At 33.0% G+C, this 71,462-nt stretch overlaps 4 protein-coding genes, 1 long non-coding RNA gene and 1 other non-coding gene across 6 annotated transcripts in view; 4 read left to right on the forward strand and 2 right to left on the reverse strand.

The window, feature by feature from the left end:
- Positions 1-4,814, forward strand: part of LOC127263203 (uncharacterized) — a 6,182-nt gene extending 1,368 nt beyond the window's left edge. The window contains exons 3-10 of the mRNA XM_051292233.1: positions 35-95; positions 181-476; positions 1,281-1,420; positions 2,040-2,114; positions 2,541-2,631; positions 2,872-3,075; positions 4,357-4,401; positions 4,498-4,814. Coding sequence (XP_051148190.1) covers positions 35-95; positions 181-476; positions 1,281-1,420; positions 2,040-2,114; positions 2,541-2,631; positions 2,872-3,075; positions 4,357-4,401; positions 4,498-4,583 — 998 coding nt within the window. The 3' untranslated portion in view covers positions 4,584-4,814. The remainder of the gene's footprint in view (positions 1-34; positions 96-180; positions 477-1,280; positions 1,421-2,039; positions 2,115-2,540; positions 2,632-2,871; positions 3,076-4,356; positions 4,402-4,497) is intronic.
- A 1,115-nt stretch (positions 4,815-5,929) lies between these two features.
- Positions 5,930-6,002, reverse strand: TRNAK-CUU (transfer RNA lysine (anticodon CUU)). Its single transcript has one exon. It is a non-coding gene; the product is annotated as a tRNA-Lys (tRNA).
- A 76-nt stretch (positions 6,003-6,078) lies between these two features.
- LOC127262817 (peptidyl-prolyl cis-trans isomerase FKBP53-like) lies at positions 6,079-12,756 on the forward strand. The gene is made up of 14 exons (XM_051291648.1): positions 6,079-6,224; positions 6,459-6,532; positions 6,826-7,064; positions 8,862-9,001; positions 9,291-9,622; positions 9,898-10,016; positions 10,165-10,371; positions 10,486-10,617; positions 10,762-11,130; positions 11,385-11,649; positions 11,732-11,819; positions 11,952-11,993; positions 12,094-12,142; positions 12,270-12,756. Exons 1-14 carry the CDS (start codon positions 6,212-6,214, stop codon positions 12,349-12,351), a joined length of 2,151 nt encoding a protein of 716 aa, XP_051147605.1. The 5' UTR covers positions 6,079-6,211; the 3' UTR covers positions 12,352-12,756.
- A 20,882-nt stretch (positions 12,757-33,638) lies between these two features.
- Positions 33,639-37,402, forward strand: LOC127262731 (LOB domain-containing protein 30-like). The gene is made up of 2 exons (XM_051291533.1): positions 33,639-34,078; positions 36,976-37,402. Exons 1-2 carry the CDS (start codon positions 33,755-33,757, stop codon positions 37,345-37,347), a joined length of 696 nt encoding a protein of 231 aa, XP_051147490.1. The 5' UTR covers positions 33,639-33,754; the 3' UTR covers positions 37,348-37,402.
- A 4,883-nt stretch (positions 37,403-42,285) lies between these two features.
- Positions 42,286-50,746, forward strand: LOC127261274 (brefeldin A-inhibited guanine nucleotide-exchange protein 2-like). The gene is made up of 11 exons (XM_051289554.1): positions 42,286-43,639; positions 45,312-45,629; positions 45,774-46,119; positions 46,218-46,640; positions 46,736-47,025; positions 47,330-47,603; positions 47,712-48,211; positions 48,338-48,659; positions 48,767-49,112; positions 49,193-49,809; positions 49,886-50,746. Exons 1-11 carry the CDS (start codon positions 42,441-42,443, stop codon positions 50,477-50,479), a joined length of 5,229 nt encoding a protein of 1,742 aa, XP_051145511.1. The 5' UTR covers positions 42,286-42,440; the 3' UTR covers positions 50,480-50,746.
- Positions 50,747-56,532: 5,786 nt separating this feature from the next.
- Positions 56,533-58,228, reverse strand: LOC127260267 (uncharacterized). The gene is made up of 3 exons (XR_007840678.1): positions 57,492-58,228; positions 57,028-57,046; positions 56,533-56,840 (listed from the first exon to the last, which is right to left on the reverse strand). It is a non-coding gene; the product is annotated as an uncharacterized LOC127260267 (long non-coding RNA).
- Between the last annotated feature and the right edge of the window lie 13,234 nt (positions 58,229-71,462).

The raw sequence follows: 71,462 nt of genomic DNA on the forward strand, positions 1-71,462 counted from the left end.
ATCGGCAAGCTCTTAATATATCTTGTTTATGCAGCTTGTGGAGATGGTGTTGTCAGGGTTTTTAGGTTGGATGATGCTTCAAGCAAAAGCTTCAAGTACTAACTCAAATTTCTGTCCATCTCAAATCAATTATTGCAACCATTCTTATTTCTGAAAAGTAATCTAAGAATATATTTTCAGGTTCCTGAGAATAAACTTACCTGCTGGAGGCCATCCAACAGCAGTTGCTTTTGTTGGTGATGCATCATCGATACTAGTTGCTTCCCAGGCTTTATCCGGATCATCTCTATATATGTATGGAGAAGAAAAACCCAAACCAACAAGCGAACAGAAGCAGCAGAGCAAACCTCCTCTCCCTGAAATTAAATGGGAGCATCATAAAGTTCATGATAAGAGGGCCATCATAACTCTGGTTGGGACCAAGGCAACTTATGGCAGCGCAGATGGAAGCACACTCATCGCATCATGCTCTGAAGGTATTCTATGATGCCTGATATAACCAATTCTTTTGTGAGCTTTAAGCTTACTCACACAAATTTCTAGTTATGCTGTTATTATGTTTTTCGTAACTCATGTGTAAATAACTATTCTATGCAAATGTACTGCAAAGATGGTCTTTGGTATATTAGTATGATGGCTGTCATCGTACAGAGGCTCAGCATTGTTAATCTTACATGAACTCTCGTAATTATAATGTTACACTTGATAATAAATGTAAATAATTCAGATAATTAGCGAATTAAGGATTGATCTCTATATATGTATCTATATATATTTATGTAGTTGCTTGGATTCATTATCCAGCCATGCGATTGGTAGAGTTTAGAAAATGTGATTTCCTACATACCTCAGACTTTTAATTTTCTTTATAAGTACTGTGGGTGCACTTGCGGTGTCTTTTCACCTTCAATTTCTATACTCAATGTTTTTGTAGCTGACTTCAAATTGTTGGATAAGCTGATAAAGGCTTACCTTAATGATTTTCATTGTTTTTGCGACAGCATGTCTTCCTTCTGGACACCACAATTGGTTTAAATCTGTGTACACTTGTTAGAAAGAGTTTTCTAAGTTTAGTGGGCTGATTCCCTTCAATAAGTTGAGAATGCTTATTTATCTCTATTTCTTATATTTACTATCGTAATGGTCTCCTACCAACAAACAGTTTTACGAATATTGTCTACTCATCCTTTTATTTATTTCATTGTGCGGAATTATGGATGGATAAGAAAATTTGGTAAGGAAGTACATTCTCACCATACAGTTCACTTGTTCATTGTCAGGCACTGATATTATACTCTGGCATGGAAAAACTGGGAAGATGTTGGGACATGTCGACACAAATCAGCTCAAAAATACAATGGCGACCATATCTCCGAATGGTCGGTTCATTGCCGCAGCTGCATTTACTGCTGATGTGAAGGTGCTGTTTCAATTGGTTTGATTTACTTTGTCTGTCTAAGAAGACTTGCTGTGATTCTATGGCCATTCATGATTTTTTAAGCTTGGAATTGAACATAAACTTTTATTAGAATTGGTCTAGATTTCCGTTTCTTTAGAAATGCATGCTCAGAAAAGAATTTGGTTCTCTGTGAATGAATATGTTTCAGATTGTGGGAAATTGATGCTTCCGATGAAATTGTCTATCAGTGAACCTAATCACCATGGAGGAAGAGGCTGTCAGAAGTGAATGCTGAATACAAAATATGAGAATGCATTATATGTCTCCTGAAGCGGATCTAATAATATAAAATTGCCTATATGTATTATACTATTCCAGGTCTCCAGAAGAACCATATTGCCCTCATAAGTTTTCCAAAAGATTTTCTTGATGATGCTTGTCCTAATCTTAGTCATCCGTCCCCGCTATTAATCTAATTCCGTAATGAAAGTATTCAATGAAGATTACACACATGGGGATAGCTTCCACACCAACCACACTTAGTTGTTTCTCTTGTTCTAATTGTATGTGTTTCCATCGAATTCTGAGCTTTTATGATAACAGTCCATATTAATCTACTTATATAACTTTTGTTTCACAGGTCTGGGAAGTCGTGTATTCGAAGGATGGCTCAGTGAAGGAGATTGCAAGGGTTATGCAGCTCAAAGGTCACAAGGTAGTACTTGCATGCTATCTAGAATTTGAGCTTGTCGTTCTATGCGAAGTCATGTCTTATTGTAAACCTATGAGAATTTGATCTAAACATAAGGTTCTGCCAATTTTCAATCGTGACAGAATTGATTTATACTGAATCCTAAACATAAGGTTTTATCTTGTTACTGTTTCCACCTCAACTTCTCTTAAGTTTAGCATCACGTCCAATTTTTTGTTTTGACATAATACGCATTGTTTGTTGGTGAGTGTAGAAATTCAATTATCGCACATGCATTACATTCATTGTTTGTTCTTCTTACATTTAAAGACTTTCGATGAGAGAAACATCCTTAGCTCAAATTCTCTATGTCTTTATATACCTTCAATCTTCAATCCCCACCGTGTTCTAATCAATTCCCATTCTTTATGATGGTTTGACGATGTTCAGAGTGCAGTGACATGGCTTTGCTTTGATCCGAACTCCGAACAAATCATCACAGCCTCCAAGGATGGCTCGATAAGAAAATGGAATATCAACGGTACGAAAAGTTCATAACTTTATTAATAATACTCTTTTGATTAGTTATTTAATACCTGAGAAAGGTGAATTCTTTCGAACAATTTACATATCTCACAAGTCAGTGATTTTGTATCACTGCACGTGAGATGCCTCTACCAACACCGCAATATGTTACATCAGTTGATTCATTTCAGTTTCTTGCTGTTGTTACTTGTAACTATACCTAGATTTTGCTCACCTTAAGCTTTTCTTGTTGAAGTTCGATACCATCTAGATGAGGATCCTAAGACACTGAAGGTGTTCCCGATTCCACTCCATGATGCAAAGGGGACTACTTTACACTATGACCGTCTTAGTCTCTCTCCTGATGGAAAGATCCTGGCAGCAACTCACGGCTCTACGTTGCAGTGGCTGTGTACTGAGACCGGACAGGTTTTAGACACTGCTGAGAAAGCCCATGAAGGTAAAAACTTATTTTCCACATTTCCTTTAAATATCATAATTTTCGTTATAATTCATTTCTCGCCTAGTTCTGTTAGGGGAAGCCATTTTCATCTGCTATCATGCAACTGTGCTAAGATCATGCTAAACCCAATTTATACAAAATTCCTGTCGACCTCTTTGTTCGTCGCTCTTGTTAGGATGGCAGGGTCCGGGTAGACCCGACCCGGATGCGACCCATTTATTTGGGGTCGGGTCCAATTGTTCGGGTATCGGGTCTAAGGGTGGATCCTACCCGAACCCGATTAATATATTAATAATATGTCAATTTATTATATTAAAAATATATTTCTAGTTTAATTAATTAATTATTTTATTATAATATTTTTAAATAAAAACATAAATTTTAATATATATCGGGTGTGGATCCGTATTCGAGTATAATTTGAAGTTAAATTTTAAGAATTGTAATTAAGACTCCGTTTGGATGGACTTCTGGCAGCTTCTTTTGGTCTGTGCTTCTAAAAAAAAAGCACTTTGTACCTGTTTGTATTGGCTTCTGTCCAAAAGTAGAAGAAATTTTTTAGGCTGAAAAGTAACTTTTTTTAAAAGCACATTAAGAGTAGTTTCTGAAACAAGCAGAAGTATTTTTCAGCTAAAATTACTCTTTTATCCTTAATAATAATAATAAATACAATACTATAATATAATATATTATAAAAATAATTAATTTATATATTATATTTTTACTTTATATATTATATTTGAATTAAAATTTAAAATTATAATTGAGATAGAAGTATATAATTTTTTTTAATTATACAAAATTATAAAATATAAGTTATAAAATTTTAAAATAAATTGAAAATTACCAATAATTTAATAATCCTATTATATTGCAATTTTATTTTTAATTTATATATTTACCTTAAATTAAAAGTTTAAAATATAAATAATTAAATTTTAAAAATATATTTTCTATACTTTTATTTAAAATATTTACATATAATTAAAAAAAATTAAAAATATATATTATTTTTATAGAAAAATATAATTATATTTACATCATGTCCAAACACAAAATCAATTGAACTGCTTCTACTTTGACTTCTGCCCTGCTTTTGACTTCTGCTTATTTTTTAAGTTAATCCAAAGGGGTCTTAAATTTTCGGGTCCATTGGGTTTTGGTCGGGTATTGTTCGAGTCGGGTCTCGGGTCTGACCCCGACCTATTGTCATCCCTAGTCATTGTGTGACGGCTGGTGGATTTGCTTTCTCGATCTTACAACAAACTACAAATGCAGGTGATATTACAGACATGGCGTGGTCGCCGACAACTATTCAATCGGGTAACACCACACACCCCACCCCGCATCCCATTCATTTCAGTTGATATCCATTCAATACCCAGAAACTGATGCATTGTTCTCGATCTCTTCGTGCAGACAATAAAGAGTCGATCATGTTAGCCACTGCCGGCACAGACAAGAAAGTGAAGCTGTGGGCACCCCCACAGTTACATTCATCCTGATGGGATAATGCCGGGAATCGATGACGCCGTGGATTGAGGTACTGACTCACTGAACTGAGGAAAAATACATGATGATGACTACAGAGTTTGTTTGTAGCTTTTGGGAGCTTCAGAAAAATTTTGAGTTGTTTATGATGGGAGTTAGTTCTGATTTCCTCTTAGTGCTTTATAGTCTGGGAGTAGACATGGTTGTATACCAGATTTTATGCTGTTAACTTATTGAACATTTCAGTGTCCTTTTAAGGAATTTTTTTGGTTTGCTAAAATTTCTTATCATACTATGATAGATTGCAATAAATATAAATATATTGAATAATTGAAAATGAATATACCAAAAACATCCATCCATAAATTTCGAATTATGAAATTTGCTGTATTTCATATAGAACTGACAATGGGTCATTCGTGTCGGGTTGAATACTTTAAACGGGTTAAATTACTCAATCCTAATTCAACTCGTTTATTTACATAATTAAGTCGAATTTTTTGATTCAAATTAAATAATTTTTTGTTGTGTTGTCGTATTAATGTTAATTTTCGTTTGTTTGAGCGTAAATTAGGTTGAATTATTTAAAATTAAAGTTAGTTTAAATTAATTTATGAGAAAATTAATAAATTATGATTATGTTACATATATAATAAATATATTAATCAATATTAATATATTATAATCGAGTTGTCGTGTCGGGTTCGAGTTAAGAGTCTCAAACCTAACCCGTACCGTTTATTATTGTGTCGGGTTCGTGTCAATCCATATACATAATCGGATTGCAATCTTTGACCCAAACCTAATTATTTCATGTCGGGTCTATCGAATTGTCGTGTCGGATCAGCTTTTGCAAGCTCTAATTTCATATCTGTCCTAATTTGGAGTTGATTTTGGGATTTTGGGACTCAAAAAATTGCAATTTGAAATAATGTATACATATATATATATTACTAATAAAATTAAGGCAAATAGTGTAGAAGGAAATTTGTGTGTTTGTTTGAGGGTTTGGATTTTGAATTGGGATTTGAACAGTAAAAATTTTGAATTTGAATAGTTGTTTGATGCGATATAAATAGGTGTTGATGAGATGTTTTGAATGTAAAATTAATTTTTAGTATAATATAAAAAATAAAAAATAGGTGTTTGATTTGATATTTTTGGGAAAAAAATAGGATAGAATAGTGGAAATCCAAACAAATCCCTCGAACAAACACACCCTTAAAGTAAGAGAAGGATACTTGAGTAATTTCATATAGCTTTGAAATTATACAACTAAAATCGCTTGTGGCTGGTTTTAGCATTGAACGCTTTTTCAAAAAGCGCTGGTTGTTAAAAAAATTCCTGAAAATTTAAGACTCGCCCACCGTGGGGCTCGAACCCACGACCACAAGGTTAAGAGCCTTGCGCTCTACCGACTGAGCTAGACGGGCTTGCTGAGGGACGGTTTAGAAGTTATGTACATATCTTTAAAAGCAGTGGAATTTTATCAACCGCTCCAGTGGGTTTTTCAGGAACTGAAGCGTCTCTGGCTCGCTCCGACATTAGGGTTTAAGTAAGGCGAGGGTCAAGAGAGATCGGCTATCATTTTGTTCCTGATCGTCGATTTTGCGACGATCGGAAGTGTGGAATTCCGACTAGAATGGCTTTCTGGGGTTAGTTCTTTTACCCAGTGCTTGATCGTTTCTGATCATATGTTTTGTGGTGCTACTTGGGTATAATGTCAATATTATGCAGTGTAAACTTTTCCTGGAGAATCAATGGCTCGAGGCTGGGAGTTTGTGTGTGTGTGTGTGTTTTTTTTTTTTTTTTTTTTTTTTTTTTTTCTGTAATGAAAATCGACTTTTTTATGTGAGTTTTTTAAGTTTGTATATATGCTTGTGTTTCAGGCATTTTGGTTAAACCCGGGAAGCCGATTACTCATTCCTGTGAGAAGGCTAGAGGAAGGCTTAGAATTTCCCAGGTATTAATTTGAACTAATTGATAAAACTAATAATATGATTTGTACTCGTATTCTACTTTGTATTTGAATGGGGATAATGCTGTCTATTTTTATTGTGATCCTTTGGGAGTCTGTAACTAATAAGTAATGGATATCTTAGCACACTGTCTTCTAGTGGAACTGTTATTTGGTAGAAAATGACTGAGGGTTTGGAGATACAAATGATTTTCTTTTATCTTATCTGGCTCTGGCATTGAATTTGATATATTACATTGCTGTTTGTTGCTAAATTGATTGGCTGTGTCTGTTCTTAGGCGACTTTGGGAAATGGAATTGGTGATGCTATGAAGAAAACTGTAGTACAATGTAATGTGGGTAAAAGAGCTCCCGTCTTGCTCTGTGCATTGTTGCCCGACAAGACGGAGTCGTGTCATTTAGATTTGGAATTTGAAGAGGCTGATGATGTTATTTTCTCTGTTATTGGTCCTCGGAGTGTCTACCTCACTGGGTATTATGTCCGTCAGATTCCACATTTGAATGCCCATAGCGATACGTATCCTTTATACCCGCTTCTCTTATGTTGAAAGTAAGTAAAGATATATATATTTATTATTTTGTTTTATACTTTTATTTTCATGTAAGGTGTAACTAAACTATGTGAAAAAGCTTGTCAACAAGCCTATCATGTCCAGAAAGTTGACTTTGATAAAGTCTTTAAGAAGAAGTCTATGAAAGAATTTACTTCCTTTTGCATTTTTATATAATCCTCTCATCCTTGGACACCAATCTATTAGAAGTTGTCATTTTTTTTCCCTCCCCTCCACACTATCAAAAAATTGTGTGGTGGGACCATGTTGTTTTCTTTTTCTTACTCTCTTCACAATCAATCTCTGACTAAGCCTTCAGCCACTGTGCATCACAGAGCTCTGCAATATGCAAAACATTTCTAACATCTTGGAGGCTTCCATCCAATTTTTTGAAGCCAAGAACAATGAAGTTGTAGACGGAGCAACAATGAACTAGAATGTTATAGGGTGGGCATGGGACATAATTATAATATAAATAGTTCACTAGATTAAAATGAGTCCAAGTGAATTCGTTACACAACCAATTATATTATAATATGGTGGTAGTTGGTACCTTTCATGACCTTAGCATTAGCTTTACAACAACTTCCTTTTCTTTCCAAACAACCTTGTCTGCTAGAAGGAAGCTTGGTGGCTATCCTTGTAACTTGGCGATGTCTAAAGACATCTTCAGAAGAAAGGTTGCATGAACACAACCGAATTTGCTTTCCTGAGGAATTACCTGCAAGAAAGGCACTTGTTTCTTGGGACCTCTTCGATCTTGAAGGTAGCATCTGTTACCTCAAGAAAGTCTACAAGGACATTCTTGTAGTATAGATAATTTGCATTAAAATGCACACTGAGAACCAAATTGTGATTCCTCACAATAGAGCGTGCGATCTGTGACACATGAAATCTGGTGACCATTTGGCCAAGTACTTTTTTACTAAGGAGCATGCCATAAAAGATTTGTGGATATATGAAGTGTTTATATATGGAAAGCACATCTACTATCACCATAATGCAACATATTACAGGGGAGGCAAGAATGTAATTTATTGAGAGACCATTCCAAACTAGATTCAAAATTGAGAGCTACTTTAGTAATGATTAGAACTTGGAAAATCAAACAACAAATCACATAATTATGAACCATTTTAAATGGTCTTGCCTGATATATACCTGTGGAAATCCCTTATATGGTTGAAAGAAAGTTCTTTCCTGACCCTTTGGCATGTTGTGCAACATGTGTTGTAATTCTTGGATCTATGCTGAACTCGTAGGAGCGATAGGAATTAGGATGCTCCAATAATATCTCATACATCGGATGGCTCGTTGCATTTTACTAGAGGTTGTTTTCTATAGCCTATAACAGTAGGTCTTTTGGTGCAATGATTTTGGCATGTGCTAGTTAGGTTGTCAAGTTTACAATTGACACTGTTAGCTTGTTGGTGCCAAAACTTGGTACTAATGTTGCACATTTAACCATAACATCATTACATAAAGAGGTCTCAATCAATTAGTTTCATACTAAAGTCTCTAATAAGCAATTAGACTCATTTTTACACGAGAGGTTGACCTATTAGAATCGTCTAATGCAATCACAAAATATGTTTGGGAATTAGAAATTGTAGGGATGGGGTAGTCCATTGCAGCTTCTTTAATATCTTAGCTTTTTTGTTATTATAATGTCTACTATTTGAATGGAAGGTGCTGCTACATTGGCATGCTTCCACTATTACACATACTAGTATTTTGCTGCTTCCTTGATTCGAAGTGTGTAGAGAATCATATGGTGTAGATATTGAGAACACCCAGACAGAGGGATCCAGTTATGGAAGCGACGAAGACAAATACGAGGACAGTTTTATCAATGATGACGAACAACAAGCTTCTCCACAATCACCTGTCTTAAACAGCAAAGGTTTGTTTGGACATATCATGCTTTTACAACTAGTATCTTGATTAGATCCTTCAAATGTGTGCTTTGAATCTTTATATACATGGTGGTTATCATTTAGGACTAAGCTACAATGCCAAGGACATCATATTGCTTCAATCCTGAGCGTGCTGATAGTGTAACAGTCAATTATATGATTTCACAATTTCCTTTTATAAATATGGAACGATCGGTGTCTTACTTATACTTTTGTAGCTGGGTTGTAAGTTTTTATGGACTTTCCGTTGTTAAAAGGCATATAAATTTATCCCAGATGATATTGAGCCAAAACACAGAAAGGGTCCTGGCAAACAACAAAAGAAGAATCCCCAATTGGTGTCAGATAATGAGGATGACTGTTTGCCTGAAAGCGAAGATGAAGACAGCTACACGTTATCTGCATTTAAGGCCAGGAGAACTCTGAATATAGTTATGTCTGATGAGGAAGATGCTGCTGATGTAGTAGAAGTTGGTAATAAGGAAAATGATAAAGGTGTCTATGATGGTTTAAAGAAAAAGCACCATCCATCTGTGTTTAAGGCTGAAGAAGATGTTGCTGAGCTTGAGCCAATATCAGAAGTTGGACGTGAGGCACCTGGTAAAAATGTATGCTTTATTCACCTAGTCAAAGATGGTTTTTTTGGCCCATTGATTGCACACTTCAGATATTGATTGATGTGTTCCATTTCATGCTTATACTGAATGATTACCTTTTCTGGAATATGGTCATAAGTTCAGATCACGTGGAAGGCTTGTGTTTTTAGTTTTGGCTCAGTGTTTCCACCTTTTTTTCACATGAGTTGTTGTCATCTTTATTATCTTGAAAATCTTAAATTTATTATTTCAATAATTGAAAGTATTTATGTATCTTGTTCTTACAGCGTTCAGATGTGGTACTGTCGGGTTTTGAGCCTGGGATGATGCATCTAGCAAAAGATAATGCAATTTGCCTTGAATCAAAGCAAGAGGGTGACCCTCTAGATATAAATGAACCGGGAAGGTAATGAAGTGATGGTTTGGCAGATACTCTTATTTAGTTTCCAGTCCCTCTACCTTCGAACTTATTTTTCACTGTACATTTTCCTTCGTGTAAACTTTGCTATGATTATTTTCTGTGCATAACCTGTTTGGTTCATTGATTCTTTTAGGGTGGTAAGTCTTCCTTTTGATGAAGTTACTAACAATGGAAAGAAAATGGATGATCTTTCCACTCCCAAAGAAGCTGAGACTTTCAAGGGATTTATTTCTTCCAATGAGGATGCCGTGGCTGATGATAGGGTTAAGAACGATGCCAAAGACAGCGTATTGGACCAAAACTTGGCTAAGGAAAAAGATAAGATGGAATTCCGAGATTCGTAAGTAGTTGATATCTTGCTCTATGTATTTATCTCCTGCATTTGGCATGCGTATTGCATGGTCTGACCAGTCATATTTGTTTTTATAATGCCCTACTGGATTATGTGGGTCAGTACAAAACCAAAAAAGAAAAGAAGAAAACTTTCTGCAAGGAAGGAGAAACCCAACGAAATTCAGGTCAATAACACGGATAATAATGTTCTCCTTGGGGATAAGGAGGAAGACAATGAGGCCCCCATGAATTTGTAAGTCTTTTTTGCTTTTTTTTTGTTTTTTTTGTTTTCCCTTCATCTGTGAACAATGGTAGTGTTTCTGTGCAGATTCTACTTCATTTACAATTTTTATCTGGAGCCTGGATAAGCTTTAAATTATATCACATGCTCTAACAGGGACAGTGATGCAAATTGTGCTGAGATGCTATTAGAATTAGGCTCTCCAAGTGGTCACAGGGTAAAGAAGAAATTTTCTGAATTGCAGCCAGAAGGACAACAAACTGAACACAATGACAGAAGGCTTCACGATATTCCAAAGGAGGATACTGTTGGTCCCTTGCTACAAAACTCCAACAGTAACACAGAGAATCTGCCAGCTACAAGTGGCGAACATCTGCGTGTGAAGAAAAACTCTACAAAAGGAATTGACTCAATTAATGACAGTATCCTTGAAAAGGAAGAGGCTGATCCAGGTTTACAGCAGGACAACATGGAGATGGATCCTCCAGCATCAAACAACCAATATCAAGAACAAAAGATTGATAAGTGAGTCCTTGTTTTATATGCCAGTTTTTGGGTTTTCATTGCCCTTGGTATCATCACAACATTGATTGATAAGCAATCACTCAAAAGTTAAAACCACAGGCATTCACCACCTATAAGGCTATGCTGTAAGACCTGGCTGCTATTGCCCACTCACTACCCATAGAGTTTCTTGTCACTTGTCAGCTGTAGTTAGTTCTGATTTTCTAGTTTTAAGTCTAGTGCTATGGGCTTTTTACTGGAGTTTTTTATTGCAGTGATGCAGGCGTATGTCCTGAGGCTAAGGATAGACGGTCTGAGAAGAAGAAGAATAAGAAACAGAAGAAGAAAGCTGAAGGCAAGGGGAACCTGGGCACAGATATGCTAGTCACAACAGATGGTGAAGAGACCATGGTCACGAAATTTGGTAATGAAAATACAGATGCAGTGCCTATTAAAAAGAGAACCTTGTCAGATGGGTTGATTGTCGAAGAGTTGGCTAATGGTCCGCCAGATTTAAAAGTTGCTGCAACTGGTAAAAAGGTTTGTTCCTTTCCCATAAATTGTCCACAGCAATCAATCCATTAGTTTCCTCTTTTATACTGAATAATGAACCTCCGACCAGATCAAAATCTATTACACTGGCATGTTGAAGGAGAATGCGTTTGTTTTTGAGTCAAATGTGGGTAAAAGCCCATTCAAGTTTCGGTTAGGTACCATTTTCAGCTTAATCAATAATAGTGTACTTGTTTCTTGTTTCATCCCCTCAGACTCTAGTTTATTCCTCTCTGATTGGATCTTCTCTTGATTGTTTTATTTACATCTGTCATTTCTTCTGCTTGTAGGTGATAAGGAATATATTGATGGATGGAATGTAGGCATCGATGGTAATTGCTTTTTGAAACTAATCCTTCCTAGTAGTTTCTCTGTGCTCGATTCTCTTCATTGCCATTTATAAACGTCCTTCTGAAACATAAATGATCTCAGGTATGCATGTTGGCGATAAGAGAAGGCTGATCATCCCACCGTCTTTGGGGTATATATTTTAAATTTCCAAAATTAACAAACATTGGAAACCAATCACCATGTCCATCCCCCATTTTTCTAAGCTGCAGTTTTTCTCCAATCTGCTTTTAGTAAAAAAATTTGTATCTTTGGATCAGGTTTGGAAATTCTAGAGTGGGAGACATTCCACCCAGCTCCTGGCTCGTGTACGATGTTGAACTGGTAAGTGTTCACAAATAGCCTCTTAGTGTATGTCTGGGTATATTACCGTACTTTTCCATCCGTCGTCGACTCTTGCAATTGTTAAGAACTGAATCAAAATTTTGTGAAATGGGGTATGAAGCTAAAGGTCCAGCTCTCTCTCTCTCTCTCTCTCTCTCTCTCTCTCTCATATATTTTTTATACGGCTGAAAATGATTTCAAACTAGCATTGTCAACATATTTGCTTGTCTTCTCCATATTTTGAGATGAAGTGATTGTGAGTTGGATAGATGATTAACAGTTTGTTGGGGTGTCAAGGGTGGTGGTATTATTTGCATTTTTGAGTACGTGAAAATGGGTTTTAAGATATGGAATGTTTGGTTCAACTTAGGTGTGTGAATTGGTGGTATTGGTATTGAAACTGATTGATTGATGATGGTTCAAAACTATATGTACGTTTTTTTGTTTTGTCAATTCATTTGCTATATTAGTTAGTTTGCTTGCATGACATGGGTTAAATGGAATTTCTCTATATTTTTAATCTACTACAAAATTTAGAGATGGAAGAAGTTTATAATTAGATGTCTAAGACTAATGATATTTTTTTCTATTTATATTTAGTGGTAATTTATGTAGTCTTTGCCACATTTAGAGTCTGACATGGATAATTAGATTTGGGTTTTTTTTTTTTTTTTTAATTATGATGTGGGAACCTGCTGCCTCTTGCCAAACTATGTGTGACAGGTGATCTGAGGAGTCGGGGACCTCACGGTCACAAATCCAATTCCTATACCACCGGGCCATTCTTTACGGGTTAAATATTTTGATTTAATTATGTGGTTCAATGGTAATAAATGGGTCTGATTAACCTAAGTGATATATTGATTATGAAATATTAATATTAATTAATTAATGTATTATATATAATAATAATAATTTTAATCTAATGATTAGAAAAAAAAAAAGTCTATATATTAATTTAAATTGAGTAAATTTTTAAATAGTTTAATCTAATTTATTATAAATTATATTAAAGCCAGTCGACAAAACGTAGCGTGACTCGACAACCCCCCTTATTATATTTAGGCTTTATTTTATGTACATATGTTTTAAATTGCTAATAGTACTATTGATTAAGGATACTTATAAAAAATCATATTACAAATTTATTCAAAAATTTAATTTTTAACTCTTTCGAAATTTTATTCTACTTGCCTTGTTAGTAGGATAGCAATTTCGGATGCTAATGACAAAATTTGAATTAAAACTTTATTTGATTTGTATTTAAAATTAAAATCGTACTATATAATTTATATACATTTTAAACATATATTCCATTCGTGTTAGTTGTGTTGAACATGATTAGTAATATTATATTGACACTTGATAGTGTAAAAGATAATTGTATTCATGTAATAATAATAAAAATTATAAATGTATTTTTTTAATTTTTTACAGTTATATTATTATTTATGAACATAAAATTATTATCTTAAAACGGATAAAAATATTAAAAAACTATTGTATTGAAACAAATGTAGTATATATGTATTTTATACTTCATCCACCATACAAATTTATACTCACTTTTTTTTCCTTAAGTAAAAAATTATAATATTTTTGTATTTTTTTACTATAAAAGAAAAAATTAACAATTATTATTCATTTTTATTAAAATAACGTGCTCAATCAAATTAGCATACATTTGTACGATAGAGGGAATATATTACTCCTTCCATCTCGTGAAAGATGGAGTCTTTTGTTAGGAACACGGTATTTTAGGTAGAGTAGGTTATTGATTTATAAATAATAAGTTAAGATAATATTTTATTATTTTTTATATGTGTAGTATTGTTGGTATTTTAAATACTTTTAGAATTATATCTCAATAAAATATATGCAATATGAATATTATTTTGTAGACAATAAAATTTTGTAGACAAATGACTAAAAAAATATATCTATTTATTTATCGTTATCCTAAATTAGTTTTATAAACAATGAGAAGTTTTAAAAATAGATAAAAATATTTATTAATTGATGAAAAAGATAGAAATAAAAGGGTTTTGAGTGAGTTCTACTTATAATATGTTAGAAAATTCATCAAATTGATTATATTTGTTAAGTATATTTAAAATTGATAAATTTACCAAAAATAGAAAGAGATCGAATCATACGTGACCGACGAAAATTCAAATCCAAACATATGCCAAGAATATTGTTGCAGGCTTAGCTCATCTTCATCCCATCATTTCTATTTATTAAATTTTAACTCCAAATATGCAGTTGCTACGGTAATTTTACTAAAATCATAACTCCATTTTTTACTATTATTTTTCAAATATTCAATTTTTCCTATTATTTTAAACACCTTTTTTTATTTTTATAATTTAAAATAAAATTTAAAAAATTTTAAAAAATAAAAATTAAATTTAAAAATTAAATTTATAATTTTAAAAAATAAAAAAAAAAATAAATAAAATGGTATTGGAACACCAGATATGAAACATGGGTGATGGCCTTAACGATTGATAATCGTGGTCGTTTAACGCAACTGTCTGACGCGGGGTGGCTGTCGGCTGGCAGTGCGACACGTGGAGGTCGAGCGGGACCCACGTGTACTATGCTTCATCTCCAAGCCACGCCACAGCAGCCGGACGGCGCGGCGCGGCGCGGCGGTGGCGCCGTTACGCTGTACCGTCGTCCGCTCTGCTTCTGCTTCATAGTTCACATTATAATTAATATTATTATTTATAAATCGAACAGTCAAAGAAAGACTAATTCCCAGCAGCAATTAATATTATAATACAATATTTATATATATATGACGTGGCGGTGGTGCCGTGGAGTCGGTGCACGTGCACCGGAACACGTGAGTCCAATCTCGAAGCTTCATCGCCATCATGGCGCTACAGACAAAAGGGTGAGTTTAGTTGACGTGGAAATGCTCACTTCTCAGTTAAGACTGACGTCATCTATCTGACGTGGCACGTTGACCTGCGTAACATGGTTTGAACTTTGAACACCGAACTCACTGTTTCCTGACGTTTTTTTTCCGTATGTTTGTCTTGTGATTTCTATTGTAATATTTTTTTTTAAGTAATTATATATATATATTCCTTCTAATCATAAATAGTACTATTTTTATTTTTATCTGCCCGTAATAATTGACATATTTTTATTTTTGGTAAAAATTATAAAATTAAAATATATTTAACAAATATAAATCAACTTAATTAACTAGTTACAATATAACATCATAAATGAGTAGAATCCACTCAAAACACATTTATTTCTACCCATTTCTCCTCAAAAAAATAAATTTTTTTATCTATATTTAAAACTACACATCTTTTATAAAATTAATTTATGTTAATTATAAATAAACAAAAATATTTGTTTAGTTACTTGTATTATAAAAAATTTTATTCTCTACAAAATGATATTCATATTGCATATATTTTTTAATTGCTATATAATTTTTAAATATTTAAATATATATTTTAATTTTTTTAATTATATATATTAAATTTACTTTAAAAATATAAATTTTATTAATTATACAAAAAAAATATATAATAATATCATAATTAATTATTGTTAACTAATTAAACATGCTCACCTTAAATATCGTGTCCCTAATCAAAGGGTTCAATTCTGGTGGGACGGAGGGAGTAATTTTTATTTTCAATGGGTTATTTGTTTTTTTTTAATAGTAGATTATAAAATAATACTACTTACTCCGTTTTAATTCAATAATAATATTTTATTGTTTGTAAAAAGTATTTAAGAAATTTTGATATTTTTGCCATTGATTTTATGTATTTTATTATATGTGTAATGATATGTTAGTAATTTAAGTAAAAAATTAATGGTATTATAGTATTAGTGTATGATTTTTTTCGTAATTGTATGTATAAATATATATTTGTAATTTAAGTAAAAATTAATAATATTATGGTATTAATATATAATTATTTTTGCTAAAATAGAAAAGAAATACTTTTAAATAGGATAAACGAAAATTGTAAAAATTTTACTTTAAATTGAGACAGTGTTGTATTTTATTAATAAATGAAAGTGTATAAGATAATTTGCATTTTTATCCTTAAAAAGTACAAATAATTTAATAATATTTTTATAATTTGTGTAAAAATAAGAATAATTTGGTATTTATATATAAATACTTTTACTATATTAGAAAAAATACTCTTGGGTGGAACAAATATAAAAGATAATGCTTTGAAATGAGATGGAAGGAGTATTAGCTTTATTCACCAAATCCTATTTTTCAATTCCGATTCCTAAAAAAAATAATAAAAAATACAAAATATATTTTTAAAAAGTCAAAGTCAAAGAAAAATTCAAATACTGATTAAAAAAAAATCAAAAAGTCAAAATATTCAACTTAAAATAATACTCCACTCGTCCCTTCTTAAAAATATTCATTTCTTTTTTAAGTAACCCTAATCCCTACCTACTATAAAAATTACCCTTAAACTTATATTATATTACAAAATTACTACCACAATAATTACAACCAACTTACAAAATTAAATATACAATTTTTAATTAATAAATCAAACTAACACTTAATGCACAACACCTATTACCAACACCCTCTCTCGATTGTTCTCCACCACTAGATTGATTTAGAGTTTTTGAAATCCTCTTCTTCCTCATGCGCAGTCGCCTTCTTCACTCTTTCATCGGCGTTCTTTATATTTTTTGTCAAGTTATACCGACGATGTCGCTTGCCCCTCGGTCTTCGGCGCCGGCTGAAGGGCGTTCCCCTTACAAAGGGTTGGACGTCCCTCAAATCGTGATCGGAGTTCCTTAGTTTTTGAATCCCATGGCTTCTTTGATTCGCTGCTCGATTTCGAAAAAATTGTTGAAGAGGTGGCTAGGTCTACACCGTCAGTTGTTGTTTCAGTCGTTCTCCTTGGTTTCGTTCTCGATTTGGAATCGAAGCAGGAACCGGAGAACGAGCTCTATTTTACAGTTGTCTGTCGGCCCGTTCGTATTAGATATTGAAGGCATTTTAGTTATTTTACTTTTATTTCTACTATATCTTAATATAATACAAATATTTCTAAAATTTCGTGCAAAAAGTAAATGGATAGATAGATAGATGACGGAGGAAGTATATTTTATATTTTGACATAATTCCTCATACCATAAATAAAAAATCAATTCATCTAAAAAAGCGGAATGAACAGAGTCATTATATTTTGAAAAAAAAAAAATTAGTTGGTTTTGTATTGATATTTTGGTTGGTCTTAAAATAATAAAATTTTTAAAGTATAAAATTTTTTTGTTAGTTTTTCATTGTTTATTGACATTCTTCTTCATATTTTTATCCCAATATAAGTTTTGTTTATTAAGATAATTATTTTTATTTATATTATTTTTCTTTTATAAAAAATTTACATTCAATATAAAATATTAATTTTTTTATATTATCAAATTTATACTGATGTGAATTTGTTCATGGATCCTTTGAATTTATCGAACAAATTTTATATACAAAAATACGAATCAATTAATATCAGCCGAAGCGAATTCGAATTAAACCAATACCGAGTCGAAATGATATTAAACACAAAGAATTAGGCAAAAAAAATTCTAAAAATAGGAAAACAAAAAACACAAACGAACAGGCCTTGAATGAAATTAACGAAAAAAGACTTCATGCTTCGTCTTCTTTACGAGAGAATTGGAAATTGCGAAACTCCTTATTTCCGCCGACGATGATCTATGATCGATGGCGTTTCACTTCCGGCGAACAGCGGCAACTTGGTTCTCCACTTCTCCTCCTACAACAGTCCTTCCGGTGACTGGCAGTACGCCTCCAGAGGAGTTCTTCGCGAACAGCTTCGGATTCTGTCTATCCGCACCGAAACAGCCATAGACACGCAGATGTCCTTCATTTTTTCACCGGCGGTGAAGGGACGGCGGATATCGGCTGAGTCCATGGTGCAAAGTGGCCCGAGGTAATCACGCCTCAAGATTGGAGGTCGGTTCGTCACTCCAAGCCTCGATGCCCACCGGAATCGGCACAAGAAAAGGGTCCCGAACCTCACCGGGAACTCACTGGAATCGCTCGGCTCACCGGAACTCCATTCGCGGTTCTCTCCCTCACTCTCAGTCTCTCTGACTCGGTTACGGTGTATCTCACTTCTCAAAACCGACTCACCCAAAAACCCTTTTTAAACTAACTTTTAATAACTTTCCCAAACAAAAAAATCACACAAGGTTATAACCAACATAACAACCTATCAAATTGACTTAGGATTTGATATATGAGTTTGGATTAAAGGGTTTGAGTCGAATCCGGTGGGTCAGGCTACGGAGTAGGCCAACTTATTTATTTATCGAGGGACTTGTTGGGTTAGGTCTTGGACGGCCAAAATTCCCAACGCATACATCACATTAAAGAATACTTTAAACTAAAATACTAAACAAATAAATTCATATTTTAAAATGGAATTCATTTAAAATTTAATAAATAATTATATTTATATGCATTTAATTGTTGGCCACTAAAGCTCGAAGAAATTTATTGAGCTTTCAGGACATTCGGAAAAATGGTTATCACATTGAAACTATGAGTGATACTGATAGTGAATTTTTATTGATCACCAATATCATTGATAAAAGGAAATGCATCACTGAGAGATTACCTCACTCTCTACTGGCTTATATTACGCCAGATTATGTGTTGTTGAAACACACCTCACGGTAGATCAAAAGATTACCGATTTTCAAATATGGCATGATCGCTTTGGGCATCCTGACAGTATAATGATAAGGCGAATAATTGAGAATTCGCATGACCATTCATTAAAAGGTCAAAAAGTGTTAAACTCAAATGAGTTAACCTGTGTTGCCTACACTCAGGGAAAATTGATAACCAGACTATCGTCAGCTAAAGTAGGTATTGAATCACCTACATTTTTGGAAAGAATACACGGGGATATCTGTGGACCAATAGACCCACCGTGTGGGTCATTTAAATATTTTACGGTACTCATTGATGCATCAACCAGATGGTCACATGTTTGTTTATTATCTACTCTCAATATGACATTTGCGAGATTGCTTGCCCAAATTATTAAATTACGGGCACAATTCTCCGATAATCCAATTAAGACTATACGTCTGGATAATGCTGGTGAATATATGTCGAATGCATTTGATGATTATTGCATGTCGATTGAAATCAATGTAGAGCACCCAGTTGCTCATGTTCATACACAAAACGGCATGGCATAATCACTTATTAAAATATTGTAATTGATTTCTAGACCATTACTCATGAGATCTATGTTGCCTGTTTCAACTTGAGGGCATACAATCTTACATACAGGAACACTTATAAGAATGAGGCCGATAAGCTAACATAGCTATTCCTCAATGCAGTTAGTATTTGGTCACGAACCAAATATATCTCATCTACGTATTTTTTGGTGTGTTGTTTATATTCCTATTCCACCCCCCCCCCCCCCCAAACATACAAAAATGAGTCCTCAACGTATATTGGGCATTTATGTCGGATATGAATCACCGTCAATTATAAAATATCTTGAACCTATGAAGAGTGATTTATTCATTGCAAGATTTACAGATTGACATTTTGACGAATCATATTTTCCGACATTAGGGGGAGACAAAAATGAACCGAAATGGGATATTAATTAGAAAATCCCATTGAATTTTTGTGATTCTCGTACAAAGCAGGGTGAACTAAAACTTCAACGCATTATACATTTGGAAAATATTTCAAAGAAATTACCGGATGCATTCAATGACTCGAACAAATTCACTCGATCATATATCCAATCTGCTAATGCTCCGGCTAAAATAATTGTCCCTGATGGACAAATTACAAGTGCTAATGAATCAGCGACACGTTTTAAAGCGTGGTAGACCACTTGGTTTCAAAGACAAACATCCTCGAAAGAAAAGAGGAATTAATGATGATAATTATGAAAATATCAAGAATGACATTGATAAACCTCAATCTAATGAGGAAGTCAACCCTGAAATAATTGCTCCAAAAGAGCACGATCTTGAAGAACATAGTGAGATTATTGAAAACTCAATTAACTATGTTACTTTAAGAAAATGTTGGAACTGTAAAGAGACAATTATTGATAATGTCTTCGCATACAGTTTAGCACTTGATATAATGGAAGAAAACGAGGATCCTGAGCCAAAATCAGTTCATGAATGTCGGCAAAGAAATGACTGGCCAAAATGAGAAAATGCGATTCAATCAGAGCTTGACTCATTAAACAATAGGGAGGTCTTTGGACCAATTGTTCAAACACCAGATGATATAAAACTAGTTAGATACAAATGGGTATTTGTACGAAAAAGCAATGAGCATAATGAAATTGTGAGATATAAAGTCCGTCTTGTAGCTCAGGGATTCTCACAAAGACTTGAAGTAGATTTTGATGAAACATATTCTCCAGTTGTTGATGGAATAATATTTAGATACCTTGTAAGCCTAGCAGTGCGAGAAATGCTCAATATGCGTCTTTTAGACGTAGTTACTGCATATCTTTATGGCTCCTTGGATACTGATATTTATATGAGAGTTCCCAAGGGATTCAATATGCCTGAAGAATACAAATTAAACCCAAAGGAATCATATTCCATCAAATTAAAAAAGTCATTGTATAAACTTAAACAATCAGGACGAATGTGGTATGACCGTCTCAGTAATTGCTTAATGAAAGAAGGTTATACTAATGATTCAATATGTCCGTGCATCTTTATAAAGAAAAATGGATCAAATTTTGTCATTATTGCAATATATGTTGATTATCTCAATGTAATTGGAACTACTGAAGAGATCCAAATTGCAGTTGAATATATAAAGAAAAAATTTGAGATCAAAGATTTTGAAAAGATAAAATATTGTCTGGAATTACAAGTGGATCATGTTAATAATGAAATATTTATTCATCAGTCCACATATACCCAAAAGGTATTAAAACAATTTTATATGGATAAATCTCATTCTCTGAATACACCAATGGTGGTCAGATCCCTTAATCCCAATAAAGATCCATTTAGGCCAAGAGAAGAAAATGAAGAAATACTTGGCCCCGAGGTACCATATCTCAGCGCTATTGGTGCATTAATGTACCTTGCAAATTGTACTAGGCCAAATATATCTTTTTCAGTAAATTTAATTTTCAAGTTTAGCGCATTCCCCACAAAGCGCCATTGGAATGGTATTAAGCACATTTTTCAGGTTTGATTAATGATAATGTATTATCTCCTACGATATTATTTGAAGATAATGCAGTTTGTATAGCTTAATTGAAAGGAGGGTATATTAAAGACGATCGGACAAAGCACATATCTCCAAAATTCTTTTTCAATCACGATCTTTAGAAAAGTGGTGAAATTAATGTCCAACAAATTCAATCATCTGAAATTTTGCAGATTTATTTACGAAGGCGCTACCGACTGCAACATTCAACAAACTGGTGCAAGGAATTGAAATGCGTCGGATGAAAGACATCAAATAAAGTCCAAAATAGAAGGAGTGCATTAATACAAGAATGATGTACTCTTTTTCCTTCACTATGATTTTTTTTTGCCACAGAGTATTTTCATAGTAAGGTTTTAACGAGGCACATTCTTTGTATAAAGCATCCAAGGGGGAGTGTTATATACATAATAACGACGTAGTCCCTATGTGCCATAAATGTGGATACTTTGATATATTATACGTAATGTTTTGTTGACACTTTTGTAGCCACTTAATTATCTTTCAAGTTCTTATATAAATGGTGTAAAAGACTATAATTAAATACACTACAATTTTTTTTCTTTTTTTTTCTTTCCCTGAGTCTCTCTCGTTGGTCTCTCTTTGTTCATTAAATATACTATATATTATATACTTACATATAATACTAAATATATCCATATATATATATATACCACACAGGCATATTATATAAATAGGTAATATACACTTATCAGTATATTATATTATTATTATATAACATATATATAATTCTTGAGTTGTTTTAAGGTGAGTTTTGAGGGATACACTTAGGGTTTATACTTTTAGTTGGATTTTGAGGTTTTTTTTTGGCTATTCTTGGAAGTGTTGGTGCCGAGGTTTATTATTAGTCTCTTTAGTCCTATAAAAGTGTAATAAGGGTAGAGGTGGGAAAAATTATCAAAATATCGTACCACAAAAATATCGAAAATATCTAAATTTTTGGTATATTAAAATTTCAGTATGATAACGATATGTTAATTATAATTTTTGATATATCGAAATACTAAAAAATATTCAGTATTTCGGTATCGTATATCATTTTGATATTTTGATATTCGATATATCAATATATACACAAGATTTTCAGTATGCCGAATTATTGGAACCGAATTTTCAGTATAATATCTATATAAAAAAATACCACACATCATTATTGAAATAATAAAGACTTATATCCCAATAAAATCTCTTTATATTTTTAGTATAAACTTTTCAAAATAACCATTAAGTCTTTCCTAATTTACATAAAATTCATATTATTTTATATATTTGCAAATCAAATATTAGATATTGTTATAAGATTAAGAAAGCATCCCGCATGTAATAAAATTTATTGGGTTATTGTAAAATATTACATACTATACTAGTATATAATATCAATCAAATTTAGAGATTGAATGACTCAAATCAACGTAGTACTGATTTGATTTGTCTATTACAAATATATAAAAATTATACATAGTTAATAATATATATTTTGATTGCACATAATAATATAACATATAATACAATATACTGTTAATTTTTAATACAATAAACATATGTATACAATACGATAAAATATACATAGTGCACAATACATACTTATATATAAATACAACATTATGTTATCTACTATGTTATTCAATTTTGATATTTTTAGATTAGAATGCTGATTTTGTCAAAATAAGTACGGTGTAAACCTAACCGCCACCTATATAACATGGGACAATCAAAATATATGCAATTATATATTTCTTATGGGTGTGACTGTTTAGTGTTTTTTTTTTAAGAATTTCTTCTATTCATAATTTTTTTTTTTAAAAAAAATAATACTCCCTCCGTCATGCAAATGTGTGCTCATTTGACCGAGTACGAGTTTTAATAAAAGTGAGTAACAATTATTAATTTTTTCTTTTATAGTAAAAAACAGTACAAAAGTGAAATGATTTTTTACTTAAAAAGGAAATGAGAATATTTTTCGATGACAATCCAAAAAGGAAAGTGACCATAGATTTGAATAATAGAGGGAATATTAAATCAAATACTCCCTCCGTCCACTTACAAAGTAAACATTTATTTTTGATGCAATATTTAAGAAATAATAGTATTTTAATTATAGTCGGTAGTTAAAAGTAATGTAATGATATTTTTACCTTACTTTTTGATGTAAAAGTAATGATATGATGTAAAGTAAGGGTATTTATGGAAAAAAGTGAGGAATCTAATAAAATATTTATTTTGTAATTGAACGTCCCAAAACAGAAATATCTATACTTTCTAGCTGGACAGAGAGACTATTTACTTTTATTTTTTAAATTATACTATAAATTAATTTTACATTTAAAATATTTTATCAATACTTATTATATCATATTCCCTCCGTCCGGCTTTAAAAGTCTCATTTACCTTTTGCGTTATTGTACTTAACATTAAAAATATTATTATATTTGTATAATTATTTGCAAAAATGTCATTAAAATAGTATTATAAAATATTAATATAATTATTTTTGTTATTTTTTCTTAATTTTTACTATATTTTCCTATAATAATTAATATTCAAATATCAACACGTAAAAAATAAATGAGACTCTTACAACTGCACGAAAGTAAGTATTAAATAACCATTCTAACTTCGTAATTTTTACTAAAACCCAAACACAATACCCAAAACCCCACCAAACAGACCCATTCAAAATATGTCACATTATATTACATATATGATACAACTAATTATGTCAAAAAAGGATTTATTCCTCGAGGGTTTTTAGTATTTTTCACTATATTATTTTTCAAAATTTTCTAAGCATCATATATAAAGAAGTTTTGACAATTGTCACATGTAATTGATGTATAACATAATAATTATATATATTTAGTAGTATATTTTGGTATAATTATAAAATTATTTTGGTAATAGTATTTACATAAAATAATTATTTCATGCAAAATTATTAAATAAAAATTTATTTATTTATTCTAATATCAAATTAAAATAACACTTCGTACCAAAACAACACTCGCGAATGGAAGCGAATTGATTTGGCCAAGGCAGAAGGAAGCTTAACTAGAAGACCCGTCCGTCGAGCAGGGCTGAAAGTCGGCCTTAGTGTTACATGATTTTCTATAAAAGTATATTACTCAATCCGTCCCATTGAATGGTTATCATTTTTTATTTTCGTCCGTTCCAAAATAAGTTTACTATTTCCTAATTTAGTAATTGTACTACCTACCTAACATAATAAATGCTCTTTCAATTTATAATATATTACACAAATGCTATTACTTTTATATTACACCATACTAATAGGGGTATTTTTGTCTTTTTTACTACAATCCAATATAATACTAATATTCAAAAATCTACGTGCAAAAAGCGAATATCACCCTTCCAATAGGACGGAGGGAGTATTATTTTCTATAAAATATTAAATTAAAATACTATTTAATAAATAAAAATGTAAATCAACACGTTATTTTAAATCCATTTTGAACTAAAACCAAACAAACTAACATATGCGTTCCTTCGAATGATTTGATTGTATTCTTACTATGTACACATGTTTTTCCTAAAAAAATTATTAAATCAAATACGGTGCATTTACTCGTGAGGTTTTAGTTTTTAGGTTTTGATTTTGAATTGTAAAATTTTGAATGAAAATAGTTGTTTGATGTGGTATAAATATATATTGATGTAATGTTTTGAATGTAAAATTAGATTTTAGTGTAATAAAATAAATAAAAATTAAGTGTTTGATTTGATATTTTTGGAGAAAAAAAAAATTGAAATATTAAAATCAGATGTAAAACCTAACAAGTAAACATACACGTAACTATTATATATATAAATATTATATTAAAAATCAATTTTATATTTAAAATATGACATTAATTTCTATTTATATCAATCAAACAATTATTCAAATTTCACTATAAAAACAAAAACTCCAAACAAACAAAATTAAAATAAATTTCCCTTATATAAAATCTACATGTTATTTAAATAGCATTGCATGTATGTATCAACTACAGGGTGTATTTTCTGAGTTCAGCAAATACTTATTTTATTTTTAATTGAAATATATCATATATAATATATATATTTTTAATTTACAATACCCTATTCGTCCATAATAAACTATCAATTTTTTCATTTTAGTCTGTCTCATCCCATAAAAAGTATTTATTTCCTTTTTAATAACTGTACTATCTACTTAATATTACAAATACCCTTACAACTTACAATATATTACACAAATGTCATTACTTTTATATCACATAATACTAATAAGGTTATTTGAGTCATTTCTACTTTATTCATACTATTTTCCAATATAATACTAATATTTTTAAAACTATGTGCAAAAAGCAAACGAATACGTAATTATGGGACGGATGGAGTATTATATTCAAAAGAATCTAAATCCAAATAAATGTTAACTCAAACAAACACACCCTATTTCAAATACTAGGCACTAATTATAAAATTATAAACAAATGTAACAAAATATTTTTGTTAACCATACTATCTAAAATAAAACAATTCTTTATATTATTTCTATACATATATTTTCCAAAAAAATAAATAATTATACGTATCCATTATTTTTATATTCCTTTCAAAAAATTTATACTTTTTTTCTTTTTCTGGAAAAACAAACACATAGTCATATTTTTCTATATTATTTTATTTTTTTGGTTTTGATTCTTAATTTGAATAATAAGTTGAAATATGATACCGCTCTCGTCTCATAAGAAGAGAATAATTTATTTTTTATATTATTATACTTAATATTAAAATGATTCTTATATTTGTATAATTTACTCAACAAATATCATCGCATTTGTACAGTGCCGTCTCGAACTTTTACAGGGCCCTAAGCAAAAGCTAAATTGTAGGCTTATAAATATACGATAAATATATTTTTAAAATAATATCACCAATAAATTGTTGGATTTGGGATCAAATATGTGTATCGAATATGTTGTTAAAGTCATTATTTTATTCAGTCTTATTATTTAAGTGATCTAATTAATATAATTAATTATTGACTGATAGGTTTGATTGTTATGGAATGAAAGTGCAGCTACCCGTATAATATTATTATTTTGGTGACGTGACAAATTAATAATATTAATTAAGGGCATAATTGTAATTGCAATTATGTTTGCCCTATTATAAATAGGCTAGGGTTAGGTCCCCATGATCAGCACGCCGTAAAAGAGATCTAATTCTCCCTGCAGTTTCTGCTCCTCACCCGTCAAGGACAGAATAGAAGCCGGCTCTCTGATCTTGGAAGACCAAACCTTTAATCACCCAAGATTTGTATATGGCTTCATCAGGTACGCTTCCGCTTTAAGGATCGGGCATCTAATATTCAACAATTGGTATCAGAGCCATGTTGCCCGTATTTGGTATTGATTCTGTATGGATTTTCGAGATTACCATCTCGAGGGGGGGTGTCAAGTATTCCACATTGGATGTAATGTTAGGATTCCCCTACTTTATAAGGGGTAAAGGGCTACTCCACTTACAACAAATTGGTTTTAATTGTTGGAAGTACATAAAAGGCATGCTGTGTGTGCATACGTGTTTATGTCTATATATTTACATGGTTATGAGTCTTGAAAGTACAAATATTTATTTAATTATTAATTTTCATATTTAGCATGTTATAAAGACTTGCAATTTGGCAACATGTGTATATATAATATGATGTATGTGTGCATACGTGTTCAAACACAATTAATCATGCAATCTTGATTAGACATCTCGGTTATTTATTTAATTTTATTTTGTGGAATAGAATATATTGAAAGCATGTATGTATATATATTGTAATGTTTCCTCAGAATATGCCTCCGTACATGCATGTCTGGACATTCATTAATTCATTTATTTGTTGATTTATTTATGCATTGAATACATGTCATGAATTCATGTTTATTTGTTTATAAATATATCATCAATATTTTGGAATATATTATTTATGAAATTGATGTATGCATCTTCAGAAATTAATTTTGCTTATATTGCAAATATTTCAATCTTTAGAATTGGAAACTCATTAATAATGGTTGCTGCGTTTTGACGGTGAAAATCTAGTATTTGAAGTTGCCAAAGTAACCTCTCTTATATGAAATTTTTTCTTGATAACGTAAGTGTTTATATGTTTATTTTAATTCATGTGATTATTCTTCGGCCCAAAGGCAGTCGATAATTGACAGAATGAAATATACATCTGCGACAATATGTATGGGACAATTATATAGATTTAACTTATGTGAATAGTAAATCAGTCCAAAGATTGGTTACTGTTTGACATTACCTTATTGTCCGTATATGATTATTGCAACAAGATGACTGCTTGCAGTTAATGGCATTGATCCAAAGATTAAACATTAATGTTGCGTTTAGTGTCTTGAGATGGGATTGCATTATTTTATTTTGAGTTTCATTATGCTACTTGAGTACTTATGTGTATATTAATTCCTTGTTATCTTCAGGATCGAATCTTATGGTATCTTCTAACTATTCAGTCCCAATACTGTCTGGGGACAACTATCAGCACTGGAAAGAATCAATATTGATTCATTTGGGCTGTATGGATCTAGACTTGGCATTAAGGATAGACCAACCCCCTTCTCCTACGGAAGAAAGCACTGCAGATGAAAAGCAGTTGTTTGAGAAGTGGGATAGGTCTAATCGCCTTAGTCTAATGATCATAAAGAAAAGCATTCCAGAAATCTTTAGGGGCACGATATCTGATGATATCATTACTGCCAATGATTTCCTTGTCGAAATTGAGAAACGCTTTACCAAAAGCGATAAGGCGGAAATGAGTACTCTTCTCAAGAGTCTCATTACCATGAAGTATAACGGCAAAGGAAATATAAGGGAATACATCCTGAACATGTCTAATACTGCTTCTAAGTTGAGAGCACTTAAGTTAGACCTTTCAGAGGACATGTTAGTCCTATTGGTTTTGCTCTCACTTCCTACTCAATACGATCAGTTTAAAGTCAGTTACAACTGTCAAAAGGAGAAGTGGACTCTTAATGAGCTCATCTCTCACTGTGTTGAGGAAGAAGAAAGAATGAAGCGTAATAAGACTGAAGAGGTACATATGGTGGATACCTCAAGGGATGCAGGCGGCAATAAGAGAAAATATAAGGCCGTTAAGGTTGAGACTGCTAAGGCTCATGTTCCAGCTCCAGCTCCTCGGGCTCGTCCTGAAAAGACTTGCTTCTTTTGCAAGAAACCTGGACATGAGAAGAAGAATTGTACTAAGTTTCACGATTGGCGCGTGAAGAAGGGGTTGCCTGATCTACCGAAACCCAACTGATGCTGAAAGACGCATTTACTTTGGAAATGGGGACTCAGTAGAGGTGGAAGCCGTGGGCATTTTCAAGCTGTTATTGAGTACTGGACATTTTCTTGAATTGCAAGACACTTTTATTATACCGTCATTTAGACGGAATTTGGTTTCTGTTTCTTATTTGGACAAATTCGGTTATCATTGTTCTTTTGGAAACAATAAAGTTGAGTTGTCTTTTAATTCATGTTTGGTTGGTTTTGGTACTTTTATGGTGAATGACAGTTTATATATGCTCGATATTTTGGTTTCCTATAATGAGGCACTTAATATGGAATCAAAAGGTACTAAGCGAAAATTTCATGACTTTAGTTTATTGTGGCACAAACGTTTAGGTCATATTTCAAGAAACAGAGTTGAAAGACTCATTAAGGATGGAATCCTTAATTCCATAAATTTTTCAGACTTTGACGTTTGTGTCGATTGCATTAAGGGTAAACAAACCAAGGTTAAAAGGATAGGTGCTTATCGAGCTATGGATGTCTTAGAATTGATACATACAGACATTTGTGGGCCTTTTCCCACTCCTTCGTGGAACGGTCAACAATATTTTGTGTCATTCATAGACGATTATTCTCGATATGGTCATCTGTACCTTATTAAGGAAAAATCTGAGGCACTGGACATGTTCAAAGCATTTAAGGCTGAAGTTGAAAATCAACTAAGCAAACGCATTAAGACTGTCAGATCTGACCGTGGAGGAGAATATTATGGCAGAAATGATGGCTCGGGTGAACAACGTCCAGGTCCTTTTGCTGACTTCCTTAAGGAGTGTGGAATCGTCCCTCAATACACCATGCCCGGTTCACCTAGCATGAACGGTGTTGCTGAGAGACGAAACCGCACATTGAAGGATATGGTTCGAAGTATGATTAGTCAATCTACTTTGCCACCATCATTATGGGGAGAAGCATTAAAGACAGCAGTCTACATCCTTAATCGAGTGCCAACTAAGGCGACTGCCAAAACACCCTATGAACTCTGGATTGGGCGCAAGCCTAGCTTAAATCATCTTAGGGTGTGGGGTTGTCCAGCTGAGGCGAAGGCCTATAGACCAAATGAACCAAAGCTAGCACCTCGTACAGTAAGCAGTTATTTTATTGGCTACTCGGAACGGTCAAGGGGGTATAAATTTTATGATCCCACATCAAGAACTATTTTTGAGACGGCTACTGCCAAGTTCTTTGAGGATGTTGAGTTTAGGGGGAGAAATACAGTTTTAGACTTTACCTTTGAGGATCAAGAAATCACTGATGTGATTGATAAAACACCTCATGAGTTAGCAGTCATTCCAGCTCCCATAGAGTTTCAAAGTGCGACTGAGGAACCCGTTCGCATAGAACAGGAACCTATACCTATGGAACAAACTCAACAAACTCAAGAACATACAGTTCAAGAGCCAACGCAATTGCGTAGATCCCCTAGAGAACGGAGAAATGCCATTCCAGATGATTATGTGACATTTCTTCAAGAAAGTGAGGATAATGATGGCATGACTGAGGATGATCCAATTAATATTTATCATGCCATGAAGGGTCCTTATTCAGATAAATGGATTGATGCGATGCGTGATGAGTACAAGTCAATGCAAGACAATAAAGTTTGGGAACTTGTCCCATTGCCAGAAGGTGCAAAACCCGTAGGTTGCAAATGGATTTTTAAAACCAAACGGGATGCAAATGGTAATGTGGAGAGGTATAAGGCACGTCTTGTAGCTAAAGGCTATACTCAGAAAAAAGGGATTGATTATAAAGAGACTTTCTCTCCGGTTTCTTCGAAGGACTCTTTTAGGACAATCATGGCTCTTGTGGCATACTTTGATTTAGAGCTCCATCAAATGGATGTTAAGACGGCGTTTCTGAATGGTGACATTAATGAAACGATCTATATGGTACAACCAGAAACTTTTGAGATCGGTGATCCAAAGCAAATGGTTTGTAAATTAAGAAAATCCATCTATGGGCTCAAACAAGCGTCTCGACAATGGTATCACAAGTTTCATCAAGTAATTCTCTCATATGGTTTTGAGATGAATGTGGTTGATGACTGTGTTTATCATAAGTTCAGTGGGAGCAAGTTTATTTTCTTGGTTTTGTATGTGGATGACATTTTATTTGCCACAAATAATGTGAGCATGTTGCACGAAACTAAGAAATTTCTCTCGAGTAACTTTGAAATGAAAGATCTTGGTGAAGCATCTTTTGTATTAGGGATCCAAATATATCGTGATAGATCTCGGTGTATTCTCGGATTATCTCAAAAGAGCTATATTGATAAAATACTCGAGCGATTCAGCATGCAGAAATGCAAGCCGGGAGATACCCCTATAGCTAAAGGAGAGAAGTTAAGTCTCAGCCAATGCCCTAAAGCAAATATGGAAATTGAGGAGATGGAAAAAATCCCCTATGCCTCGGCAGTTGGGAGCCTCATGTATGCACAAGTATGTACGCGTCCAGATATTGCGTACATAGTCGGTGTGTTAGGCAGATACCTTAGTAATCCTGGATTGGATCACTGGAAGGCAGCCAAGAGGGTGATGAGATACCTGAAGAGAACCAGTAATCACATGCTCACATATAGGAGGTCAGACCAATTGGAGATCGTTGGATACTCTGACTCCGACTTTGCAGGATGCCAAGATAGTAGGAAATCTACATCTGGCTATGTTTATATGTTGGCTGGTGGGGCCATCGCTTGGCGCAGTGCCAAACAGACACTCGTTACCAGTTCCACGATGGAAGCTGAGTTCGTGGCGTGTTTTGAGGCATCACAACAAGCGATTTGGCTAAAGAACTTTGTCGCTGGGCTGCGAATCATTCCGATGGTTGAAAAACCCATCAAGATTTTCTGCGACAACAATTCAGCCGTTGAATACTCCAACAACAATAGGAGTTCATCCAGGTCAAAACATATTGACATTAAGTTCCTAGTTGTGAAGGAGAGAGTGAAAGATCATCATATCTCGATCGAGCACTTAGGGACGAAATCTATGTTAGCAGACCCCCTAACTAAAGGTGTAACGCCTAAGGTCTTCCATGAGCATACTGCTCATATGGGTGTGTTACAATTTGAGGAAGCTTCACTGTAGTGGGAGTATGCATTTACATTCTTTTGTCCTTCATTTGATATTTGTTTTATACTCTTTTGATCATTATTTCGGTTATGATGTTTTGGACATTATGATTAAGTAATTTACGATCTCATTCAATTTGGACCAGTAGAAAATTGACATATTTAGATCACACTTATGTAATTTTCTCTCTGCACGTTCCATGATTGATCTATGTCATTTGATTACACTGATATTTGTGATTACTGTGAGTTTAGCTGTTGATACGGCGAATGCTTCTTTAGTCCTATATTGTTGTGATTGATGGACCAGATTGTTGCAATCCTTGTTTTATAATGACTGAAAATCGAGCTCATAAGGAACAATATGTTCATTCAGACACATACTAGATCCAGTGGGAGATTGTTGGATTTGGGATCAAATATGTGTATCGAATATGTTGTTAAAGTCATTATTTTATTCAGTCTTATTATTTAAGTGATCTAATTAATATAATTAATTATTGACTGATAGGTTTGATTGTTATGGAATAAAAGTGCAGCTACCCATATAATATTATTATTTTGGTGACGTGACAAATTAATAATATTAATTAAGGGCATAATTGTAATTGCAATTATGTTTGCCCTATTATAAATAGGCTAGGGTTAGGTCCCCATGATCAGCACGCCGTAAAAGAGATCTAATTCTCCCTGCAGTTTCTGCTCCTCACCCGTCAAGGACAGAATAGAAGCCGGCTCTCTGATCTTGGAAGACCAAACCTTTAATCACCCAAGATTTGTATATGGCTTCATCAGGTACGCTTCCGCTTTAAGGATCGGGCATCTAATATTCAACATAAATATAATAATAAATCCCCAAAAAATAAAAATTATTTTAATTATATATTTAATAAACGGTCATACATACAAAATATATCATCAGTCGAAAATAAATAAAAAATATTGACCATTATAAAAATAATAATCCAATAATAATAATAATATAATAATAATATAATAACTATGAACTCTAAGTATATTATTCGTTACAAAATTTATACGTGAGTAGACAATGATTAGATTTGCAATTTAAAAGGATGAGTAGATATAGTTAAAAAGAAAATATAAGTGTTTAAAAAAATATTTATTAGGATTTAAAGTTTAATTTTAGAATTAAAATTGAATTGAGTAATTATGAAATATATATAATAAAATTTAAATTTAATATATCTAATAATATATTAAAAAAATTTTAAATATGGGTCCTCTTAAATTTTGGATCCTCTGTTGAGAACCGCTCATGCATTTGTATTATAAAAAAATAATATAAATATTTTTGTTATTTTCTTTAGATAAATATCAACACGTAAAAATCTATGATACTTTCTTATAGAACAAAAGAAGTATAATATGTATATAAAATAAAATAATTTATTTTTATAAAAATATTGAATATATATATTTGCATATTACAAAAATTGAAATGAATTTTTAAAAGAAGAAACTCTAGAGGAGACATCCTACCAAACCCTAAAGCCAAATTATTACACAATATATATATAAAGGTAAAATCCAATTCCATTCCAATTCATTTCATTTTCTCTCTCTTCTTTCTCTCTCTCTCTCAAACATAATTTTCAACAAAGATCCGATGATCATAAATCGACACATACATTAATTTCTCCGATCCCAAATCCACACAGTATATATACATACATATATATATGAGCAGCAGCAGTAGCAGCGTTAACATGGCGGCGAACGGCGGCGGCGGCGGAGGGCGGGGGCCGTGCGGGGCATGCAAGTTTCTCCGGCGGAAGTGCGTGGCGGGGTGCGTGTTCTCGCCGTACTTCGACTCGGAGGAAGGGGCGGCGCACTTCGCGGCGGTGCACAAGGTGTTCGGGGCGAGCAACGTGTCGAAGCTCCTCCACCACATCCCCGCCGGAAAACGCCTCGACGCCGCCGTCACCATCTGCTACGAGGCACAGTCCCGCCTCCGCGACCCCATCTACGGCTGCGTCGGCCATATCTTTGCCCTTCAGCAACAAGTACGTATTATTAATTAATCATTTTTCTATTTATTTATTTCAAATTTCTAGGTCCTATATATAATATGGCTATATTTGAGGGTTTTTCTTTTTTTTTTTTTTGTAAAGTATAAGTGTTCTATGAAAATATATTAATTATTATACTATATAAGATATTATATTGAGCTTAAAAAATCAAAACAAAATAAAAATATGCTAAATTATTATTTTATATTCCAAAATTTAATCCTAAAACATTTTATAAATACAAACAATGATCTGAAACTAGGGTTTGTTCACTTTGGATTTAATTTGTATAATGCTTTCTTTATTTTAAGTTTTAGTTTACATATATATATATATATATACACACAATCATCACAAAAAATAATATATTTTTTTTACTATGACAATTCACAAATACATATATATATATATATATTTGAATAATAAGGAAAGTATTATATCAAAATTATTATTTAAACTAAAACACAAAATCAAAATTTTAAGTAAACAAATCCATATTCTTTGGGTAAGTTAAATAGGTTGAATGCAACCATTTATTTAGAAAATTGATATATATATATATATATACTTCTTTAACAAAGTTATTTAAATTTTGCTATTTGAATTTTATATTTTTCTAAAAAAAAAAAAATTATCACAAAATATCTCATCAAACGTATTTTCATACCAAATTCAAATTAATTTTTTTTCAAATTCATTAAAAAAAAAAAAAAAACACTCTTTAAATACAGTCAAACTATATCTAACTCTCTCTCTCTTTCTCCCTCTCTCTCTCTCTATATATATATACATATATAGGTGGGACTATAGATACAGTGTTTCATTATTGATGATCTGTGACAGAAATGATGAGATTTTACTATGAATAGATTTATTACTTCATTCATTATTTATTTATTTATTGTGAGGGATATCTGTAGTAAGTGGTTCTTTGGATCGGAGATCCAGGAACCTCAGCACCGGATGAATCTCCGCCGTTGATGGATGCTATTAACGGCGTGGATCAATACCCTCTATCTGGTGTTTGGTTCCACGAATACGTCATTTTTCAATCAACAATTTAGACAAATCCTAAAAAGAAAAAACGAAATAAAAATAAATAAATAAATAAATAAATAATACATTGCATGCATACATACATACACATATCTATAGGTATAATTTTGTATGTGTGTGTGTGTTTGTATGTATAACCCTAACAATGGGTTGGTAATATACGGACACTGATTTTCCGGTCTGGACCGGAATTTCTGAGAAGAAACGTCATTTCTTTACTATTTATTTCATTTTATATTTATATGTATATATATCATCTAGGGTTCGTTTCTTTTGTCTAAAAATTTTAAGGTGTGTTTGTTTGTGGGTTTAATTTGGGGTTTTGGATTTTAGATTTATGAATAGTAAAAAGTTGAATTTGAATAGTTGTTTGATGTGATATAAATAGATATTGATGTGATGTTTTGAATGTAAAAAAAATAACTTGTTTGAATTGATATTTTTGGAGGGAAAAAAAAATCTGAATAATAAAAATCTTTCTTAAAACTCACAAAAGAACACAACATTAAATTTTATTATTTGAATTTTGTATTTTTATAAAAGAATTTTTTTTTTCTCTCTTGAAATATCTCACGTATATTACTTTAATACTAAATTTAAATTAATTTTTTTCCAAACTCATCAAAAGAAACATATCCTAAGTATTATGAATTATGAATATATGTATATATGTAAGATGTGTATCCAAAACATTGGGAAAATCCAAATCAAGACTAAAATTGATGAGATTTTGTTGGGATTTGTGGAATTGAACCAAATTCTTTGGTGGTTGAGTAATTTGTAAGGGTTTTAGTTGGCATTTTTGGCTTATGCTAATTAATTAACTCAATATTTACTTGGGAATTTTAAAAGATCACTATTCAATTTATTACATAGACTACTATATTTTAATATCAGTCAAGCTAAGTAATGTAGACCATAAATTTTTCGTACATAAATAAATATATATATATATATGTTATTTTATATATTGTATAGTTACAGACTCACTGAAATCAAGAAACCTGATTCTGACTAAAATCATTGCTCTATTCTTCTACGCTCCATGGATCTCAACTCCAGAACGTATTTTCAACTAGCCGGATCCTGTCCTGGAGTTAGCATCCGGGAGCTCCTGCTGATGTTTTCTTCATCTTAAAATTCTTCAACTCTGCAGTTATTAAGGAAATGGTCTTTTTTTTTTTTTTTTTAAGTAAAAAATTATTTTATTTTTGTACTATTTTTTACTATAAAAGAAAAAATTAATAATTATTATTCACTTTTATTAAAATTCGTATCCGATCAAATGATCACACATTTGCATGACGAAGAGCGTATTACGGTTTTGTGTTTTAATAAAAATGCACAAAATATCCTATATTTTATTTATTGTGTGAAACCTTTGTTTTAATGTAAAGTTGACATTAAACACCCTCCTTATCCAAAACCGATGTTTGATCAGCTAATGATAGTATTTTTATAGTATTTGTAAAAATCAAATAATTAGTCTCCAAAAAACTATTAAAATAAATTAATGATCAATTATTTATTTATTTATTTTATTCCAAAAAAATTATTTAAAATATTTTTTATTTTTTATTTGTATAAAAATTACCTAATTTTATGTATTTATTTATAACCAAACATCACTTTTGGACAAAAGAGTGTTTCGTGCAATTTACATTAGCACGAGGTTTCACTCAATAAATAAAAGATATGATATTTTGTGCAATTTTTTATCAATTTACCATATTTATTTTCATACAATTTTAGGGCATTAAGAAATGGATTTTCTAATTAGGTTAAAAAATCAACAATTATTGTTAAAAATCAAAATCTGAATTATATACATACAGGTTGTTAATCTGCAAGCAGAGCTCTCTTGCTTGCAAGCGTATCTGGCCGCTCTGGAGATTCCGGCGCCGGCGCCGGCGACGGTCATACAGCCGGGGAATTCGATATCTGAGTTTCCGGCGATTCCGGCATCGTCGGTAAACGATCACCTGTCGGCGTTATGCGACTCAGGGGTTTACCCATCGTGGACGATTCACCAAAGGCTGCAGGACCCTCGTCCGCCGGCATCCGCTGACTCGCCGCTGGCCGGCGCCGGCGGAGGTGATCTTCAAGAATTGGCACGTGAGCTCCTGAACAGGCACGTGACTCCTGTAGGAAGCTGCAGGAATCAGGCTAGTGTGCACGTGCCCCCTCGCTCCCGTGGAAGTAATTAAAATTTAATTAATTAATTAGGGTTTTGCTAATTTTAATTGTTGGTTATATGACTAATCCCTAAGTTTAACAATTCTAAAAAATTCTAATTTGCGTTAATTATATTATTATTATGAACTTTTTTTATTTAATGTTTCAACTGATGTTAAATTTGTTGGGAAACGGTGATTTGACAAGTCTGCTTCGAATTCAAACACCTTAAATAGTGCCAACTTCCCTTGAAGAACAGTTAATTCACAGTAATAACAATTCATTGACAACGATATAAATACTTGAGCAGAAAAATAATAAATGAGCCAGGTATTTGTTAACCCAGTTCGGTTATAACAACCTACATCTGGGGATCCCAATCCAGGAGATACTCCACTATAATCAATACTGAAAATAATACGTAACAACCTTAAATTCACTTAACACATATCCTCCATAAAGGCTTACCTTGCATTCAATGCACAGGTACTGGTAGTCACAAACGCGTACTGACGCCACTGTATACAACAAGCCTAGAGTAATGCATCCAACAAGCTGGTTGTCATCTCTTTTGGGTCTCCGAGAACTTCTCCCCCCGGAAACTTCTCCGGTGGGTTTTGTGTATCAAACACAGGTAAAAAACATGGAGATAAGGAGGGATTCGAATGAGAGCTTCTACAATAATTTCTTTCTTTAGGATAAGCTCTCAAAAATGTGCTATGTCACTAAACCGAGACTATTCCATGCTGTGTATACAACAGTCTGATTTGAGTGTAAATTAAGCAACAATTAATTCTCTTAGCACACAAATAGAATAGGGCGGTTCTCAAGATAGATCTGGCATTCCTTTGACTATCCTCATTTTATCAAACTTGTCTTGTATGAATATATGCACATATGAGACAAAATGGACAAGACAACACACACATAATCAACTGTTACAGGTGAGAGTCTCCTGCAGTTTGTGTTTGTCTGTAGCAGCATAAAGTAATTTGCTGTTTTTGGTTTCTGAGGCAGCGGCTGTGCAGAATGTCTTTTGTCCATATGCCAAAAGTGAAAATAAGAAAATATTTCATTTAACAAAATTAATTATACAGTTATACGTCTATGGTTCTCTACATAATTAAATTTCAATATTTATAAATTCATACAAGTAGAAATTGTTTTGGCATATATTAAAAAAATTGGTATTACAAAATATCATATAAAATTAACATTTTTTTATATGATAGGCATAATATTCAAATATCTTTTTTTTTATATATATATTTTTTCCATCATAAAAATATTATTACGATTTATTATTTTGCTGGTTTAAGAAAATTGAATGTTATCAATTCAAGACTCCATAAAACATCTAAAAAGAAAAATAAATATTTTATTGAAAAAATAATACTCCCTTCGTCCTCGAGCAAAATATCCATTTTTCCATTTTAGTCCATCCCGTAACAAAATATCCATTTTCTTTTTTAATAATTGTACTATCTACCTAACATTACAAATACCCTTACAACTTACAATATATTACACAAATGTCATTACCTTTATATCACACATACTAATAAGGTTATTTTAGTTATTTCTACTTTATTCATACTATATCCCAATATAATACTAATATTTCTAAAATTATGTGCAAAAAGCAAATGAATATTCTTTATGGGACGGGGGAAGTATATGATTGGAGGTATTTTTGAAAATTTAGTTATAAATTAAAGTAAATAAGAGACATAATGTAATAAAATTAATGATATTTATTGTAAATAAGTGTTGAACATAGACTAATAATTAAAGGTTGATTTGTTAAATTTGCTAAAATTGGTAATAAGATAAATTTAGCGGACGGACTAAAAAAACGATAATAAATTTGACGAATGAAAAAAATATATGTTATATAAACATTTGATTAAACTTTTAAACAGTGTTTTTTTTAAATTTAAAAGATACGTCTGAAAAAAAAAAAAATGCTAATTATAACCACCACCTATTAAAATATACAACACGTATATAACTTAAGAGACTATTTGATATGTATAAATATATATTGATATGATAATGGAGCTTTAATTTTTGGTATACCCAAAAATATTGGTGATTATTCATTATTTTTCTAATATACATGGTAACATATTAAATCATTATTTTTTATATTTTTGTCATGTTACAATGTTATGATGTTAATTTTACAAGTTTAAAAATAATTAGTCCAAAAATACAAAATTAATTTTAAAATGCTGATTAGACTTGATTAAGTGCTAGAGCTCACTTTTAGATTTGAAGATTTTTAAAAATAGTAAAAGTTGAATGGAATATAAGTATACTGAGATTTAAATCGGTGACGATGTTTTGTATAGAAAATTAGTCTTTAATATGATACTTCATCGGTCTCAATCTAATGTACCTTTTTATTTTTTACAAATAGAGTAAAAAATAATTATATTTTATTAATTAGTGAAAGTATCTAATATAATTTTGATATTTTATCCTAGTAAAAAAATAAAAAATAATATTTATATATGATTATTTTTACTATAATTAAAAAAACAAATACTTTAGAATCTGATAGTCCACACAAGTTAAAAGTAGTAAAATGACATTTTTGCCCTTGTTTTTTGGTATAAAAGTAATGATGTAATGTAAAGTAAGGGTATTTGTGGAAAAAAAAATGAGTATTTAATGAAATGTTTACTTTGTAATTGGACGTCCAAAAATAGAAATATGCATACTTTCTAGCTGGACGGAGGGAGTAATACTTTTGAATCTGTCGGGTCTATCTGGAATAGAGACTCGATCCGAATACACATGGTTGGACCCGAAACCCGAATTGGACTCGATTATACTCGGATCCGACCCAAAAATACCAGATAAGACCCGATAGATCAGCAGACCCGATAGACCTGCGGACTTGAATTTTTTTTTTTTTTTACAATTCTTAATTTAACTTAAATTGGACCTTTATATATTTTATTCAAAAATATTATAATGAAATAATAAAAAACAATAAATTAAAGTAAAAGCATATTTTTAATATAATTTATATTATTAAAAATTATTATATATATAATTAATATATTAGTATTATATTAATTGGATCCCGGTCGATCCACCCTTGGACACGAGATCCAATCCAGACCCGATAACAGTATACAATACTCGACCCGAACTCGGACCCAATATCTGAATAATTGGACTCATCCCAAATAAATGGGTCGGGTTCGAGTTGTATATTGGGTCATTCCTTCCTATGACAAGATTTTTAGGTATGTTTTGTTAGGAATTGGTCCTTACAACATAACAAACTCTCACTCACACAAACATGACCGTAAATATATATATATATATTCTGTAATTAAAGATTATATAATGTCTATGGGTTCAAATTCCCGACGCCTCGCACTTTCGGGTAACAGCTGCCGGTTCCTACGTCATAAAAAAAAATAAATAAAAAATTATACAATAATTAAAGAATCTTTATATATATACATCCAATGTTCATTTATTTCACTGCTTTAAGAGTGTATGTTAATGAACACGACATTATTTATGACAAAACAAAAATAATTGGTGATAGATGATATCAAAATATTCAAAAAAAATTTGAGACTAAAACTTTTGGGATAATATTAATATGTACTAAATGGAACCATGTTGTTGTGCAACAAAGAAAATTGATAGGTGTGTTCTTTTTTAGTGTTTATATCAAGGATTTTATTATTTATCGATTTTTTTAAATATCAAATCAAATATATTTTTCTTATATATTATATTAAAATTAATTTTATATTTAAAATATTACATTAATATCTATTTATAACACATTGTATAACTAACTTTTATTATTCAGATCCTAAAGACAAAATCTAAAACCTTCAAAAGAACACACCAATCCTTTTACCTTTTGTCCAAATTTGTAGAGAGAGTTATGAATAATATGGCTTGTGATGATTTTCACTAAACCAACAAATTAGCATACGGAGTGTCGCTTGGTTTGAATTTTAAATTTAATTTAATAATTTTATCGAATACTATATCGAAATACTATTTAAATCAAATTTTAAATCAAAATTTCAAATTGAAATATAAAACCAAAGAAGCTCATGTTCTCAATGAAATTTAAATAGTTTGTTACACAAATGCAAATTAATACTCTCTCCGCCCCACATAATTTGTCCATGTTTTCTATTTTCGTCCGTCCCACGTAACTTGTCTTTGGAAATATAATTATGCACTTTAATCACATTTTAAATTTTGAATTTTATAATTTTTTTATTTTTAATTAAACTATTTAGTTATCTTAATCTTAATCTATAATTATTTTTACTAAATAATAATTATTTTTATTAATACACTTTTTAATTATTTACTAATTATACTTTACCTAAATTCTCGTATATACGATAATAAACCCAGAATATCTGGGACCGAGGGAGTATGTCATTAATATTAGAGTAATGAATTTTGAGTTTCTTGGATCTGGTTTTATTTTTGTTTTGGGAATTGGATTTAACTTCCACTATTCATCTTATTTTTTCCTCCCAAAAATATCAAATCAAATACCTATTTTTTATTTTTTTATATTATACTAAAAATTAATTTTACATTCAAAACATCACATCAACTCCTATTTATATCACATCATACAACTATTTAAATTCAAAATTTTTACTATTCAAATCCAAACTCAAAATCCAAACTCCCAACGAAACACAACCTAAACGTACTTTGTATCAATTCTATTTTTTTAATACAATTTTTAATATACTTTATAATATTTATATTCAATTTTTAATAATTAAATATAAAATATTATTTTTTATATTAACTATTCAAATTTTTATACATAACACAATTTTTTTTTTAAATGAAATTGACGGTCAAGATTGACTTTACATTTCTATTAAGCTCCTTAAATCTCACTCTACCATCTTTAATTATTAATTATTACTATTATTCACGATCGCCAAGCCGGGGTATTCTGGTCATTTCAACCATCATCTCCTCCAAGTGTCCAACGTCGATCCACTTCCACTTCCAGTGCTCAACTGCAGTCCATCCTCCGCTCTTTGCTCCTACCATTTCTCCGAATCCGTTGCCACCGGAGCTCCTCGATCTTCCATCTCTGGGAATGGCTTCTCCGGAAGCTGATTCCCGCTTAATCCAAGTTGTCGCTCCTGCCCTAGACAAGATAGTGAAAAATTCGTCCTGGCTCAAGCACTCCAAACTCGCCGCCGAGTGTAAATCCGTCATTGAACACCTCAATTCGACGAATCAAAGCCCAGTACCCAACTCACCTCCTGCTTCCCCTGCCGCCCAATCGGATCTCGAGGCCCCGTCGCACTCCGGCGTCCTCCTCGATCTCCCACTATCCAGTTCCAGTTTAATTCTCAGCCCCCTAGTCAATGCGCTCTCGACTGGCAATCTTAAGGTTTCGGAACCCGCTCTTGACGCGGTGCAGAAATTGATTGCCCATGGATATCTCCACGGGGAAGCCGATCCAAGCGGAGGACCGGAAGCGAAGCTATTGTCCAAATTGATTGATTCGGCCTGCAAATGCCGCGATTTAGGGGATGAAAATGCGGAGCTATTGGTGATCAAAACGCTGCTATCGGCGGTTATGGCGGTCTCCCTGAGGATACACGGCGATTGTTTGTTACAAGTAGTACGGACTTGCTACGACATTTACTTGAACAGTAAGAATGCGGTGAGTCAGACTACTGCCAAGGCGTCGTTGGTTCAGATGCTAGTTCTTATCTTCCGTAGAATGGAGGCAGATTCATCGAACGTAGCGATGCAGCCTATTGTCGTGGCGGAACTGATGGGACCATTGGAGAAGGAGGATGAGGATGGTTCCATGGCAGTGTTTGTTCAAGGTTTTATCACCAAAATCATGCAGGACTTCGATGGAGTTTTCAGCCCCGGTGGTGGAGCGACGGGATCAGGGATCGGGGTGCATGACGGGGCCTTTGATACCAAGACAGCAACAGTGGAGGGAACAAATCCGACAGACTTGTTAGAGTCAACGGATAAGGACATGCTGGATGCAAGATTTTGGGAGATTAACATGTATAAGTCTCGGTTGGAAGGTAAGAAGGGGGAGATGCCTGAGGATGAGGGAGAAAGAGACGATGATTTGGATGTTCAGATTGGGAACAAGTTGAGAAGGGATGCTTTTTTGGTCTTTAGAGCTTTGTGTAAGCTTTCAATGAAGACTCCACCCAAGGATGCGATTTCAGACCCTAAAGCTATGAAGGGGAAGATTGTGGCGTTGGAGTTGCTCAAAATCTTGCTGGAGAATGCCGGGGAGGTATTTCGGACTAGCGAAAGGTACTGCATTGTTGGGCTTGTTTTTGCTTAATTACTTTGCTGAATATATATTGCTCCCGGATGCATTGATTTATAGCTTTTGTTTTCTGTGATTTGATTATGGTGTTTGATTGCTTGAAGATCGCTTCACATCTAATGTACTTGTGGCACACTAGACGACTTGTGAACATCAGTTATGATTTGTGATTGAGTGTTATGGGCAGCCGTGAAATAACTTAGATGGTAACCTATTATAAATTATGTTTGATTGCTTAGAAAGTATAGATATATAAGCTAAAGAGGATTTGATTTTTGAGTTTGGAGTTTTTAAATAGTAAAAAAGTTTGAATTTGAATAGATGTTTGATGTGATATAAATAGATATTGATGTGATGCTTTTGAATGTAAAGTTGATTTTATTATAATACTCCATAAGAAATGAAAAATAATTGTTTGATTTGATATTTTTCGAAGGAAATAAGAACTGAATAGTAAAATCTTGTTTGAAGTCTCTTAGGGTGTGTTTGTTTGTGGGTTTGGATTTTGAGTTGGGATTTGAATACTAAAAATTTTGAATTAGAATAGTTGTATGGTGTGATATTAGTAAGTGTTGATGTGATGTTTTGAATGTAAAATTAATTTTTAGTATAATATAAAAAATGAAAAATATATATTTGATTTGACTTTGGAGGAAAAATTTTGATGAATAGTAAAAAAAATGAAAAAATTCTCTAAACGGACTCATTCCTGGTTACTAGTTGATAAGATTCCTTAGGCTCGGATTTTCTGTTTTTTTTCGGTATGTTTCTAACTATCCTCAGGTGCGAACATACAAGTGTGGAAGTTTTAACTTCTAGGTTATCTGATAACTGCATTTATTGTTTGTTCTTTAGAGAACTTGGGGGTCACATGTATTAGTTGAAAAAAAAAAAACCAAAAGAAATAAGGCCTGCGGTATACTGTTATTATATATTTGCAATCTACAGTACATCATTCTCATAAAAAGTTTCCTGCATTTGACCTTGCTTCACTAATGCATTATTCCTCATCCGAATTTTAGCTTATTTCATTGAGTGATTGGGATTCCATTGTTATGTTCTAAGGGGGAAATGCACAGGAACCTCTAAGCATCCATGCGGACGAGCATTTTTGGTGGCTTTGGATTAAAAAATTGCTTTAGAGGTTGCATTATATGTTTGGGCATGTGATAACTTTTGAATGGCTCCTTTCAATGCTTGATCTGCAAGGGGAAGGATAAGATATTCCAGTCCAATTCTCTTTTCCCATCGCCACCGTCTGTCCACATAAAAAGATGATGAATTGGAGGAGCAACTGGTTGCTTATGCTGGATACTAAACTTATGCAGTTATCTTTGATGTTGAGAAATGAAAGAAAAGCTACAATATGCTAGTTTAACTTGGATTTAGTTCCATATTGTTTTTAATGCCAAGCAGTCCAAACCATGTTTAGGCCCATGGGACAGAAATTTGATCAGATAAGTAGGAGATTCCCGCACACTTTTTACTAGTATTACCACTTATGACACTCTATCAACCGCCAGTGCCTTTGTTATCCGTAGCACAAGTTAATATATATTAACCCTTTGCTAGTCGTTTTCCTCCTTTATTTTTTAAAATTGATTATTTCTGTTTTTATAATTACCGATAACAATGATTTGTTTTCGTATTGAACAGGTTTTTAGATGCTATAAAGCAATATTTGTGTCTATCACTATTGAAGAACAGTGCCTCAAACCTTATGATCATTTTCCAGCTTTCTTGCTCAATATTATTAAGTCTGGTATCGCGATTTAGAGCTGGACTGAAAGCAGAAATTGGAGTGTTTTTCCCCATGATAATTCTTCGAGTCCTAGAAAATGTTGCTGTAACAAATTTTCAGCAAAAGATGACAGTGCTTCAGTTTCTGGGAAAGCTGTGCAGTGATTCGCAGATCTTGGTAGACATATTCCTCAACTATGATTGTGATGTTAATGCGTCTAACATATTTGAGAGGTATGGCTATTAGATTTATGCTTCTAAGTCAGTTATCTTATGATGAGGATTTTTGACATTCATAATTATGTGCATGAAATATTCAGTAGTTTATACTTTTATGAAGTTTCTTCTTTCTCTTCATTCCTTCCCATGATATTCCAGGTTGGTCAACGGGCTGCTTAAAACTGCTCAAGGGGTTCCACATGGTGTGGCAAGTGCCCTTCAACCTCCTCAAGATGCAACCATGAAACTAGAAGCTATGAAATGCTTGGTAGCTATTTTGAAGAGCATGGGTGACTGGATGAACAAGCAGTTACGAATTCCAGATTCTCAGCCTGCCAAGAAACTAGATGCGGCTGGAAACACTTCTGATCCTGGGAGTCACCCTTTTGCAAATGGCAATGCAGACGAGCACCCTGAAGTTTCAGATGGTCCTGCTGAAGGTTCTACTGAAGCTTCTGATGTTTCGATGCTTGAGCAACGTCGTGCATACAAACTAGAACTGCAGGTGCCAATTAAGTTTAGTTTGTTTTAATTGACATGGTTATGATAGTGACATTCGTAATGTGAAACATAGTATTAATGGTTAAGTGTACTATATTACAGGAAGGCATTTCTCTTTTTAATCGGAAACCAAAGAAAGGTATTGAGTACCTGATAAATGCAAATAAAGTGGGAAAGTCACCTGAGGAGATAGCAGCTTTTCTTAAAAATGCATCTGGTTTAAATAAAACCCTGATTGGCGACTATTTGGGTGAAAGGGAAGATTTGTCACTGAAAGTGATGCATGCTTATGTGGATTCTTTTGATTTCCAAGGCATGGAGTTCGATGATGCAATTAGGGTCTTCCTACAGGGTTTTAGACTGCCTGGTGAAGCTCAGAAGATTGATCGTATTATGGAAAAGTTTGCTGAACGATACTGCAAATGTAATCCAAAGACATTCTCAAGTGCCGACACAGCTTATGTCCTTGCCTACTCTGTTATACTGCTGAATACGGATGCACATAACCCTATGGTCAAAACCAAGGTATTTTTGTACTTTTAAGACTTTCTGCCTAATGCAATTTTGTGCATTATGAGATAGAATTTATTCTTTGGTTTCTTATAGCCTCCCTTAAACAGATGTCAGCTGAGGATTTTATAAGGAACAATCGCGGAATTGATGATGGAAAAGATTTACCAGAGAAGGACCTAAGATCATTATTTGAAAGAATATCAAGAAATGAGATTAAAATGAAAGAAGATGATGTGTCGATCCAACAAACACAGTCTGTGAATTCGGGCAGAGTTTTAGGCTTAGACAGTATACTGAATATTGTGATCCGTAAACGAGGAGAAGACAGTATGGAGACCAGTGACGACCTCATTAGACACATGCAGGAACAGTTCAAAGAAAAGGCTCGAAAGTCAGAGTAAGATTAATTATGAAAGTCTAGTACCTTCTGGTGTTGAGCATGTTTGATACCTTACTTTGCAATACATGTCTACATTCATTATTTCTTTCGACTAAAGGTTATGATTTATTGACACAGACAGACGTACTTGATGAAGTTATAGTATCAAGTAGGTGGTTTATCTGGTTAATAAAATGTGAGAGTACATGTTTTGTCAAGCATGAATTTGTGTTAATTCATTCTTTCCTATTGCGCAATAGATATCGTGACTAAAAAGTATGATTTTCTGCACTGTTATTGAGCTTTAACTTGTAAATTCTAGGTCAATTTATTATCCTGCAACAGATGCAGTGATACTCCGGTTCATGATTGAGGCATGTTGGGCACCAATGTTGGCTGCCTTCAGTGTTCCACTTGATCAGAGTGACGATGACACTGTCATATCCCTATGCTTGGAAGGTTTTCGCAGCGCAATTCATGTTACTGCAGCAATGGCCACAAAAACCCATAGAGATGCTTTTGTGACATCTTTAGCAAAGTTTACATCTCTCCACTCACCTGCAGATATTAAACAAAAAAACATAGATGCAATCAAGGTAGGTAGCTTACCGTACCTTTTATGGTGGAACAAGTATTTGTATTGTGGGTTTACTTATTTTTCTTTCTTTTGAATAACTCTGCAATTTTTTACCTTCTGCGAGCAGGCTATGATTGCAATAGCGGATGAAGATGGGAACTATTTACAGGAGGCCTGGGAACATGTTTTAACATGTGTTTCAAGGTTTGAACATTTGCATCTCTTAGGAGAAGGCGCTCCACCTGATGCGACGTTCTTTGGGATTCATCAGAATGAATCAGACAAATCTAAACTAGGGAAATCTGATACTTCCCCTGCCCTGAAAAAGAAGGGTTCTGGGAAGATTTGGAATGCCGCGTCTGCTGTGAGGAGGGGATCTTACGATAGTGCTGGGATTGGTGGTAATGTGGCTGCTGTAATTACATCCGAACAAATGAACAACTTGGTCTCGAATTTGAACATGTTGGAACAAGTTGGTGAAGTGAACCGCATATTTGTAAGGAGCCAAAAACTAAATAGTGAGGCAATAGTTGATTTTGTCAAGGCACTTTGCAAGGTGGCTATGGAAGAACTGGGATCTGCATCGGATCCGCGAGTTTTCAGCCTTACAAAGATTGTTGAGATTGCGTACGTGATTTTAGTAGTTCAGCATTCAATTTATTCCCTATTAATTATTATGAAGCTGGTATGCTACTATTTGTTGTCTTTTGCGTATGCTGTGTACGTGTTATTTAATTTGTTCCCTTTGAACAGGCATTACAACATGAATCGCATCAGGTTCGTCTGGTCGAAAATATGGCAAGTGCTCTCTGATCTTTTTGTGACCATTGGCTGTTCAGAAAACCTTTCTATTGCAATATTTGCAATGGATTCTCTACGGCAGCTGTCAAAGAAATTCTTGGAGCGAGAAGAATTGGCTAATTACAACTTCCAGAATGAGTTCATGAAGCCTTTCGTAATAGTGATGCGCAAGAGCAATTCTGTCGAAATCAGGGAACTGATTATCAGATGCTTTTCTCAGATGGTGCTTTCTCGAGTTAATTGTGTCAAATCTGGATGGAGGAGTATGTTCATGGTAGGAAACTATCCTCCCTTTTATTTCTTGATTTCTTACAACTTTCCTTGCGTAAATTATGGTGCATTCTGTTTTTATAATTTCTTCCCTGATTACGAAAATGACAGGTCTTCACGACAGCCGCGTATGATGATCATAAGAACATTGTCTTCCTCGCCTTTGAAATCATTGAGAAGATCATCCGCGATTATTTTCCCTATATTACTGAAACTGAGACCACCACTTTCACCGACTGTGTAAATTGTTTGATAGCCTTCACTAATAATCGATTCAGCAGAGAGATCAGCCTCAATTGCATCGGTTTCCTTCGATTCTGCGCTGCAAAGCTTGCTGATGGAGATATAGGCCAGGTACCTTCAATATCACCTCGGAAAGGAAAAGAGGTAAAACTCGACAATGGAGAAGCAGCACATAATGTGGATCATCTTTACTTATGGTTCCCCTTATTGGCAGGTAATTACAAGAAAAAACAATAATTGGCGTCATCATCTTACGAGTAGTTCAAAAAAAATGATCGTTCTTGATGTTGTCAGGATTATCCGAGCTGAGCTTCGACCCAAAGCCCGAAATCAGGAAAAACGCCCTGGAAGTACTCTTCGACACTTTGCGCAACTACGGCCAACATTTCGGGCTCTCCTTGTGGGAAAAGGTGTTCGAATCCGTCCTATTCAGAATCTTCGACAATGCTCGACATGCTATTGACCCACCCGGTGAGAACTCGCCAGGCCGCGCTGCTAATAGCAACTTGGAAGAACTCGACCAAGATTCCTGGCTCTACGAAACTTGCACATTGGCTTTACAGCTGGTTGTAGATCTCTTCATCAATTTTTACGACACGGTCAATCCGCTCCTGAAGAAAGTGCTGATGCTGTTGGTGAGTTTCATCGAACGCCCGCATCAAAGCCTTGCCGGCATCGGTATTACTGCTTTCGTTCGCCTGGTGAGCAGTGCTGGAAATTCATTTTCCGAAGATCAGTGGCTCGAGGTTGTCTCGGCTCTCAAAGAAGCTTCCAAGGAAACACTCCCCGACTTCTCCTTCGTGCACGATGATGTTGGTTCGATCTCGGATAGTAATTTGAGAAGTGATCGCATCTACGCTGCTGTATCGGACGCCAAGTGCCGCGCTGCTGTTCAGCTTTTACTAATTCAGGTTCGCAGTTCGACTAATTATCCGTGTTTTCACTCTTTAAAACACCTCGGATTTATTACATTGTCGATTGCGGCAGGCTGTAATGGAGATCTACAATGCTTACCGAGCTCAGCTGTCGGTCGAAAACACGGTCATCCTGTTCGAGGCATCGCATGCCGTCGCATTAAATGCTCACGGGATAAACAGCGACGCCCGGCTGTGCGCGAAGCTGCAAGAGCTCAGCCAGATGCAGGATCCTCCACTGCTCCGTCTCGAGAACGAGTCGTACCAAATTGGTCTCGTGGTTCTACAGAACCTCGTCGTCGATGGGCCCTCTCGTCCCGAAGTGGAGTCCCGCCTCGTCGATCTCTGCCAAGAAGTTCTCCGGTCGTACATTGAAGTGGCGAGCGCAAACCGAATCGCCGAATCATCCCTCGACGGGGATCGACGCTGGATGATCCCTCTGGGTTCCGGGAAACGGAGAGAGCTGGCGGCACGGGCGCCCGTGATCGTTGCGGCGCTACACGCCGTGAGCGCCTTGGAAGATTCGTCGCTGAAGAAGAACTTGTCTTGCTTCCTTCCGTTACTCTCGAGCTTGATTAGCTGCGAGCACGGGACGAACGAGGTCCAGGCTGCGCTCGGCGACGTGCTCGACTCGTCGGTCGGCCCGGTTTTGCTGAGGTCATGCTGACTGAGGAGTGTACTCACCCCTTACATACAGGTATTATTGTTGTTATATACGAAAGGCTGTTATAGTTGAGTGTTAATTTTGTTGATTTAGAGAGGGAAGAGCGTATCAGATGAGATGATGAGAAAGGAGGTATTATATGTTGTTGTTGTATGATATTTTGATGTCTGTTTCTTTCTGTCTATAGTGTTGTTGTCTGAAGAATCTTTGATTGTTCATTTACTTGGGTAATATTGTAGTGCAAGAACATACACATGTTTCTTCTTTTTACACTTTTTTTGTTCTTTTTCTATTTATTATTCATATTTTAATAAAAATGTAGCATATTTTCTTCTTATTATTTTAACAAAAAACATACAAATGGAATTACAAACCAGACACACCTACATTGTGTATTTGCCAATTTAATCAATTAATCATGGCCCAATCCAAAGCTTCGTAGGGTGTGTTTAGTGTGAGATTTTGATGTTGTTTCATTATTAAAAAAAAAAAAAAAATTCAAAAAATATCAAATGAAAGACTTATGTTTGATTTATTAAACATTCAAAATTTTACATAAATAAATATTTATATCATATCAAATAACAATTTTAATTTAAAATTTTACTATTAAAACCAAAATCTCGCAAACACACCCTTAGTAAGTTTTGCATATTTGAAGTTGGCTGGTCAAATTAAGTCCTCAGCCTCCATAAAATTGAGCTCAGAAACTTTTACTGTAAGTTTGTGAAGTTTTTCACCTTACAAATAAACAATGGTAGAAACCGAAGAGAAGAGAGGGAGAAAGAAAGAGAATATAAGAGAGGAAGAGAAAAAGAGAGATACATGAATAAGAAATGAGTCTATTCATGTCGGATTGACTACTTTAAACGCGTTAAATAACTCAATCTTCACTCGATACGTTTATTATTGTGTCGGATTCGTGTTGACCTGTGTTGACCCGTATACATAATTAAATCGGAATCTTTTATTCAAATTCAATTATTTTTTGTGTATGTTGTGGTGTTATGTTAATTTTTGTTGTTTACCGTGTAACGTGCATAATGAATAGATTGAATTATTTAAAATTGAACATATATTAAAATATGTGGGCTAATTATATAATCATAATCGTTTTACATATATAATAAATATATTAATTAATATTAATATATTATAATCGGATTGTCGTGTCGGATTCAAATTGAGAGACTCAACGGGTTCGTATCAACCCGTATACATAATGAGTTGAAATCTTTGATCCAAATCTAATTATTGTGTTGGATTCGTGTCGGATTATCGTATTGCGTCAGTTTCTACTAACGGTAAGAAATGGGGAGAAAAGTCAAAGAAATAAAGATTTTATATCTATTGGAAAAAAACTTTCATAATAACGTGAAATTTTCTATTTTGAAATCACCGTCATACTTTTAGTAATTAAATTTGTTCGCTCGTTAAAGATTAAAAAAAAAAAAAAAAAAAAAAAAAACTAAGATTTTGCTATTTTATATATTTTTAATGTTTTACTGTATAATTTTTAAATTTTTCTTTATAAAATCTAACAATCAGTGCTAACGTTTCTATACAAAATGTAATACTACTATGTAACTATTAATTTCTCAAATATGCAAAAAAAAATAAAAAATTAAATATAAACACAAAGAGTGCACACTCTTATTCGTTTAATTATGGAAAGTTTTGCTTGATTTTAGATTGAATTTGACTTTTTTATTTGAATTATTTGTTTAAATAATATTTAAATATGACAGTAAAAAAAAATAATAATATTTTAATGAAAATTACTGATTTGATTTTTATCCAAATAAGAAGGAAAAGTTTGAATTAAATCCTTGATACCTAATGAATTAAAGTTCAATCTCCTTTGTTAATAAATTAGTACGTAGTTCTTCTCCTTTTTTTAATTTTTATTTTTATAAACTCCCTATTGATATTTTATCTTTATTTTAATTTCTAAATATTAAAAGATAATGAATATTTCGATCTCATATATATATATATATGTCCATACAACTATTATATATACTCATAATTTTTCCCTCTGTTCTAAATATTTACCTATGTATGTTTACTGTATACCTTTAAAAAAAAAGTAATAAATAAATAAATAGCAATTACAGATTTATAGACACAATTTGATAGTGGGGCGGGGGAAAACCAACACTCACAACTCTCAATCGCAAATGAAACCCTACTCAACTTTCACAATTCTCACCAGCAACCAATCGCTCTCATTTTCATTCATCGTCCGACAAACCGAAAAACATAGCGAAGAGGAAACTAGAAACAAGTCCACCCCGACGCAACGCGAATAAGTAAGTTTTCTTTCGTTCTTCCCAAAAATTTTATTTTATTTATAGTATTTTTACCTTGGATTGTTTGTTCGATTGCGGTTTAAATCTCGGCCGCAATATGGTATGTCTTTGTTTTTCATCGAGAAACCCTCATTTTCCGAAATATGTGCTTGGACATAGTTGTGTGTTTAGGGTTTAACGTTTTATATTTTTAAGAGGTTCTACGGGACGATAAGTTCAATTTGGCTGCGATTGTTTAATTTTTACATGTTGGTTGGTTGTTTTAAGATTATTAATCATTTTTAGGGGTCGACATTTGTATTACAAGTTAAATCGGCTGAGAATCAGTTATGATATTTTTATGCACCCACAATTGCATCTTTTATACCTAACATGCTATGTAATATACTTACGGGAGTTATATATGTACCTGAGTTGTGTTTTGATGTGTTCCCCCGTATATATAGTAAACCTATAAAGTATTTCGAGATTCTCCATTACGGACCGATATTTAATTTTTCACAGAATGGGAAAGGAGTATAAATATGTAGTTAGCCGGTTTGCCATTTCTCACTTTTATAATGAGGTGGACGAAGCTGAAGAAAGAAATGCCAGATTCTCACATTAAGAAAATAAAGCAAACTCTGTTTGGACACTTTCTCGGTTGTCCAAAAATGAGACTCACGTTGCATTGATACTGGCTTTGGTCAATAGTTATCAGCCGGACAACATGGACTTTACTATGCATGAGGAGCAGTATGCCACCGATATTTGTTGAGAGTGGAGTGAATGAGAAGAACAAAGTAGTTGTATGTTGTTTATGGTTATTCTCTAGCATGTTATGATTGATCATGTTAGTGGTTTTTATTGTACGGTTCTACTTTTAGACATTACCATATATTAGGCCGATGAACCACGAATACTTCCAATGACAACACATATACTGGCTTAAGAATATTACACATACCATCGCTAATAGAGGGAGTGCTCCCATAGAGTGCCTAAATTACCTCCATCATCGAAGGATTGACTGATATTGACCATATTGAAGGATACTTGCAACTATATATATAATACTTACGCATTCTTTATTGATGCTCAAACAATATTAGTTTTGCATACATTACAATATAATAGACTGGTTGCCCATAAATACTTCATGTAACAACATATGTATCAACTTAACATTCATGCATATACCTCCGTTGATAGAGGAAGTACTCACGATGTGATTCAAGGAAACTTGTTGCTTTATACGTAATTTTAGTTGTAACTACCAATCAACACAAGAATTGTAATACCCCCAGAGTTGTTATTACGTACCAGCAATATACTTTCATATGCTCCAATAATGTGTATTTACGCATTGGTTATTTTTGGTTCGGAAATAAGCTATTCTCGATACGAAATTTTTAATTGATATTGGTAAGCACGGATGAATTAATCAATATTATTTTCCTATGACACCCCGAAGTGTATGGAACAATAACTAACACATGTTCAAATCATGAGTGACTAGGGTAAGTTGTGTTGATTGTTACTCATATATCATTATTCTCATGTATTGATTAGTTATTTAGGTCTATTACCAAGTAATACACATTGTAACACAAAACACAATCTTTTGTCCACCAAATTCGAGAGAGGAAGTTCTTTCACCAAGTTCGCTCATTAGACTTTGTGTGTGGGATTGACTGAAATAAATTACAATCGAGGATACTTGGTACTACAAATTTATTGCCTACGAAATCATTATCTATACCTCCTATATCAAGGTTTGTACTCGGATCACATGGTTACATGCTGGAATCATAAATATAGATATCCTAGATAAGATATTACGTACCTACAATAACAATCAAATATACTTCAGTTACGATTACATATGCCTTGGTAACCTGTGGCTGAAGAACCTGCCTTGTTGCTTGAAATATTCACTAAATGACAGTAACCATGAATGAGTTCAACCATGATAATATTTCCCGTAACACCCCGAAGTGTATGGAAAGGTAAACAACACGTATTTACTATTGATGATTAAACAAGTCATAAATAACTAGTTAAGTTGTATGATATACGTATAATCATCTTTCAACCTCCTCTTGTAAATGGCTAAACAAGTCATAATTGATTAAGTTAAATTATATTGGTTATTAATGTAAATGACTTCTGCAATAAATTGAAAATTGTTAGAACTACCGTATTAATCCACATCGTTCTATACACAATAACATTCGGTGAGGGACATACTTGTATAGCACATGACTCAACTAGGTGGGCAAGTGCTCCAGAGCGGGTCTGTCATACCCCCAAGCTCGTATGGTGTACCAAATTCTAGTAGTTGTGTACCTCATGTAGTCGTGCGTGTAACTTAACAACGTAATCTTATGGCAGGAAGCTGAGGAGTAGGATAGTGTCGACGAGGGCAACAATGAGGAGGTGAAGAGCGATGACGACCAAATGATAAGTACAATGATTGAGGAGGATAATAGATGACGTGTTGAATGTGTTGCATAACTTGTTGAATGTATATATAGAGTGATTGAAAGTTTCATCAAGGTATAATAGAGGATAATAGAGGACGTGCTCTCACCGAGTTTCTTATGCCCCTATTTTTAAGGATTGACTGTTGTTGTCAGAAATAAATTATATTCATGAATACCTTGTACTTTACAGTTAATACCTTAATTATGAAATATATGTACTTCTATTGTCAGTGTTTATTCCCGGTACACACATTCATGTACCTACATACATTATACTTATGTCGTGATTCGTTAGTTCTATACCTATAATATAAAATCAAATGCCCCGCGTACACATATTTATGCCAGGGGAACCCTTACTTAAGAAACCGATCATTTTGGATATCATATACTCACTTGTTAATGGTAAATTGGGATAAATTCAACATCATAGTACTCTAATCAATTATTAGATAGTATTAAAATGCGAAGAGTACACTTTTACAAAATCCCTATAGGGAAATACCATCACACGTATATAATAAATGTCTAATATCTATTTGTGGATGGTAAACAAAGTCATAAAGATGTTTGTTAAAATATTTTTCATTACTAGACTGCACGACCGCTACTACGAGATTATTAAACCGTTGATGCAACTTAATTTCACTCTCACGAAGTAACAAACGGAAAATGTAGTACTTACTTGAAAATATGAATTGTAATCTACTACTAGAACTATTGTGTTTTCTATGTAATATGACAAATATTTCTTATTTAAAATATTTTGACCCATAACATAGTAATCTAAAATGTAAAAACTCATTTAGGGTGTGTTCGTTTGTAGAATTTTAACAAAATTCTACTATTCATCCAATTTTTTCCCCCAAAAACATCAAATCGAACACCTATTTTTCATTTTTTATATTATACTAAAAATTAATTTTACATTCAAAACATCACATCAATACCTATTTATATCACATCATACAACTATTCAAATTCAAAATTTTTACTATTCAAATCCCAACTCAAAATCCAAACCCCCAAACAAACACACCCTTAGAGAACTCTCCGACACTATAGAAATTTAACTAAATTTAAAGATACCTGCTATCAACAGATAATACATTCCAAATATATATATATATATATATTCATAAACTCGTTGTTAATACCTGAGTACTTTAGTCACGTAACTACATACATTATTTTTATGTTTTATTTTTTACATACTAATATACACATATCAAATACTCTGGATACGTATACTTATGCCCATGTAACCTTTCAACTCGAAAAATCGATCATTTTAAGAACCATATAATTACTCGTGATACATTTATCGAGATGAATTCCATACGATAGTATTCACACCCATACTTGAAACTTATCCAAAGAAGAAGTATACAAATTTACAATAAAGTAGCAGGGGACATTTTACATCAATACCTCAAGTGTCCATTCTCACTTGTGGATGGTAAAGTAAGTGAGAAATGAGTTGGTTAAAATATTAGCCGTTATTGAGCCCCTATCATAGCCACCATCCAAAATCCTTTGGAAATGTCACCACGCAACATCTAAAATATACTGTAGAAGGCTCTTTAACTGTCAATAGAAAATCACCAAAACAGAAAAAAAAAAAAATGCAAAACCTTTCATTTCATATATACTTAATTAGCAATATAACTAAATCAATGTATAACTAAAAGTATATCAATTAAGTATGTGCTTCAAACCATCAGAGAAATAAGAAGATATTATAAAATATGGGGATACAAAGAAAGAGAATTACCACTGATTGGACCATATACCTGTAATGTGTTGAATAGTATAAGTGGTATGATACATAAAACTCATTAAAAGATTTGCTGATCAATTGAGAAATCAATATAGGAAACAAGATAATAGTGCAGTAGATGAATATGATCATAAAGAATCACAACAAGAAAATAATTGCTATGCTTCTGAAAGATCATAAACCTTCTAAGTATCAATGGTTGCTTGCAAAGAAAGAACATTATGCACTAGTTAGTCCCAAAGATCCTCAATATCATACCACAAATGCATGTTTCCTAAAAATGCATGTATCAATTGCATTTCACTTACGAAGACATTGAATCACATTGTAATTGGATTCTCAAAATTCAAATTCACACACACAATTATATAAATTCATATTGTATTATAAGTATATTTATTAACTTAATTCCAAAACGGTAAATGCAGTGACCATGCCAAAGCCAAGTCCAAGCTCACCAAATCAAATCAATTCAGGTACTTAAAGTGCATAATTTCTTCAAAGACTGAGTCAGCCGTTGATCCAACGATGTAGCCAAACACTGACCGCCGGATGAACCAACCCTCGCAGCTTGTGTCACTGCCTGCTTGAGTCACCCGTTCTGGGTTTCGTCTCTGTTTCCTACTGCGGGAAAATCACAACATACCCACACAACCACAGCTATTTCGAAGAAGAGAAATTAAGACAACTCCTTACTAACCATTTACAACATATTATTTAGTATTCATAAAATAATTTAAAAATAAAAGGATTTTTAAGGCTATGACAATCAAGAACCAGACTATAAAAAAATTCAGAAAAAATATCAATTAATTTAGTTAGAAAACAATATAAAGAACCATAACATTTATCACGAAATACCTTTGAGAACTTGTATCCATTCGGAAAAAAAAAGAGATTCTAACCTTTCAAAAACAACGGTGTAGGTCTTCGCCAGAGATGAAGGGCTTTCTTCAAGACGGCTGTGCCAAACAGAGAGAAATACATCTTCGCGTTCGCGGGACTTTGAGCAACAGGACTGCGGTAACGATTTCACATTTGCCAGAAATCTGGCGATTGGATTTTACTTCCAATTTCACTCGAAAAATAACGACCGAGTTTGGAAGAGGAAAATTGCAATTGAATGGGTAGAGAGTAAACATAAATGGAAATTGGAAAGGAGAGACTGTAGTGTAACAATTTAATATTAGGGACTGATGTTAAATTCATTTGTGAAAATAGAGATTTAATTCCAACTATATGTAATAAGAATAATATATATATATATATATTATTTTCTAACAAAAAAATCAATATATTATTTATTGTGTAAATTCTTTGTGCTATATTAAAGTAAACACAAAATATTTTACATCTAAATGTTAATATTTGTAAATATTTGTCTAATTATATAATAAATTGGGTGAATTGTTTTAAATATCATTTTATGAATAAAGAAATGATCAACATTTCATTCAAAAGTTTATAAAAATTAAATCACTGTTCGTCTTTATTTTACAAACGGTAAAAATTAAATTGTTGATCAATTTTTTTTTGTTTATTTATTTTATTCAAAAAATGATATTTAAGGTATTTTATCTCATTTATTTGGATAATATTTGCAGGGACGGAACCAGCTTCCGAAGTTAAAGGAGAGCAAAATTGTTCAGTAAGTATTGAGTTTTTTATGGTTTGATTTTGATTTTAGTATATTTCAAGTTGTGAATCGTCGATTTTAATTATTATTATTATTAAAATAGACGGTTTAATTTTTTTTTAATAAAAATTTTAAAAATTTATAAAAACATGACGGTCAAGTTGTCTTACATACCACTTCAATCTTATTTTCTTCGATTTCTTTTGATGCCAAAAGATAATGCAAAGAGATACCTATAATTATATTTAGCATAAAAATTTATATTTTTTATATAAATAAAATATAATTAAAATTATTATATTAATATAAATTAAATTAAAAAATAATAACAAAATATATAATAAATTTAAATTTTTGAGAGGGTAAAATAATATATTTATACAAATTTTATTTATTTTAAACTATAAAAAAAAAAAAAATTGGGGGCTTGGGGGTCAATTGGCCCCCAGTCCACACTTACATCGTCCATGAATATTTGCATAATTAAATATATATTTCCGAACAACATTAGCATTTGGACGGAGATAGCGTTTTTCACTAACTTTAATACTACTGGTGTTAGTATATTTTTTATATATTATTATTTGGGGTCCATATATATCTATATATATACACTCTTTTTTATAGGTTAAAACATAATTTTTATTTTTCGCAAATATTCAAACATGGTATCATAGTCTATTTTTCTTCTGAGATAAACATAGCTACTAATCCTTATTGCTTTCGCTGCCAACACTGGCATGTGGCAGCCGGCAGCCGCAGTCTAATTTTCTGCACTATTTATTTGCGCGCTTTATACTATTCTTGATTTTCTCGCTTCATAGTATGGCTCTTAATATGGATCGTGTAGACGCTTCCGGGATTATTGTTATTATTTCTGGTGATAATTATGATTTATAGGCTGAATCCACGAAGAGTTTCTTGATTGATAAAAGATTATCACGCTATGTTACTGACGACTTTTCTGCACCGGTTGCTCCTGTTATCACTTCTACGGCGCCCCTTAACAATAAGGATCTCACGGACTATCGGAATGCCTTAGATGAGTGGGATAGTAAAAACCATAATATTCTTACTTGGATTCGGAATACCTCTTCCAAGTCCATTCATATTCAACTTCGCCGCATGTACACTACCAAGAAAGCTTGGGATTATTTACAACATCGATATTAGGCCACTGGAGGCATGCATTATTATCAATTTATAGGGTCATTCAATGCACTGACACATGGCTTGCGCCAAGATATGAATGAGTTCCTCTCTACTATACATTCTATGTGGGATCGCATTGATGAGGCCGATATACAGATTGAGCACTTTCGGTTGATTCAGCTCTTGATGAAGCTTGGTCCAGAATATGGTCTATGCGTGCTTCTTTACTTGAGCGTCATCCCTTGCCTTCCTTGGAGACAGCGATGAAGGAGATTTTGTTTGAGGACACCCGCCTCAAGATGCTCAAGGCTCCTACTCGTGATTCGGCCTTAGCAGTTCCATATTCTACTCCTCATCGCAGAGATAATCGAAAGGATGTCTAACCACTGCAGTCTGATCAATGTCGTTGTTGCCCGAATATTGATCATCTTTATATCTATTGCCCTAAGGTTGAGTGTCACTACTGTCATAAGAACGGCCACATCCGTCCGTATTGTCCCAAGAATCCCAAGGCTGGTCAGTCCTCTTCTGCTCTTCCTTTGCCATTGTTGTTGCCACTAGCGTATCACAGTAGCCTTAACCGTCTCCCACTCTTAAGGACCTACGTCACATGCTCACTCAGGTTTTATCAATTCATCCTTCATTAGCCTCGATATCAGGTAACAACACATGGTATATTGATTCTGCCTGTTGTAACCACATGACACCTGACCCTCGCCTTTTACATTCCTCCCAACCCGTCACCTCATCCCCTCCTATACTTACCGCTGATGGCACCTCCATGCGAATTACCTATACTGGCCATATATCGTCCCCCCATCTTGATGATATTTATGTCATTCTCAAATTAGCCTTAAATCTTGCGTCTGTCGGTCAGTTGGTTGAGCAGGATCTTACTGTAATTTTTTCTTATTCTGGTGTGCAGGTTCAGGACACGCAGACGGGTCAGATACTTGGGACGGGTCGCAAGATAGGCCGCCTATTTGAGCTTGACCACCTTTGCCCTCGCCAGACACCATCTATTTCTGTTGCAATCTCTTCTTCCTCTTCCTATTACTGGCACCTCAGACTTGGTCATGCCTTCCTATCTAAACTCAAGTCTCTTGCAAATACAGGTGTTTTAGGCACGGTTCGTTTTGAGTCTTTTGATTTCTTGCATTGTAAACTTGGAAAACAACCAGCTTAACCTTTTTTAAATAACTTGTCTATTACTGATAAACCTTTTTTGTTAGTATATTCTGACATTTGGGGGCCCTCTCATGTTGCTACTCTTACTGGGTTTCGTTACTTTGTACTTTTTATTGATGATTACTCTCGCTTTACTTGGATTTACTTTATGCGTAAGCGGTCTGAACTTGTTTCCATTTACTCTACATTCGCTAAAATGGTGCAAAATCAGTTCTCATGTCCTATTCAGACTCTTCGCACTGACAATGCCCTCGAATATAATGATTATGCCTTTCTTAGTTTTCTGTCCACCTAAGGTACTCTTGTCCAGCGTTCTTGTCCCTACACATCTCAACAAAATGGTAGGGCAGAGCGCAAGCATCGTCATATTTTAGACATAGTTCGAGCCATGTTGTTATCTGCCAGTTGTCCAGATCGGTTATGGGGCGAGGTTGCTTTTACTGCTGTTTATAATATTAACTGTTTACCCTCATCTATATTTCAGGATACCACACCTTTTGAAAGGCTCTTCCGTCTGGTACCTGATTACTCTCATCTTCATCATTTTGGTTGTGTCAGCTTTGTTCATCTTCATCCTCATGAACGTAACAAATTAGAACCACGCACCCGTCTGTGTTTTTTTCTTGGGTACGGGATAGAACATAAAGGTTATCGATGTTAGGATCCTGTGTCGAATCGTCTACGTATCTCTCGGGATGTTACTTTTTGGGAGCATAAGTTCTTTTCCCCTGAGTCTAAATTTTCTATTCCCTTTGAGTCAGAGTCTTCGTTATTTGTTCTGAATTCCTCTCCTCCTCCTGCAGGTCCCGAACCCCCGCTTGTTCCTGATGGCCTGTCTGATGTTGATCCTTCCCCATCAGCTGACCCTCATGCGCCTCCTGAGTCTGTGCCCGACCCTCCGGAAATTTCAGTTCCTGCCGCCACTGATCGGTGACCCACCTGTGTAAGTCGTCCTCCCTCTCATCTACTTGATTATCATTGTTTTTCTGTCATTTTATCTCACCATGAACCCAACACCTTTCCTGAGGCGAACTGTGATCCCTTGTGGCGCGACACTATGTCTGAGGAATTGCAGGCTCTTGAGAAGACCGGCACGTGGGATATCGTCGATCTCGCTCCTGGAAAGAAACCTATTAGCTGCAAGTGGGTGTACAAAATCAAAACTCACTCCAATGGTTCTGTTGAGCGCTACAAGGCTACAAGGCCTATAGTCTGGGTTCCACGTCATAAAATAACATTAAACAAACAAACCCTATACCATACTTATTATTAAAAATTATACTTATTTTGTCCATTCACAATATATATATATATATATTTATTTTTAGTTATTCAATTACAAAGTAATTATTTTATAAATATTATATACTTCTTCTGTCCGAGAACTATAGTCTGGGTTGTGTTTGGCACAAAATTTAAAGAATATTGATATTATATTGGTAATGGGTAAAAAGTACGGGTAAAAGAATTTTTTGCCCTTGTGAGTGTATTAGTGTAAAAAGTAATGACAATTGTGTAATAATAATGAAAAAATAATGGTAGTTTTATAGTAATATGATTATTTATGAAAATGAGACTATTATTTTAGGACGGACACAAATGGTAAACAAGACTATTGTATTGGGACGGATGGAGTATTTTTTTTTTATATAAATGTACATATTTTACCATCACATCACTACTTTTATACTAAAAAATAAAAATAAAATTATCTTTACATTACTTTTAAATATACACTATAGGTAAAGTATTATTATTTCTTAAATTTTATGAAAAAACAAATGTATACTTTCAAATTCGATAAAGATAATAATACATGTACACATAATTTACATTATGTTAGTTTGACTATAGAGGTTCTACTTTAATTTCTTTCGTTTCTTTATTCAGTTTCTTTTTTTTTATTCTTTTTATTGTGTATGCAAATTTATAGAATATGTTTGTTTTGTGTTTTTGAATGAATGCATTTTTACATTAAATATAAACAATTATATTGGTACTGATAGGATTTGAGCTTAGATTTACAACCAGGATGCAAGTGAGATGAGCTGTAAAAATAATATGAGTTTACAAAAATGAAAGAGAGGATTGAATGTTGTTGAGAATGGTTTTAACGGTTACTTTCTTTTTTTTTTTCTGTATTTAATCTGCGGATTGAATGCAGATTGGTGAGAATACAAAAGAAGAGTCTGTAAACCTATGCAAGATGATAGAGTAACTGTGACTTTGTGATCTTTCATTCAGTTGTTCAATTGATTGTGATCTATACGTTTTGTGTTGATTAGATCTGTAGGTATTATGTGAAAGAGGGAGATTAGTGTAGTGTGTGAGTTGTAGTTTGTGGTGTTGCCTAACAAGTGGCGCCGTCTGTGGGAATCCTCGCACACACATAGACAACCACTCTTCTCTCACCCAACTCAAGATACAATAACAAGAATGTGGAGTCATTGAGTTCAGATTGTGCCAACCATGTCTACAATGAAATTTGATGTGGAGAAACTGTCATATAGGACATATTTCATTCTATGGAGGAAAATTTTTTTAGCTCTTCTCACCCAACAGGGGTTAGAGTCCGTGATTCAGTCGATTGAAGGGGATAAAGGGAAGCAGAAAGTTGAAGATGCAATGTTAATGAGCAAAATGGCAAGAAACTTAATAGTGTTGTGTCTTGGTGATCAAGCTTTGCGAGAAGTTCTAAATGAACCTACAACCCTAGGGGTGTGGGAAAGATTAGAGTCAATATATAACCAGAAAACACTTGTGAATCGGTTATATGCCAAGAAAAGACACTTTACATTCAAAATGACACAAGATCAGTCAATTCTCAAACAACTTTAAGAATTCAACAAGTTGGTTACAAGTGTTGAAAGTGTAGGTGTTCAAATCCAAGAAGAAGATAAAGCTCTACTATTAATCTCAGCACTCCCTAAGTCCCTTGAGCTTTTTAGTGAAGAAGGGCAATGCCGCTTGTAAAGCTCTTTCATCGAGTGCACGATTAGTAGTCTTTCCCCATCTCACGAAAAGGAACCTAGAGAAGCAAAACTCTAACGGATAGAACAGATGGTCCAACTATTACTGATGCACTCCTATATGGAACAAGGGAAACCATCTCCTTAGATGAGGTTCATATGGCAATCAAATCAAAAGATCTACAAAATCTTTGTGCTAAAGATCTAAACCAAGTGGTTGTTGAAGGCTTGTACGTAAACAAGTCAGGCACTGACAAATTCCAGAATAGAAAGTTTAATACAAAACAGAATCAGAAGCCTAATCCACCTCAGTTTGGCGATAAGAATTCAGACTCTAAGTGCTTCCATTGCCATCAAAAGGGACACTTTAAGAGAAATTGCCTAAAATGGAAAGAGACGATTGCAAGGTTATCAGCAGAAAGGAACAAGATGCATAGTGTGAGTCAAGCTAATAACACAAGGCTTGAAGAAGGTTATGAGTTAGCAATGTCATTGTGTACTACACTTAAGCAAGCTGAGGGAGATTGGATTCTAGATTTTGGGTGCTCTCTACATATGACACCAGTTCTGAGTTGGTTTTCAGATTTAAAAATTAAAGATGAAGGATCAGTTTTACTGGGTAATAATTAGACCTGTAGCATTAAAGGGGTTAGATCTGTAAAAAAATAAGGATGTACGATGGCAAAATAAGGACTCTAAGGAAAGTGAGATATGTTCATGAACTCAAGAGGAACTTATTATCACTTGGGTCCTTGGAGTCAAAAGGATATGTCATAAAATTTCAGAGTAGAAAGGTTTCAGTACAACAAGGAGATGAAGTTGTAATTTAATGAGTTAGAAAAGATGGATTATATTACTTGTTGGGGGAGTCAGTCACTACAGAAAGTAATATGACTAACTACAAGAATCTTAATATGATATGGCATGCAAGACTAGGCTATATAGGGGAAAAAGGTTTGATGAAGCTGATTAAACAAGGGAAGCTAAAAGGCAGCAAATCCTCTGAAATGGAAGTGTGTGAGGACTGTATTTTTGGGAAATCTAAAAGAAAGCCATTTCCCATGGCAACTCACACTTCTGAAGGCATACTAGAGTACATTCACTCGGATCTTTGGGCCCATCCAAGGTGTTAACAAAATGATGGGCAAAATATTTCATGACTTTTATTGATGATTACTCAAGGAAGTTGTGGGTGTATCTACTAAAGACAAAAGATGAAGCTTTCATAAGGTTCAAAGAGTGGCTTGCAAATGTAGAAAAAAAAACCGGGAATAAAGTCAAACACTATAGAACGGATAATGGACTTGAGTTCCTCTCAAAAGAGTTTTTGGAATTCTGTAAATCAAGGGGGATATCAAGACATAAAATTGTTCCGGGAACTCCCCAACAAAACGGAATAGCGGAGAGAATGAATCAGACTTTATCTCCATCATATGATCATTTTTTTTATTTTTTTTCCACACGCGCACACCACTCACACCCCCGACGGGAATTTCACCCAACACATGCACACACGCACCCACCCAGGATCGAATCTGAGACCCAACCCTCAAGCGAGAGATGTTTCACCGCTTGATCTACAAGGAAAGTCAGTAGGTTGTCTGGCTTATGTGCATGTTAAGCAAGAAAAATTGGAGCCAAGGGCTCTTAAGTCAGTCTTCATAGGGTATCCTTCAGAAGTCAAAGGGTATAAACTTTGGCTTTGCAGAGAACAAAGGTTCATAGTGAGTAGAGATGTAACTTTCCATAAGAGTATATATCCTATGAAGATACAAGATGGAGTTATAAAAGAAGAGTCATCTGAAGAAACTCATGAAGAAGTTATAATAGAGGTTCCAAATCAGCTATTACAAGAAACTGATACACCAACACACCAACACCTATTAGTACTTCACAACAGCTAAATACTTACCAATTAGCAAGAGACAGAGGTAGAAGGCAGATTATCCCACCTTTGAGGTATAGAGAAGGAGATATAGTGGCTTTTGCACTATTTGTTGCTCTTGAGGTGGAGAATTATGAGCCAAAAACATACATGGAAGCTGTTACATGCACTAAGAAGAAAAACTGGATTGTGGCAATTCAAGAGGAACTTGAGTCACTCTTGAAGAACCAAACTTGGGTGATTGTAAACAAACCTAAGGGGCAAAGACTGATTGGTTGCAAGTGGCTATTCAAGAAAAAGTTTGGTGTAGAATAATCGGATCAAGTGAGATATAAAGCGAGGCTAGTTGCAAAAGGATTCTCACATAAGGCAATAGTGGATTACACTGAGATTTTTTCACCCGTAGTTAAACATTATTCTATAAGGTTACAACTACCTTTGGTAACATAGTTGACTGGGAATTGCACCAAATGGATGTTACTACGGAATTTCTACATGGGAACCTTAAAGAAGAAATCTTTATGCAAATTCCAGATGGGGTTCAAGTGAACGATGTAGAACAGAAAATGTACAAACTTCAGAAGTCATTATACAGGTTAAAACAATCACCAAGACAATGGAATTTGAGGTTTTGTCACTATATCACGTTATCTGGTTTCAAGAGAAGCTGCAATGATAGTTGTGTTTACTATAAGCATGAGAGTAAGGTATCTGTATTTTTACTTTTATATGTGGATGATATGCTTATATCAAGTAATTTCATGGAAGGAATATTGGACTATAAAGACATACTAAGATCTGAGTTTAGTATGAAGGATTTAGGAGAAGCTAAGGTAATCCTAGGAATTGAGATACAGAGGAACAGAGTACAGGGTATCACTAAACTCTCTCAAACTTCATATTTGGAGAGGATGTTGTTGAGATACAATATGAACTTGTCAAAGTCAGTTAGAACGCCAATTAACAAGGTTTAAAGCTAAGTGCAAATCATCAGCCTAAGACAGAGTCAGAAAGCAAGTATATGACAGATATTCCATACTCTAGTGTTGTTGGGAGTCTCATGTATTCCATGGTTTGTTGTAGGCCGGACCTTGCTCATGCTATGAGTGTTATCACCAGATTTATGATCAACCCAAGCAAGCTTCATTGGGAAGCAGTTAAGTGGGTGCTAAAGTATGTGAGGGGTAGAACCAGAAGGGGCTTAGTGTTCAAGAAGACAAAAGAAATTTCAGAGCCTCTAGTCGGATTTGTAGATGCAGACTATGCATCAAATCCAGATACAAGGAAGTCATTGACTGAATATGTGTGCACTCTTTATGGTACAACAATAAATTGGAAGACCACTCACCAGAATGTGGTTGCACTTTCGACTACAGAATCAGAGTTTATGGCCCTTATTGAAGCTATTAAAGAAAGCTTGTGATTAAGAGGTTTATTAGCTAAGTTTGGAGTAAGACAAAATAGTATGGCAATGCATTGCGATAGTCAGAGTGCGATACAATTGGCCAAGTATCAAGGTTACCATGATAAAATCAAACACATAGATGTGAGGTTGTATTTTGTGAGAGACCTTGTGGAAAAGGAAGAAGTAAAGGTTTTAAAAATTCATACCGATGTAAATCCTGCAGATAGTTTCACTAAGGCACTTCCATCTTAAAAATTTGAGATGTGCCTTAAATTGATTGGTGTAGTATGATTGGAAGGTGTTGCAGCTTCAGCTCGAGGTGGAGTTGAGGCAGACTGGTCAAGTTACCAGTTGAGTCGGTTAAAATGAGGATCACAGTATGTTCATCATGAGCTAAAGGTGGAGATTGATAGGATTTGAGCTCAGATTCACAGCCAGGACGCAAGTGAGATGAGCTGTAAAGATAATATGAGTTTATATAAATGAAATAGAGGGTTGAACATTTTTTAGAACGATTTCAACGGTTACTTTCTGTTTTTTTTGTTTTTTTTTGTTTTTGTTTCTGTATTTGATATGCGAATTGAATGCAGATTGGTGAGAACACAAAAGAAGGGTCTGTAAACCTATCCAAGATGATAGAGTAACTGTGACTTCGTGATCTTTCATTCAGTTGTTCAATTGATTGTGATCTGTGCATTTTGTGTTGATTAGATCTGTAGGTATTCTGTGAAAGAGGGAGATCAGTGTGGTGTGTGAGTTGTAGTTTGTGGTGTTGCCCAACAGGTACTATAAAAATAATATGTTGTATTGAATTATTAATTTTTATGAGTGGATAGAGTATATATATTATTGTATATAACTGTGTGTCTATATTGTACTTACTTCATCCCATAACGATTGTTTGGGGAATTGGATTTTAAATATACTATTCATCTCATTTTTTTTCCCAAAAATATCAAATCAAACACCTACTTTTTATTTTTTATATTATACTAAAAATCAATTTTACATTCAAAATATCACATCAACACCTATTTATATCACATCATACAACTACTCAAATTCAAAATTTTTACTATTCAAATCCCAACTCAAAATTCAAACCCTCAAACAAACACACCCGAAGTGTTTGATTAATAACACAATATTAAAGGTAATGTAATGAATTTTAGTAAGTTAATTATAGTGGTTTATTTTATTAGTTTTTTATGGAAGTGATGTTTTAATTTTAAAATAAGAATTAATATATGATTAAAAAAATTAGAATATATGTTTAAATGTTTTAAAACTATATCTCAATAAAAATATATATCATATAAACATCATTTTTTTATAAAATAAAAATATATATATATATATAAAAAAGAAATATACTCCTTCTTCTTCTGTCTCAAATCAAATGGATCTTTTGATGTTTTATAATAAATTAAAAAATAATACTTCCTTCGTCTCTAAACAATTTATTCATTTTTTCATTTTGGTCCGTACCATAACAAAGTATCCATTTTCTTTTTTAGTAATTGTACTATCTACCTAACATTACAAATATCATTCCAATATACAATATATTACACAAATGTCATCACATTTATATCATACAATACTAATAGGGTTAATTTAGTCCTTTTAACTTTATTTCTACTTTATTCAAATATAATACTAATATTTCTAAAACTCCGTGCAAAAAACAAATGGATATATAGATATGGGACGGAGGGAGTAGTATTTTATTAGTTAGTGAAAATGTGTAAGAATTTTTTATATTTTTTTCTTTTGATTTTATGTATAGAGTAGTTATATGCGTAAGATATATTTGTAATTTAAGTAAAAATTAATAATGTTTTGGCATTAATATATGATTATTTTTTCTAACATAAGAAATAGATCATTTGAAGTAAAACATACGAAAATAGTAAAAATGATACTTTGAATGGAAACAAAAATGATGTTTTATTTATTTATTTATATAAAACAAATAGAGATTTGTTCATCAAGTTCGATCATGTCAAAGGTTACAACTCAAGCTTGATGACAAAAAATTCACCCCAAAATTACACCAACAAATGTCCCAAATTAATTACATCCGCTCAAAAGATTTAATGGAGTGAATTTCGACTTTATTTTCAGACCTCAAGAGAACCCTTCAAATAAACATTGAAGTATGCCCGATAATCCATTATGCAATCGGACAACACGATTAGATTATCATCTAGCCATGGTATCCGATCAAATGAAAATCTAATGATGAAATTATTCACTCAAAATCTGTCGAGAAGGATATGGTCACTTTACTTATCTTGGTTCATCAATAGACACTCCAATTCAATTTTTTTTTTTTTTTTCCAAAAGTATATATAAAAATTCATACAAGATTATTTTGATAAGTTGGTCAATCAATTTATTCTTATGGTATTTTTGTTTGGGGTTTGAATTTTAATTTGAAATTTGAATAGTAAAAAATTTGAATTTGAATAGTTATATTATGTGAAATTTTGAATGTAAATTTAAATTTTAATATAATTTAAAAAATAAAAAATAACTATTTGATTTGCTATTTTTTTTAAAAAAAATATATGAATAATAAAAATTTGAGAAAATTGTATAAACAAACACATCCCTAGTGTCAATGTAAGAGTCAGTTTGTTTAGAGATGGAGACTATAAATAATAAGTGGATTTTTATTTTGGTCGCTACTGGGGAATTTCAATTTTGTCATTAACGTGTGTTTGTTTGGGAGTTTGAATTATTTTTAGGTTAAATAATTAAAATTTTAAATTAGAATAATTGTATGATGAAATATAAATATATGTTAATGTAATATTTAAAATTTAAAATTAATTTTTAATATAATATAAAAAATAAAAAATAAATATTTTTAGGAAACAGATTTTTGGTAAATAGTAAAACTTTGATGAAATGTACTTCATTCGTCCGAAAGTAAATTTCTCATTTGATTTTTGCATATGGATTAAAATAAATTAATATTTTATAAATATGTAATATAATAAAATATTAATATAATATACATATTATTCTAGAAGTAATGTGAAAAATAAAAAAGTTGAATTATTTTGATATTTTTATAAAAAAATAAATTTTTTTTTTATTTGAACATATTTAAATAACAAATGAGAAATTTATTAATTGACAGAGATAATAATAAAAAAAACACACAGAATAATAATATCATTTAATATATTCGATTGTAATATTTATTTTGTACATTCTTTATACATATGATTTCTTAGAATGTCACAAAATTCAAACGACCAATTAGAATAAAATTTGTGCAGTGGATTTTTTTGTTTAGTATTTTGATTTGAATTAGAACAAGATTGTGTCAGTAATATATATATATATATATATAATATTTTATAGTAAATATTGACTTTTGTATACATCTAAAGAATCGGACCGGCCCAATAATGCAGCCCAAAGAGGACATTTCAGCCCAGTCTTTAATTGGCCCAAATCGGGCCCAATTTGGTTGGAAGATGGCCCAGCAGGAAATGGCGGTTAAAGGACGTTGGAGAAGAGATAGGAATTAAAATTTATTCGAATAAATTCAAAAAATAATACTCTCTCCATCCCACATGCCGTGTCTGCTACACGGTAGATACCGTATTTTAGGAGGGAGGTAAGTAGTAAATAATTAAGAATGTATTAGTGAAAATAATTATCCTATAATATAAATAATTATAAATTAAAATTAAGATAACTAATTAGTTTAATTAAAATTAAAAATTTAAAATGAGATTAGTGTGTAATCATTTTCAAAAAAAGGAAAGTGACATGGTATGTGGGACGGACAGAAACGGTAACGTGGACATGGTATCTGGGATGGAGGGAGTAATAACAAGAAAAGCATACCGGAGGGGGGAATTCAGACACCATTCGATCAAGTCATCTTCTTCTTCGTAATTTCTCTATAATTTTTCTGTATATATATATATATATATATTTTTTTTTATGCAAGAATATTATTTTTTCCAGCTTTTGATCAATTAAATTCCAGTTTTAGTTTCTTCCTTGTGTATTAGTTTTATATTCTAAGTTTCCTTGATTCATAAATTATTCGGATATTGCGAGATAGTCCGAATCCTTTCCTAGAAGGTCGGAGAACATTACGATTAAATTGATTATGGCAGACTTTTGATTAAGCCGCCGGAAAAAAAAGTAATAATTTTTTACTTA

The sequence above is a fragment of the Andrographis paniculata genome, unplaced genomic scaffold, assembly GCF_009805555.1.
Source record: "Andrographis paniculata isolate CXL003 unplaced genomic scaffold, ASM980555v1 Contig15END, whole genome shotgun sequence".
NCBI classification, from domain to species: domain Eukaryota; kingdom Viridiplantae; phylum Streptophyta; class Magnoliopsida; order Lamiales; family Acanthaceae; genus Andrographis; species Andrographis paniculata.

What these genes read in the sequence shown, in the direction of transcription:
- LOC127262817 (XM_051291648.1), top strand. An exon ending in GAAGGCTTAGAATTTCCCAG is followed by an intron (nt 6,533 to 6,825) that starts GTATTAATTTGA and finishes GTCTGTTCTTAG; the next exon opens with GCGACTTTGGGAAATGGAAT. An exon ending in TTGAATGCCCATAGCGATAC is followed by an intron (nt 7,065 to 8,861) that starts GTATCCTTTATA and finishes CGAAGTGTGTAG; the next exon opens with AGAATCATATGGTGTAGATA.
- LOC127262731 (XM_051291533.1), top strand. Translation starts at nt 33,755, where the DNA reads ATGAGCAGCAGCAGTAGCAGCGTTAACATGGCGGCGAACGGCGGCGGC. An exon ending in TCTTTGCCCTTCAGCAACAA is followed by an intron (nt 34,079 to 36,975) that starts GTACGTATTATT and finishes ATATACATACAG; the next exon opens with GTTGTTAATCTGCAAGCAGA.
- LOC127261274 (XM_051289554.1), top strand. Translation starts at nt 42,441, where the DNA reads ATGGCTTCTCCGGAAGCTGATTCCCGCTTAATCCAAGTTGTCGCTCCT. An exon ending in GCGTCTAACATATTTGAGAG is followed by an intron (nt 45,630 to 45,773) that starts GTATGGCTATTA and finishes ATGATATTCCAG; the next exon opens with GTTGGTCAACGGGCTGCTTA. An exon ending in ACCCTATGGTCAAAACCAAG is followed by an intron (nt 46,641 to 46,735) that starts GTATTTTTGTAC and finishes TCCCTTAAACAG; the next exon opens with ATGTCAGCTGAGGATTTTAT.